Source organism: Polyodon spathula, chromosome 43 (assembly GCF_017654505.1).
Source record: "Polyodon spathula isolate WHYD16114869_AA chromosome 43, ASM1765450v1, whole genome shotgun sequence".
Taxonomy (NCBI): Eukaryota; Metazoa; Chordata; class Actinopteri; order Acipenseriformes; family Polyodontidae; genus Polyodon; species Polyodon spathula.
In genome coordinates this window covers 1,692,274-1,757,088 of record NC_054576.1, presented here as the reverse complement: position 1 = coordinate 1,757,088, position 64,815 = coordinate 1,692,274, and the positions used below count along the sequence as shown (strand labels likewise).

Sequence of the window (64,815 nt, the reverse complement as noted above, 5' to 3'; positions counted from 1 at the left end):
TTAATCTTGCGGCATTTCTCAGTCAAATCCACTCATTCTCCGTAAAAGGACATCTCTCGCTCTCAGCCCGGGAGAGGTATTCGCATAACAGCGAGATCTCTCCTAGCAGATAGCCCGAGTTCAGCCCCTCGCTGTTCAGACTACCTCTCCCAGAGAAGGGGGTCTGGCAACAACAAACGAGAGAACTGGTTAGAAACATTGCAACGTTTGTTCCCTCAAATCTCCATTGTAACATAGCAACCTACATTAAAGATTTTAATTTAGCCCTGCAGTTTATGCCAAAAGCTACAGAGCTTGAAAAATTGCGTTTCTTTTGAATCACGAGTGACCCCACACTACGTGCTTGGATTTTTAGACAGAAGCTAGAAATGTGTGATAACTTTACGCAGCTGTGCCAGGCTCAGGTTTGAGTTCTCAGTCGGCTTGGGCAGAGTCGCCGATGAGATGGCTGCACTGCAGCAGACCCAACAAAACGAGAATGAATGTCTGTGACAAAGTGATGGAAGTAAGTGCAGGAGTGAGGCAGTGCGGTAATGAAATAATAATAATATAATAATAATAATAATAATAATAATAATAATAATAATAATAATAATAATAATAATAAACACAAATTCGCCTCACAAATTATACAAAAACAGGGGTAGGGTTAGAAACAGGTGTACCCTCTCTCTGTCTCTCTCTCTCTCCTGCCACAGGCAGATGTGAATCGGGTTACAAACTGAGAAAATGGGGTAGGACGGTGGAACTTGGGACTAGCCTGTCAGCAAAATCTCCCGTGGGGCTTAAAAGTTTCATTTCTGAAGCGTTTTTTTTTTGTTTTTTTGTTTGTTTGTTAGTTACCTCAACATCGAGTTTAACCGATGCCCTGAATCTGGAATTATACTTAATAACCAGTGTGCACGCAGTGTTTGCTAACCCCAGCGTGAAATAAATAAATCGCTGCTCATTTGACAACTAGTTTAATATCCCATGCTATACTGGTAAGGCTGGACTAATATAGTTTGTAGGAATACCACTAATTCAAAGTCCAATATGAAAAAGCATCATGCAAAATGATCCTGAGTAATTGACTTATATTTCAAACGGGATTGAATAGTCAATGAAGCAAATGTGATTAAATACCTAAAAGGAATTTTAAAAAAAAGTAGAAATTAACCAATTAATAATTTTCTAAAAATTGTTGAACGTAATATACTGAAAACAGAAGTGTTTGTGAAGGATGCTATAATGATAAGGAACCTATCATTGTTCAACTGATATTCTTGACAGTTTGGTTATGAGACTGACCTGTGCAAAACCGTGCACTGTAACGTTACGCTATGAATCGATCAATACAATGATTGCTTAATTCTCAGTGGCGATTTAGTTCTCTTGGTGAGCAAGCAATTTGTTCCAGAAAGCATGCAGGCTTTCACTGCCAGAGGCATTATGAGGTGTCACATGGATACTGTCTTAGAGATTGACTTCTCTTAATGAACAACTAAGTTTTTCAGGAAAGTTTGTAAACTTTCTTAGCCTAGTGGTTTATAATGAACCAATATATTGAATTCTAGACATTTTAAGGAGTAAAGTATTTCACTTATTAAAGATGTTACATAACCCTAAAACTCCTGTAGGAACACAGTGATGAGGTATACTGACTAGTGTGCTGACGAGCTGCTGTCATAAGTGTGATATGCAAGGTTACCAAAAGTATTTTGCAATAGTTATTCTGACTAATTATGTGGAACTCTTTTTGTATAGATTGTGTGTAAAGAGCCAACACAACTCTGACCTCCCCACATAACCCTGTATATGATTTAGATATTGTATTTCATAAATCAGTTAAATTAGTGGATATGGTTTTAGATTAGACACATAGTAAATGGGGACATGTAACTGATTAATATCATGTGGGCTTACAAAATATGAACCCCCCAGGAATAGTATTCGCTTGGAACCTTTGTTTTTGCAACCAGAATTAAGAGTGTACAAAAATAAATCACTCACTACATCTATATGTGTGAGGATGATATTGTCTGAGCTGAATCAATTAGTCACATAATTGGTTTGAATTTTTTTTGGAATCAGTAATGTTCAAGGAACTTACATGATACTAATGGCTTTTGGTTATTCCAAATGCTTTTACTAAAATGACATCCCCTTTGAATTAATGTATGGTAGAATAATTGCCTTAGCTATATACTTGGTATATAGCTAGCTAGTATATAGTAGAAGGAAGATTTGACCACAGAGGAGATGTGGGCATCAAAGGAGAGGCTGCTGTCAAGAAGTACACCAAGGCCTCATACTGTGGGGGAAGGCAGCAGGAGACAGTTTCCGAGACTCAGGGCAGCTATATTGAGATTGTTAAGTTGAGTTTTGGATCCTGCTAGGAGGAGTTCAGATTTGCTAGTGTTCAGCTGAAGAAAATTGACAGATCTAGGTGTCGATGTCTTGAATGCAAGCCGAGAGCCGGACCATGGCAGAGGGGCTTCAAGGGTTGAGTTTTAAGTAGAGCTGGGTGTGGTCAGCCTAGCAATGAAACATGAGGCTGTGTTGGTGGATGAGGTAACTCAAGGGAAGCATGTAGCTACTGAAGAGAAGGGGTCCAAGAACAGATCCTTTGGGGACACCGCAAGAGACTGGTTTTGCAACACCACTGCGTCCAACATAGAAGACAGATTGCATGCATCCGGATAAGTAAGAGGACATCCAGGAGAGACAGGTTCCAGAGATCCCAACATTCTTATGAAGAAGGTCAAGAAGAATGCCATGATCTGTGGTGTCAAAAGCACCTGTTAGGTCAAGGAGGACAAGCACAGGGGGAGCAGCAGCATCAGCATTGAGCAGGAGATCATTCACAATCCACGACAGAGCAGTTTCAGTGCTGTGATGCGGCTGGAAGCCAGACTGTAGAGATTCAAGCAGATTGTTGTCCGTGAGATGTTTCATCAGCTGACTGGCTACAGACCTTTCGAGAGTTTTTGAGAGATAAGGGAGATTGGAGATGGGACGGAAATTAGATAACTTGGCCGATGTTTGTGAACTATAAGTTCGTAAGACCATGCCACGAAAATGCATTAGATTTCCCTATTAAGAACACCGCTACAGTAATACTAATGAATGCACTTTCTAATGTAGAACTGGTAACTCTTGGTAAAACTAACCTTAATACTGTTACTAATTCTTTATTAAATGTCAAGCTTTTTACTCGCTTTTACAAGAAATACTTGAAAATGTGTAATGCTTTACATGGTGAGATTAGAGATATAGCACTGATTGAGAAAAAGTACTTTGATTGTAGGGTTTTTAGAAGGGTACCATTTAAATTATTTTTTTTTAAATCCTTGTTTGTGAAGAATAAACACAGACATGTTTTTTTTTAATTTGATAACGATCAAGAATATAACCAATATGCGTTGCTTGTGTCTGGTAAAACCCCTCATTAAAATGTATTGTAATTGTTGTTGCCCGTGGGTCAGCAAAGGTTGGGGACCACTGCATTGAGATATGTATTTGTGTTGGAACGACCCATTCTCTTAATGATTCAGTGAAGATACAGGCAGAGAGACTTTGCTCCCAGTTTAATATTTAGCAAAACACTGAAGAAGACAGAAACGCATTAGTTATGCAATTAAATATTGTGCTTTATATGTGCTTGATTTATGCCACGCTTCAATTTTTCGATATATCTGGAGAACCAGATTGTGAGACAAAGCATGCACACAAACAAAAAATGACTTTGGAGGTCAGTGAATAAATCTTGTTTTAAGTTTATAAAGGCACAGTAATTATATTACCCACCTCACTTTTGTGTTTTCTGTTATTGAACATGGTTATACTTGGCTGTTTGTTTCACATGTAGTAAAACTGCAATTCCCAAACACAGTATTTGAGTCTTTACATTCTGAATATACAGTTTTTCCTGTTTGATTCCCCAGACCCCCTGACCTCCTTTGCCCTCTGAATTATAACAGACCCACATAGCTTCGGAGAGCTTATTAGGTAATCTAATCACAGCAGTACTAACAGCCTGAGTGATTCCATTCCAAAATTCCATTCTCTATGTAGGCCAGTGCAGTTTTGAAAGATTCTTACATCAGATAGTGTTGCACTTCATTTCAGTATTCTTTCAATGCCTTCTTTCCTGTCCTTAATCTACTTGCTGCTTCCACTGTTGACTAGAACCCAGGAAGTGCAGACTTCCTGAGAACAAGGCATCAAAACTGAGAACTTTCTTTAACCTAGTTTAGTACCAGGTGTTTTAAAGTGAATAGTTTGCAATACGTCGGATCCCAGTACCACAGTACCAGTGCAGAGCAAATTTTTACTTTTCCCTCAAGCTTTTCACATGGTTATGCTAGTCTTCTTCCATAGTTTAACATGGTTTGCTTTTTTACTATGCTTTCACATACCTCTCCGTGCTTTACAATGCTTCCCTATGCTTTACTATACCTCTCTATGCTTTACAATGCTTCCCTATGCTTTACCAGACCTCTCTGTGCTTTACAATGCTTCCCTACGCTTTACCAGACCTCTCTGTGCTTTACAATGCTTCCCTACGCTTTACCAGACCTCTCTGTGCTTTACAATGCTTCCCTATGCTTTACCAGACCTCTCTGTGCTTTACAATGCTTCCCTATGCTTTACCAGACCTCTCTGTGCTTTACAATGCTTCCCTGTGCTTTACCAGACCTCTCTGTGCTTTACAATGCTTCCCTATGCTTTACCAGACCTCTCTGTGCTTTACAATGCTTCCCTATGCTTTACCAGACCTCTCTGTGCTTTACAATGCTTCCATATGCTTTACCAGACCTCTCTGTGCTTTACAATGCTTCCATATGCTTTACCAGACCTCTCTGTGCTTTACAATGCTTCCCTATGCTTTACCAGACCTCTCTGTGCTTTACAGTGCTTCCATATGCTTTACCAGACCTCTCTCTGCTTTACCATGCTTTCACTGTTTTATTACACGTTGCTGTGCTTTTACTGCAGGGAGTTTTTATAATCTGTACTTTATAGGGCACACCTTTATCTAACAGACGCGTGTGAATGCGCAGCGACTGGAGTGGAGTTTATACTCTCAAAGTTAAGCAGCTTATCTATGAAGTTAGAGCAGGACAAAAGATGAGCCGTGCTGTGCTTTTCATAAAGCTCTACTTCAGTTTATTTCACATCATGTTGTACACAGAGCGGCTCCACTTTATTAGGACCTCTGCAATGAATATTAATGACTAAATGAAGCCCAGGAGACACCTTCCAGCACCTTGTGGAGTCAAGACCATGTCAAATCTTTGTCTCAAATGTGCATTTTTGAAAGAAACACATGTTGAGCATGTTATGGTGCTACACTTGGTTGAAGAAATCTCTGTTTGCAGCCATGCTTTCAGTGTGGTTACAGCCAGCTGCTTCCCCTATTGGCTGATATGACCCAGAAGACACTGCTGAGCCAGGAAGCGCAAGAGTACCAGATTTCCTGGGAGTAAGGCATGGGAACTTTCTTTTACCTAAAATAGTACCAGATGTTTTGCAATGTTAGCTATAACGTGTGTTTCTGTCAAAACTGCACATTGGAGACCGGTGTAGCCAACAGAAGTGCAGGAAAGAAAAGATTTATTAAATTTTCACTTCAAAAGATTGTGAATCTGTTTTATTCATTTGGTTCTCTTTCTTTCTCTTGACGTATAGCTGTATAGTCCATTAGTTAGTTAATCTGTCTCTTTTCTGCTGAATGAGATGTTTTGTTACCAGATCAGAAACAAGACTAGGAAGAACCCCACCCCCCTCAGAAAAAAAAAAGCATTTTGACAGAGAGACAGAGATTGTACATGGAGCAGATCACACACTTTTTTCTTTTTGTTCTTCCTTCCTTCCTTCCTTCCTTCCTTCCTTCCTTCCTTCCTTCCTTCCTTCCTTCCTTCCTTCCTTCCTTCCTTCCTTCCTTCCTTCCTTCCTTCCTTCCTATCCCCTCACAGGAATAGTGATCTATCACAGTGATGGACCCTGATGGCTGGGGGTTTGTTAAGGTTTCTGTGCCTCTCCTGTTAGAGAGGCTGGTGCAGGTCCTCTGAGGAGCCCTGCAGTGCACTCTGGAAATGTCACAGAGCCTGCAGACTGTGGATTAATGAGACAGGAGCTGACAAGAGGCAGAGAGAGGGAGAGGAGAGATGGTGAGGGTGAGGGTGAGGGAGAGGAGAGACAGTGAAGGTGAGGGAGAGGGTCAGGGAGAGGAGAGACGGAGAGGGTGAGGGTGAGGGAGAGGAGAGACAGGGAGGGCGAGGGTGAGAGTGAGGGAGAGGATACATTAAGTGGATAGATTTAGGACAAAGGGTGGTGAGCATGTGCAGAACAGCACAGAACAAGACCCAGCAATTAAATGTTTATCACAATTTAATAAGCTCCATGCAAAACTGTCTGTGACAGACAGACATCCACCTACTGTATCTCCCTTAAATCCGATATGCTCAGTACTTCTGTTTAATAATATGGGTACCAAGTTTCATGCCAGCTGGATAAGTGGTTCTGCAGCCATATGGAACAATGTGACTTGCGACATGTGTACCTACGACCGGCTCCACTAGACCCATCTTGCTTGGAGTTTTCTTATTCCTAGGGAGATAATGTGTCTCTTTTGTCACTATGTGTGTGTCTTTGTGTGTGAGTGTGTCTGAGTGTGTGTGCGTGTGTGTGAGCGCGTCTCTGTGTATGTGTGTGTGTGAGATTGCGTCTCTGTGTATGCGTGTGTGTGTGTGATTGTGCTGATTCAGACCAATAGATGAAACTTGACTCTATTATTCATGTCCTGCAGTAACTGATTACGAATCATAATAAATTAATTATCTGCTCTCAGAATAAAGAAGTTGAGAGATGAGAAAGAACAGCCAGTACTGAATCAGTCTCTCAGGGGCCTGTGAAACAGTGTAACAAGGGCTTTAAAATACCTTCTGTTCCCTTTCACTCTCCCTGACAGGGGTGCATGAACCTGGGAATAGAGTGTCCTTGTGTCTCTATGACACAGAGTTTGCATGCAACTTGCTTATGACCTCAGTTATTGAGAGAATCTGAATCTGGGTGTGTGTGGAGGCTGTCTGTCTGTCTGTTATTTTAGTTTTGCATGTAAGCACTTATGCAATTATGATGAAACTTGCTAACCATCATCTTTATGTCAAAACTGTTCTCACTTTAGTAACCAAGACTTTTCCTTCCTCTTCTTAATACTAACCACTGGTCCTTTTTTCATTCCTCCATCTCCCTTCTCTACTTCATCCTCCCCTCCCCTGTCACCCTCCCTCTCTCTCTCCATCCTTCTTTCCCTAATAGCTCAGTTCTCTGAGAGTATTGTGTGTGTTTTCATTACCAGTCCCAAATGATTTTTGATCTGCGAACATAAGCTCATTAGCACAATCACAAAGCGAGAGGAAATTAAGATTGTTGTAATTTACTCTCCTCAATACATTCTGAACATTAAGAAAAGCTCTATTTAAAGAAATAAATCCTTCAAAAGGTTCTAACCAAGGCTTCCCAGTCCATTCTTTGTTAATTAGCTTTAACAGTATCACTGACCCTCCTTTAAAGGAGAGTGCTGGCCATCTTCCATCAGGCAGTGTGGTCCTGTGGTTAAAGTCCAGAGCTTGTAACCAGAAGGTCCCGGGTTCAAATCTCATCTCAAATGCCACTAACTGACTTGCTGTGTGTGACCCTGAGCAAGTCACTTCACCTCCTTGTGCTCCATCCTGTGGACGAGATGTTAAATCAGTGTCTTATTGTAAGTGACTAGGCATATAATGTGCAGTTCACAGCCTGCCTCTGTAAAGCACTTTGTGAACCCAGGCCACTAGAGGAAGGTGAGAGGCCGGTGAATCTGACAGCATTCACAATAACATGCTTGTTTTTGGACTCTAGTTAAACAGCCAGGATTTCTAGCCAGCTGGGTTGGTCTACCTTGTAAATACCCGACACGGATATGATACTCTGAATCACTGGCTCTTTTTTTTTTCCTCTGTGTTTCGTTGCGAGTGGCTTTTTGAAAGATGTTTGGTATTTTTCAAGATCCTGATCTTTTTGTTGCCTAAGAGCCAGTGGCACTGGAACAATTTTTGAAGTGGGTTGCCGAAAGCTATTGAACAAAACTGTAACCCCTGTATAGAAGTCAAGGGGGTGCAATCGCACCCCCAGCACTGCTAGTTCCAGCACCCCTGCTAAGACCAGATCACATTCACCTCTTGGATTATTTTCATATTTCATTAGAGCCTGTAGCATAACTTCAACATTTACAGAGAGATCATAACCCAGGCTTATTAAAATTAGCAGCATTATGACGGCCCGCTCTCAAAACCATATATTTCTTCTTACTAGCACAAAGCAACATTATCACAGCTCCCCACTTAAACGAGCCCAAGCCATCTATTAAAAACATTCTCTTACCTATTATCTGCACTAGCAATATTGTCACTGGTCTCCCTTAAAGCACCACTAACCAATACTCTTTTGCATGTCAGGATTTCAAAGCCTCTGATAGCTCTGTTTTATAGATCGTGCTCCAACACTAGCTCTATCTGCTTCACGTCTGGCCTAGATTCGCTGCAGGTGTAGCAGTTTGGCATATCAATGGAAAAACAGAATTACTGCATGCGAATTCTTCTGACAAGGCACTCGGCTTTGTCTTAAAAGAAGACAGCTATTTATAATCACAATGACCTAAATATTTCTGGGAAGAGTAAAAAAAAACAGTGAGGCTATGTGGCACAAATGATCTGAATCACTGTTGGTGTCAATGCTATATAATATATAAAACTATGGCTATTGAAACTCAGGGGGGCTGTCTGAATCGTGTTTGGCGTCGCTGTATAACATATAAAACTATGGCTATTGAAACTCAGGGGGGCTGTCTGAATCATGTTTGGTGTTGCTGTATAATATATTAAACTATGCAGATTGAAGCTCAGGGGTGCTGTCTGAATCATGTCTGGTGTTGCTGCTATATAATATATAAAATTATGAAGATTAAAGGACTGTCTGAAACATTATTGATGCTGCTGCTGTATAGTATGTAACACTATGAAGACTGAAACTTAGAGGGACTGTCTGAATCATTGCTGCTGACACAGTATAGAAAAGCACTGTCTGAAAAGCTGTAAGGATTACTTCACCAGTTGTTCTATATTAATTACAATTCATAAATACCTCATTCATTATTCAGAAGTGCAATGATAAAAAAAAAAAACCTGCCACTTAATTCATCAAGATGACTAAAAAAAAACATTGTTTTTTACCTAGATATCTGCTTGAACTCGGACAGTAGCTTCTTTCTGCCTTCTGTTTTCCACTGGAGGTCTGGGTTCCAATCTGGTGGGCTCAGTGGCGCAGACAGACAGACAGACTGCTACTTCACTATCCTCTCATGCCGGCCTTTCCTCTTGCTCTGTTCACCTGGGTTCAGTTTCATGTCACCAGTGAAACGCATTTCTCCTCGCTCTTAGTGGTTTCTTACCCTTACAACACCACCTAGTGGAGGGAAAGAGGCTGAAGAAAACACAGCAGCAGAACACAGTAAGCTCGCTACAAACTTTTTGAAGTGTAAAATTTACACTCAAGCCCTCTTAATATCACCTCTGTTAACGCAATCCTCTCCCAGTTTACCATCACCATATTGGAATGTCCTGGATGGAATATAATGGGAGTTAATGGAGACTGTAAAGACTTTAAAGTTTTGAAATCCACAAAATATATATTTAAAAAAGAAAACACAGGCTAGAGACATGTGTTTTGGATGAGGTCGGTCAGGATCCAGGACAGTGGATAGGTGTGCCAGCGCCGCTTTCAGCACTTTGTACACGTAGATCGCGTAGCTCTCCTTCCTGCTCTTTCTGCGCTTCTTTCCTCCCTTAGGCTGGCTCTTGGCAACAGCCTTCTTGGAGCCTTTCTTCGGCGCGGGTGCAGCTTTCGGTTCGGGCATTTTCTTCCTCTGATGCAGCTCAAAGATGGATGAGCAACCAGCCCCCCAGCGCCAGTATTTATAGAAGGCATAGAGCGTATATGCAAATAGTTGCCGTACAAACCACTAGACTCAGAATGTGCAAATTTGAACCAATCAACATTGCACAGTGGGAATAGCTTTGTGTGATTTATTGGGTGGGCACGTTAGAGGTTGTTAATGGTTCAGAGGGCGATGGGTTTGCTCAAGACGGACTGATTTATTTTTCGGGGTTTGAATTTGGCGCCTTTTTTTCACCGGTCACTTCTTGTCTTGTATTTAATCAACGATGAACAACCTTTTTGTACAAAATAATATTACAAAAATATTAAGCAATACCGATTGCAGCGCACGTTTAGAAACGTGTTTATATAATAATGCACATACACACACACACACACACACTCATCATGCCCCACAGCTATCCTCTAGTATATGAGTTTAGGGGGTAGGGATGGATGAATTGTCTGCTGAGTGCCAAATCCTGATAGGAGCAGGGGGTGTTATGTGGAAACTATATAACCCATGTATGTGCTTTACCCCGGTAGAATACACTAGTTACTGATGAAGTGACTGTTATTCTCCGGAGCGCTCTGTATTTTGATGACCACTGCAATAAACCTTTGATGCAACGATAGGTGTGATCCATTGTCTCTGATCATGTTGTGGAAGCTGACACCCTGGGATCCTTCAAGAAGCTGCTTGATGAGATTTTGGGATCAATAAGCTACTGACAACCAAACGAGCAAGATGGGCTGAATGGCCTCCTCTCGTTTGTAAACTTTCTTGTGTTCTTATCATTTCTGCACTTCATTTTGCGACCCTATATTACTGTAACCCTTTGTTGTACAAGCCTATCACTTTACAGCTTATTATAATATATATTCAGGGTTTTGTGAACTGCATTGGCTTTGTTTAGGTCTGTATATAATAATGTGGAACACAGTCGAGGTTTAGTTTATATTAAAGTAATGGAGAATGCACTTGGCTTTTACATTAGAAATACTGATTTTTAAAAAAGCCGCGATCGTAGCTTTGGCAAAAACACGTCATCAGCGACACGCATTAAAAAAAAAAAAAAGTTGTAGACCAATCGTGATCCTGATGTGTTGTGATAGGCTACCCAGCTACAGCACGTTTTAACCAATCAGAGCGATTTTCAGTCTATAAAAGACGACCCGTCGTCTTGGCTGATTTATTAATAAAGTGGTATCAGCAAGAATACAGCGCAATGTCTGGAAGAGGGAAGACCGGCGGAAAGGCGAGAGCCAAGGCTAAGACTCGCTCCTCCAGGGCAGGACTGCAGTTCCCAGTCGGCCGTGTCCACAGGCTGCTGCGGAAGGGAAACTACGCCCAGCGTGTCGGCGCTGGAGCCCCGGTCTATCTGGCCGCTGTGCTCGAGTACCTGACTGCTGAAATCCTGGAGCTGGCCGGGAACGCCGCCCGGGACAACAAGAAAACCCGCATCATCCCGCGTCACCTGCAGCTCGCTGTGCGCAACGACGAGGAGCTCAACAAGCTGATGGGAGGCGTGACCATCGCTCAGGGCGGCGTGCTGCCCAACATCCAGGCCGTGCTGCTGCCCAAGAAAACCGAGAAGCCCGCCAAGAGCAAGTAAACCAGCCTGACTGACCCGCGTTTAGACTTCACAGACCCAAAGGCTCTTTTCAGAGCCGCCCACCGCTTCACTAGAGAGCTATATTCATTGACGCTGCTGAAGATGGGTCCCTATAATGCATTAGGTACACGAACAGCGTGTTCACTGCAATACGAACCATGAAAAATGGTCAGAACGATTTACACGTCTTCAGATTAGCGCTTGTGTTGTATTTAATAGTGATTAATCACTCACAAGGAGTTGGCTGCCCAGTTATTTACGATAACGCGCAATTTTCGCTCCTCGGCGTCTCAGTCGATCCACAGTTAAAGCTAATCTGAGCTTCAACTGTTTAAAACTGACCGCGTTTCTAACCCGTTACGGCGATATGGTGTGTCGTGAGTTTGTCTTAAATGATTTGTAGAACCGTCACTTTAATTAAATTATACCCCAAACAATATAACATGGATGTGTTTAGGATAATTCTTACATCAATGTTTAAAAAAAAATAAAAATAAAAATCTCTTTCAACGAGCAAAAAGGACAGAAAAATTTGAATATTCATGGCTGCTGAACAGCAGAGAAAGAGGCGCCAACTTCAAATGATCCAATCACGATTGAGTATTTACAATCTGGCCAATGAGAAACGGACTTTTGTCTCGCGAGTTTTATCCAATCAGGGCAACCCGGCTGTCGCTATAAAGTCTGATGCACCGTCTTTCCGTCATTCAAACAGGAGTTTACTCGCATAGTGACTGACTGAAAGCAGGGAAAGATGGCAAGAACCAAGCAAACCGCTCGTAAATCTACCGGAGGAAAGGCGCCGAGGAAGCAACTCGCTACCAAGGCTGCCCGAAAGAGCGCCCCTGCTACCGGCGGCGTGAAGAAGCCTCACCGTTACAGACCCGGGACTGTGGCTTTGAGAGAGATCCGCCGCTATCAGAAATCCACCGAGCTGCTGATCCGCAAGCTGCCCTTCCAGCGGCTGGTCAGAGAAATCGCTCAGGATTTCAAGACCGACCTGCGCTTCCAGAGCTCCGCTGTGATGGCGCTGCAGGAGGCTAGCGAGGCTTACCTGGTCGGGCTCTTTGAGGACACCAACCTGTGTGCCATTCACGCCAAGAGAGTCACCATCATGCCCAAAGACATCCAGCTGGCTCGCCGCATCCGAGGCGAACGCGCTTAAACCGCAACCCGGTTAAAAAACTACATTGAACAACAAAGGCTCTTTTAAGAGCCACAACTTTACTTCAAAGATCTGATTCCATTATCAAAACTAGTATTTCGTTAAGTCCAGACTGATACATTATGTTAATAAAGCAAGCGTGTGTGTATAGATGTAATAATTTAGCTAAACGAAAATATTATGCTTTTTTTATTTGACCTATTTTAGTAATGCAAGTGCACATGTCAGTAGCTGATCTAATACATATGTATATAAGGTTATATCGGGACATTTCGGATGAAGAGCTTCAGCTGAATGGAAAACAATGTTTTTGCTAAAGCAATTCAAATTGTGCTGGTTCAGTAAATGCTGCTCACAAGAAATACAATAAAAATGGGCCATATTCGTACCCTGTGATTCGTACAATGCCCCAAAAATAAATTTTTTTGCCCCGGTAAAGTGACGTCGCCGCCTCTAAAACACAACCCCATCTTATCGCCCCGCCTTAAACCGTGTTGATTGGTTCATATTATACATTTTCCTGCTCTAAATGGTTAATCGGTATCAATTTGCATATGCGCTCTATAAATACCGGCGCTGTGGGGCTGGCTACTCATTCATCTTTGAGCTGCATCAGAGGAAGAAAATGCCCGAACCGAAAGCTGCACCCGCGCCGAAGAAAGGCTCCAAGAAGGCTGTTGCCAAGAGCCAGCCTAAGGGAGGAAAGAAGCGCAGAAAGAGCAGGAAGGAGAGCTACGCGATCTACGTGTACAAAGTGCTGAAGCAGGTCCACCCCGACACCGGCATCTCCTCCAAAGCGATGGGCATCATGAACTCGTTCGTCAACGACATTTTCGAGCGCATCGCCGGCGAGTCGTCCCGCCTGGCTCACTACAACAAGCGCTCCACCATCACTTCCCGGGAGATCCAGACAGCCGTGCGCCTCCTGCTGCCCGGAGAGCTGGCCAAGCACGCCGTGTCTGAGGGCACCAAGGCCGTCACCAAGTACACCAGCTCCAAGTAAACCGAGCCCGTCCCTGCCCCGTCCTTCCAGCAACACAAAGGCTCTTCTAAGAGCCACCCAAAACACCACAGAGAGAGATGAATTCCTGTTTCATTTGCGCTTTTGTTTTCTTAAAATGAGAATCGTATTTTTTTTTTTTTTCCTTGTTTCTTTAATTTGAAAGAACATGGATTTGGAGAAAGGAGATTTTAAATATCAACGCTTATGTTTGCAGGCATTTATTTATATTTCATGCAGATAGTATCTAGTCAGTTATGTAAATACTTTTTATAAATTGTAAAGGTTGTTTAGATTGTGTACTTTAAAAAGGGTCCCATGTCCGCCCAGATAAAAGCTCTTATCTGGAACAGCTTCCTCTCCCGCAGGGAGAACTTTCAAATGCAGGAGTTACCTCAGCTGCCAAGAACAAATACAATTGCAATTCAAATCCCCAAACAGAATAGCTCTAATTTGCATTAATACCAACAGGTGGAACTCTTGTGATCTTCCACTCCAGAACCCAAAGTCGACTTGCAGTGCAAATACTGAACTGTGCCATATACACTGTCAGTGCAAGTAGTCCGTGATTTGCTCAATACCTATGTGTGGTTTTATAATGCCTATAATCAGAATGTGTCTATCTGGGACCACTTTTCATTATAATTGATATTTGACTTGTCAGTAAAACCTGACCAAATGCATGTGGCTAGACACCTGATAATAAGAATTACTGATAAATTACTTGCAATGCGTATTATTGAGAGTTGACTGTATATATAATTATATATAAAAAAGTAACTTACAAATATATTGGAACTGCGTGTATGAAAGAAATTTACAATGAAGACTATATAAAATGCTTAAATGCATTGTGTAAATATTTGACAGTTAAAATTCTATTTTATTACAAACTTATTACCAAGAGAAGGAGAAGTGATACCTTTTATTGGACTAACTAAATCATAATTAGCCAGAAGCTTTCAGGACCTCAAGGTCTCTTCTTCAGGTGAAAGTAGGAAAGAGATGTAAACATCAACCTCTCTCTCCTAGTAAGGTATTGCTATTGTTTTTAAATGTTTCTATTTCACATAATGAATGTCAGCCTTGCTTGCCGTGTTGATCTAGGCTTGCACATACTCTCCATTTAAGAAGCAATATCAGTATTTAATACTCTGGAAATATGGGACCTTAGTCGGTCAGTATTTCCCTGGGAATACCTACAAGAAAAAAACTTCCACAAGCTTGTTGGTAACAGACTTGGTAGATTCAGAGTCTACAGGACCCATTAGCCACTGCCCAACAGCCAGCCTTAGCGGCATCATTTGTAATACCACAAGACGTGACATTTTTGTCAGTTTGTTAAATAGCGTCCAGTCCCACTAATATGGATCTGTTTTTGCACTGTAATCTCCACTTCATACCCAAAGTCATCTAAGACTAAAAGTATTGCCTGTGGTTCACTTTGTCAAGATTTTTATACTTCTCCACAAATCTTTCTTTGTGTAGGCTAGACAAATTAAGTTCCTTCAACCTGTCGTCATAGTCTCGTTCTTTTAATCCCTGTAATTCATCTAGATTAGTCATTAAGAATAGGAAATACTTCTGCTATCGCTCTGCCTGTTTCAAGAAGGGGACATTTCACGTGTCTGTTATCTTTACATTGATTTTGTTTGATAATTCACTGATGGTGAAAATAGCATGTTTTTAAAGGGTGAACATGAAAAAATAACTAAATTTGGCATTTGCTTTTTTTTTCAGGTAAGCATTTAAATATTTAGCATCATTTGTTGTACAATACTTTTCTAGAGAAAATGATCCAAGTTGAATGTGAGAACTGACTTCAAATATTATGTTTCATTGTGAAATATCTTGAAACACCTATTTTTAGACAGTGAAACGGCACCATTTTGTTTTTGACTGCCCAACAGAGCCGGCGTCTTTAACAAACTTGTTTTCTAAACTGAGAAAACATGTCTAAAAATGAGAGCATCAAGAGCAAAACAAAAACTGTGGGAACTAAAAAAAAACTAGAATTATCATAATCAGTCAGGTGGTGGAGAGGGGAGGGTGAGTGTATAGAGGGGAGGATGTGTGTGGAGAGGAGAGGGTGTTTGAGGAGAGGGGAAGGTGTGCGTGGAGAGGGGAGGATGTGTGTGGAGAGGGCAGGGAGGGTGTGGAGAGGGGAGGGTGTTTGTGGAGAGGTGATGGTGTAGAGAGGGGAGTGTGTGTATGGAGTGGGGAGGGTGTGTATGGAGAGGGGAAGGTGTTTGTTGAGAGGCGAGGGTGTCTGTGGAGAGGGGAAGTTGTGTGTGGAGAGGGAACGGTGTGTGGAGAGGGGAGGGTGTGTGTGGAGAGGGGAGGGTGTGTGTGCAGAGGGGAAGGTGTTTGTTGAGAGGCGAGGGTGTCTGTGGAGAGGGGAGGGTGTGTCTGGAGAGCGGACGATGTGTTTGGCGAGGGGAGGGTGGGTGTGGAGAGGGGAGGGTGTGTGTGGAGAGCGGGCGTTGTGTGTGGCAAGGGGAGGGTGGGTGTGGAGAGCGGACGGTGTGTGTGGAGAGGGGAAGGTGTTTGTTGAGAGGCGAGGGTGTCTGTGGAGAGGAGAAGTTGTGTGTGGAGAGGGGAGGGTGTGTGTGGAGAGCAGACAGTGTGTGTAGCAAGGGGAGGGTGTTTGTGGAGAGCAGACAGTGTGTGTAGCGAGGGGAGCGTGTGTGTGGAGAGGGGAGGGTATCTGTGCAGCCCTGCCCTGTCCTTGTTCCGTGTCTGCAGTGCAGCTGGATTGAGACCCTTCAGTCCTTCCATTCTTCTTCCAGTGTGGTCGAGAGAGCAACTCAACCTGGAAAAGACGATGCTGCGGATCCTGCTTCACATCTGCTTCTGTGAGTCTTCACTGATTTCATGTAAAGGGCTGGAGAAGGGGTCCAGTGCATAGTTATGGACGGGGTGGGAACACGTTCTGCGTTTCTGCAATTTTTGTCATTCATAACCGTTAAATACTTAGCAGTGGTCCATGTAGAAATATTAAAAGCAACTTAATAAATTCAATGTCTTTCGAAAGGCAATTGACACAATGCTTGGTTAATTTGAATTTTGTTGTTGTTTATTCAAAAAGTTTTTCTTGTGTTTTAAAAGGTCGTTGTCATACCGGAGGTAAAGCCGTTAGTAAGGGCTCCTGCTTAAAGGCTTACCACAGTAGATGTGCACAGTAATCTTGCAGTTTTCCCGTGGTTTTACTATGCATTTACCATAGTTTACCAGAGTTTGCAGTGTTTTGAATATACTTTACTGTAGTGCTCTGAGCTTTACAATGCTTCCCTGTGCTTTACCACACCTCTCTGTGCTTTATAATGCTTCACTCTGCTTTACCAGACCTCTCTATGCTTTACAATGCTTCCCTTTGCCTTACCATGCTTTCACTGTGCTGTATTAATGTCTTTTATAAGAACTGTGTCAAAGTATTTGGATTAAAAAAAGCCATACCGACGACCAGCGTGTTCTTTAAGAGACACGTGTATCACAAATAGAAAAAATAAAGACTAAGTTTGGCTTACTAAAACATAATAGCTGACTGAATTGTAGCATAGTAATAAATAAATAAATACAAATAAAAAAGACACTGATTCAATATGTGTCGTGTTTAAACACAACATCAATTTATTTGCATTTTGACTGCTTGCTTCTCTTAGTCTTTCCATTAAAATCCTTGAACGGGAGACTTTGAGAGCTGGATTGTGGAGCCCCACAGATGTACAGGACTCAAGAGCCATTCATTTAGACAGCCCTGGTTCAGAGTAAATAAGGAACTTTATTTAAAGTTTAAGGGAAAATATTTATAATGCATTATTGCTCCTTATGTGAAATCATACGTGTTTATGTGATTTTAAAGAAACTTCAATTTGCATTGTGAGGTCATTGTGGAGTCCTGCGCCTTTGTACAGCATTGGCTGTATTGAGACGACATTGTTTTAGAAAAAAAAAAGAAAGAAAAAAATACCTGTTAGGACCCTGTTCAGTTCCAGGACCCAAATACAATAAAAGGAGAAGCATGTTTCTCATATTTCTCATTTTGAAAATGTTCAGTCATCCTTTGTCCAAGCCCCTCGGGTTTTCTGGTTCAAGACAACGTGAAAAAAGAGAAACTATACAAGATGCACAGATTGTTCAGAAGATAGAGTACTCTGCTTTTAAAAAGCAACAATGCTATTGCTAATTCAGTTTATCTCTGGAGGCCTGGGTTCCAATCTGGGGGGGCAGGTGGCACAGACAGGCACAGAATTCACTAGCCTCCTGTCTTTCCCCTCCACCTGGAGGTCTTTGATGCATTCTCTATACATTAATAAGAGTTAAACTCATTTGCATTATATCACAGGCACAGTTCTCTGTAGATCCCTGATTTCATGATTCAAATTTCCCAGCTGTAATGGGTTTGATTGTTTTCGATCTGCACTGAGGTCGTATCTCTTTTTATTCTTCCAGGTCATCTTTTTGGGAAACAGAACATAGTTCCTGTAGCAGGTAGGTGAATTTCACAGTTTGCAGGCAATGCTATGTTATTGGAAGCTGTAAAGCTGCCTCCTTGTGTAGTTCTGTACCAGGAGCTGGCTCTTTAAAGAATCCTTCCACAGTGTGGCTTTCCATGCACTCTGCTTCATCGTCCATATAAAAACCTGATCGGTTTCTATAATATACTGCGAGACATGCCGTAGCTTATTATGAGGTATACTGTGTTGCTTTAAGGTGATGTATTCATATTTTTATATAGAGAGAAAAAATTCAGTCACTGATTGTGTACATTCCCAATTGGCATTAATTCATCTGGACACTGGTTCAGTTATCTGAACAGTTTCTTCAAGTCGTGGGCAAATTGCATTTAAATACTTATCTTATTTATCATGTGCTTTGTTTTGTTGTCGTTTTTGGAAAGTTATAACTGGCTTGAGGTATTGAAGAGTCACAAAGTATATCCAGAGAGTTTGTCCATATTTAGAATATGTAGGGGTCTGATCAGATTTACAGATATGTTGCTCTTGGGCTCTCCAGGACATATCTGCATATCCACATATCTCCATATATGCATATCCACAGATCTCCATATCTGCATATCCACATATCTCCATATCTGCATATCCACAGATCTCCATATCTGCATATCTTTCTATCTAATGTGCATAACCAATTAGGGATCTCCTTTTAATTTTGCAACCCTCTGGAAATCCCATCTCTCAGCTGTGAAATGTACCTGGTGCCTAATAATAATAATAATAATAATAATAATATTTTTTTATATATATAGCACCTTTATAGTGGACCACCATCACAAAGCTCTTTACAAGATACAAGACTGGGGTGTGTGAGCTATGCATCAGCTGCAGAGTCGCTTACAACAAAGTCTCACTCAAAAGACGCAGCACAAGGAGGTTCAATGACTTGCTCAGGGTCACACACAGTGAGTCAATGGCTGAGCTGGGATTTGAACTGGGGACCTTCTGGTTAGAAGCCTGTCTTTTGGGTGAGACATTGTTGTAAGTGACTTACAAAACTTTTCTCAAAACTTCCCAAAACTTTAACTGCAATTGGAGCTGTGATGCATTTTTCGATAAAACTTTTCGAAATCTTCTTCTTGGGAACCAGTGAAGTGATTGATCTGAAACTCGTCATATATCATCAGCATCCAAACCTGCATCAAGTTTGCAAAGCAGAAGTTGCTGTGATAAATTTTAATGTCAAAACGGCTGCCATAAATCTTATCGAAACGCACCCCTAACAACAAACTGCTGCTGTTTGAAAAGCGTTTGTCCAACAAACTCCAAACTTGGTAGTTATCGTCCCAATAACAATGGGATACAAATATGTGAAAATGTTGATGTTTTATAAAACAAGATGGCTGCCACTTATACGTTTACATTTGAACTTTAAACCTGTGTTTAAGTTGACAAACGATTTACTTGACTAACTCCTAACCCCACAAGCATCTTCCCTGATACTGTATCAGTACAACTGACTTTTAAAAAATTGTGTTGACCGGAAACAGAAATGGCCGTTTGACACATTTTTTTTTAGAAAACTTTCGAAATCTTCTTTGGCACCATTCAAGTGATTGATCTGACACTTGGCAGATATTATCAGCATCCAAACCTGCTTGCAAAGCAGAAGCTGTTGTGATACAATTCAATTACTGTTATTCTTACACTATACTACATAATAAGACAGTGTCTGGTTAACACTGTAGACGTGTACACAATAAATAAACAGATTTGTGTTTTCAGTGTATTTATGTAAGAATAAAAGCAAACTATTTGTGAGCAGCTGGTGCCAGCTGATCTTGTGCAATCTTCTGGGTAGCTGGGTGTGCAATAACACCAGAAGGCATTGGTTCTGTTTCAGGCTCCTCTTGCTCTGTCTCTGGCTGCTCAACACAAGGCAGCTGCCCAGGAGAGCTAAAAAACAAGAACCGGGTCATCATCCATCACACCATGCAAAACAAAACCAATGTCATTTATACAATGCTTGTGGAAGAACTCACACAACAAACAAAAAAGAAGAAACAATGAGCCAACAGATTTTGGTACGGAAATGTTCAGCTGCACTTTAAAACCATTAGCTACTGCAATGACTGCGGTTCCTCTGTAGTCGTTTCTTTCAGAATTGCTACATTTCCAGGTAGCAAGAGCTGAGATGATTTATGCAACACTACGCCCTTCTGTTTTCGATGATTCTATTATTAAACAGGCAGTGGGGGTATTTTTGGTTGACTGCAGTGTGCTTCTGTCAGTGAGCACAGCTCGGTGCTACTGAATCGGCCGAGCTGTGAGTAGAAGCAGGAAACCACAAGGCAGTCGCTTTATAAGTGAACTCCGCTTACTGATAAATTTCAAGAAACTCAGAATTAGACATGAAAAAAATGTGCATTGCACAACTAGCTACCATTTCAGTTATCAATCAGAAGGTGTTTACAGGATACATGGCAAGCCATAAAAAATTATGGTAAATGCATAGCGTGACCGACTTTTGTAAGTGGTCTCACATGTGCAGTTTTGAAAGAAGTGCATGTTACAGCAATGTGTCTTGACAGTCAAATCATCTGCCTGGCTGCAATGGTTAATTGTATAAATGAGAATAATTAAATATTAACTGTATTTAAAATGGAATATATAACAGTTTCATAGAAAGTGGTCCTAAACCATGTGGATTGTTAATTGGTTAATAACAGGATGGATGGTAAAGGGTTGGGGGCATTCTCACTGTCCAGGGGCCACAGGAAGAGCAAGACAAAATCATCAACCAAGCATCCTCGGACTAACTTCTGCAGCCAGAATGATTCAAAGCACACAAGCACACCACATGCTATCACTTCCTTTTTCATTATGAAGCATTGCATAGATCAGTGACCTGAGCTAGGACACATTTAGAAAAGTGTTTTATGCATATCATTATTTTGTAGCTATCTAATTGAGTGTTCAAATACAGTAATCCGTCGCATATCAGGGCAGATATGTAAAAAGCCAGATGTTTTAAAAACCATTGTACACAGCTGTAACAATTACTACATTCACACAATTATTGTTTTGAGATTTTGTTAGGGAGCTCCTTTAAATCCCTTGTTTAGAAAGATGCAGGTTATTAATGCTTGTGACAGGGTAGCTGTCTGCCGTGTGGGTGCGGGCATTCGCTGCTGAGTGACAGGCAGGAGAGCGAGACGCGGGTTGAAGCTGATACGCCCCCTGCAGGCGAACAGGATTTCTTTACTTATGAAGTCACCGAACAGCTCATGTGATACTACCAGCAATGGCAGCGCACGGAGCACACCCAACACAATATACTTTGGTAGACTCTATAATATCTGAAATAATTTTCTCTGTTCAGTAAAAAACGTTGCTGAAGAGGTTGATCGTGGCAGATATGCGACGGATTACTGCAATTAAAATAGGTCTTTTCAATTAATTTTGTGTTCCAGGCCATAGCTGTTAACAGCTCAGATCAGTGTTAGAGGAATTCAGTGCGACGGTTCGAAAAGTCAGACCGGAGACTGCAGAGTGGCAGAATTTCAGCAGCTGTAGACATGATATTTCATGTGTGAAGGCTGCATTCCAGCAGTGTGTGATGCACAGCTTAGTTTGAGCTGGACATCATTCTGCTGGGCATTTGGACAGATGAATGAAGAGACAATTAGTTGGTGTTGTGAAGCTTTCTCCTTTTGGGGAGGGAGAGCTGATCGGTTACTGGAAGGGAGCCTGATATGTCTTACTGGTGTTTTAAAAGGAGAGATGGAAACTATATGTGAACAAACTGGACAGTAAGGTCAGCCTTGCTTCCAAGGAAGCGGATTCACACAGAAAAGATTTAGTGTCAGTAAGCAGGCACTCAGAACCAGAATCATACTAAGGGCTTCTGGTTTTCAGGTTTTATCTTTGATCATGTGCTGTCCCTTTAAACATATTTTGAGCCGATTCGCTTTCTTAATCAAACACTAACTACCAAAGGAAGTTGTTTTTTTTTACCCTCATATCTTGATCGCTTTAACAAAGGACATGCACTGATCGCTCCTGATTCTATTTGAACCTGCATTTCCTTTCGGCTCTAATCATTCAGCTTATTAATTTCCACTGCTTTAGTTTATAGTAGTGCATCGCTTACCGAAACAATGTGGTATTCAGTTAAGGCTTGGCAGCTATAAAGGTTTAAAGGGGAGGCGAGAGATGGAAAATAAAAACCGAAAACTGGAAGCCCTAATCATACTGTACAATGAAATTCAAATTCAATGAGGGACACTTTCTGCAGATTTAAATATCATCTACAGCAGAGGTGTCCAATCCCGGTCCTGGAGGGTCATTCCACACCAGATTTAACAGATAAACTGATATAATGAACTACTTATCTGGATGGAGGTTTAATTGGTTCAATTAAACTATTTAGAACAGGGTTGGACCAGGAGTGGATGAGCCAACTTTGGCCACCTCTGGTCTACAACATAAGATCTGAGACTCAGCACATCTATCAAAGTCTTTTCTTTTAGAGAGTGCTTATGTGCGGCTGGTGGATGGCACTAGTTGCTGCTCTGGGAGAGTGGAGGTTTATCACGATGGCCAGTGGGGGACAGTGTGTGACAATTACTGGGACATGACAGACGCCCAGGTTGTGTGCAGGGAGCTGGGCTGTGGCTCCGCTGTGTCTGCTCCTGGCAACGCCCACTTCGGACAGGGGAGTGGAAAAATCTGGCTGGATGATGTAGCGTGCAGTGGATCAGAGAGCACACTGCACAGCTGTAGATCACGAGGATGGGGGAAACACAACTGCGGTCGTGGGAAAGATGCTGGAGTGGTTTGCACAGGTAGGAAGGCTTTATTTTTGCCTACTAAAAAACTTACATTATCGACTATTCCTTGACTTTAAGGAGTGTTTTTTTTTTTCTTTGAGAGTTCACAAACATTCTCATAGGTTAAATACAGAAATGTAATTAGACAGCCTGACACAAGGTGTTTCAACATTGCACACTTGATTTAATTCATGAAGAAGGACTTAAACAGTCATTAATAACACCTTCCTTAAAACCGTGCATGAGAAGGGCCAATCATTTTATACACAATGAACTTCTACTCCCACAGATATGGTGATCAGATTTCTAGAATGAAAAACATGTTGTCCAAGGTTTTATCAAGGTTCCTAAATAATCTGTTGAATTATTTGTTGCATTTATAGGCCTTTTAATGGGTGTTGGGTTTTGTTAATTCAACAATCTCAATTTTTAATTCCAGGAAAAAAAAAAAAAAAGTATTTAATCCCAACAGAGTGAGTTACAGAACTCCTGTATACAGAAATAAATCACAAGCACGTTATTTTATGCAGTTACACAGAGACTGCACAGAGGAAGATAGTGATCAATGAGCTTTTGCTCTGGGAGAGCGGAGGCACGAGAGGACACTGGAAGAGATGGATTGTCTGTCGCTGCTCACGAACCTATTCCTCGCTCACTTCTTATATACCTCTCTAACTGCATGATCTCATAAGCTTAACTTTTTCAGCTCAGTTAAAGCTCACTTATACTGTCTATTTTACAGTCCGTCACTTTGCATTCCTTTTCAAGGAGTTATTAGGCACGGCTTTCTCAAGATTGATTTATTTGACAGCCAAACTGAGAACAGAGCACATATGTGTAAAAATATTAACCCGTAACTTTTAACCTCTGAAAGTCACTTTTCTATGTTGGCAAAGGGGAAATGTTTAAATAGCCCTTGGGTTTGATGCATTTGTAATTGCTGTCAAGGTCAGAGCTAGGGATTCTGTGCATTTCTTTGTAAGGTTACTATTAACCACAGATAACAAAATGTAACTTAAAGGCTAAGCAGAGGGGTTCCGAAAAATATAACGTTATACATCCCTGCGTGTTGCTAGATCTGGTTAAATAACGTACCTGCAAATTGTCTTTTCATGGTTAACATCCTGCCAACTTTTTGCACTTATAATTTCAGAGTTTGAAAGCTTTTTTCAAAATGACCGCTGTAGTGCGCTGGGGTTTGAGATCTGTCCTCTAAATCACTGGTGAGCAAACTCTACAGTTATCAGAGTAAAAAGTTGTCAGGATGTTAAGAGTAAAAGGAAAAATGACAGATCTGTTATACAGTTGTAGCAGTACGTGGGCACAGGGGTGCTGGGGGTGTGGCAGCACCCCCTTTGGCTTTGCATGGCTTCCATCATATGCAGGGGTTACAGTCTTGTTCAATGGCTTTCAGCACCCCCACTATAAAAATGGTCCCAGTGCCACTGCGTGGGCGTGTGTAATGATGTATTGCTTAGAACCCTGCTACTTACTCCATAATAATGACTAAGTATTGGTTTAAAACATGCAACACAACAGATCCCCCTGTGATAAAGTATTGACCTCTGTCCTCAGCATCGCCCAGTGCTAATGTGAGGCTGATGAACGGGAATAGTTGCTGCTCTGGGAGAGTGGAGGTTTATCGCAGTGGCCAGTGGGGCACTGTGTGTGACGATTACTGGGACACGACAGACGCCCAGGTTGTGTGCAGGGAGCTGGGCTGTGGCTACGCTGTGTCTGCTCCTGGCAACGCCCACTTCGGACAGGGGAGTGGAACAATCTGGATGGACAGTGTAGCGTGCCACGGATCAGAGACCACACTGCTCAGCTGTGGATCACGAGGATGGGGAACACAAGGCTGTGCTCACAGTGAGGATGCTGGAGTGGTTTGTTCTGGTAAGATTTATATTTTACAAATAATGCACATCCACCTCAGTCACGATTTTTTAACTTAATTTAAAAAAAAAAAAACATTTTTGTGAACTCTAAGGGGTTCGAGAAACTAGCATCTATGCATAAAAAATAGCATCTATGCATTACGCAATAGATACATGGATATGAATCTTAACATATAGAGCACTTAATTTTTAAATAATTAATTTATTTTTGATCTTGTGATGTCCCTTTTAAAGATATTTTGAGCCGGCTCTATATCTTAATCAAACAAGATCACTTTTGTTTTGTTTTTCTCCGTGACACAAAAAAGTTAATTTGAATTAATTTAATTGTAATTAAGACAAAACTATTATTTGCAAAATGGGTTATAACATTTTGGCAACGAGTTATTAAGGTTTTAAATCAGGAAAAATCCATTCAACTTAATTCACTTTTAACGTGATCAAAAGCTAAAACAAAGACCCTTACATATAGTTAACTTCAGATTCTGACAAATAAAAGTTTGCAGCATCTTAATCCACACCTGTTCAGGTACATTTCAAATCCACTAACACAGTTTTTACACCTGCCAGCATTAAAGATTATATAGTGGGGTTTGCTACAACTGTAGGAGTAACCCTACCTGTAATTTGTATTTTCATTATTGACATCCTGACACATATGATTTTAAAGTCTGTTTAAAAGCTCTTTTCATTATGTCAGCTCTAGAGCACTGGGGGTTGAGATCAGGGGCATGTCTTCCGAATCATTATAGGAAGAGCGAGTAGAAAAAAACTATGGCTTTTGTGTTCTTTTGGGTCATTATTAGTTCTGGAACTAATGCTGTCAAGAAACTAAAAGAATGTGAACTTATTTTCAAACTGGGCACTTTGGAGCCATTTGGATTGAACCTTGTATTCTGAGATCATCAGCATCATCAGCGTTCTGGAATTTTGTTTAAGAGACCACTTGTTTGATTTTTTTTTATCAACTTTTATCAACAAGTGTTTTATCGACAACTTTTCTCAAACCATATATATAAACATGTTGTTATTTTGTACGAGTCGAGTAGTGACAGGGGGAGCTTGGTTAAACGAACGCTTCGTCTTGTATGTTTATTAATAACCAGTTCACAAAAACACCCTCTAATCTGCAAATGTCTGCAAACTGAAAAAAACACACGTTATTTCAGTAGCTACCCAAACACGTCAAATGAAATCAACAGAAATGATGACTAATAGTCCAGGTACACTATTTTTTTCCCACCATTATTTATTACATTTATATGCTTTATTATTATTATTATTATTATTATTATTATTATTATTATTATTATTATTATTATTAGTCCTATTTAATAGGCTGATTGGGCTCAATTGAGCATCTTCAACAAGAGGATGCTAACAAGATCAGCCAATTAACTAATTTTACCTAAAAACCAGTAAAAGGGCTTTAAATTAAATATTTAAATTTAAAAAAGAACAAAAAATAACCATGCAGAGCCCACTGGTCGACAAAACCTGTCCTGTCTCCAGCGGACTCCGCGGTACGGTGCGCTAAAGAAACCTTGGGACAGAACCAGGGCCGTGCAGTCAAAGAAACCCTCCTCGGTGATCATGCCCTTCCTGGTCTTGTAGCTTGCCCGTTTAGCAAGAGCCAGGAGCAGATTCACCAGGTCTCTCGTCTTGGTGGAGCCAAGAACAGGGTGCCTGAAAATCAACAGGCTGAGTGAAAAATGCCGGATAGAACACCAAAAGTAAAGCGTTAGCTCAGAAAAGTGCGACCTCTCTGTAGTAGTACTGTAGTAGTACAGTAATAGTACAGCTGTAGTAGTAGATCTGATAATGTATGGATTATTGCCAACATTGTCAAACAGGTAACACAGCAATAACTATCCATGATGTGGTAAGGAACAAAAAAAGCCTGAGGAGATTGCAGCTCCCTGCAGTGATCAAACCCCCAGTGCTCTAGAGCCGGCATTTTGAAAAGAGCTTTGAAACAGACTTTAAAGTTCTAAGTGTAAAAAGTCAACAGGATGTTAACAATGAAAAGAAAAATGACAGGTATGTTATTTAAACAGCTGCAGCAAGACATTGGGGTGTATAACGCTATATATTTTTTTAAAACTCTGCTACTTACTATATGAAAGAATCTTTGCTAACGGCTGCCCTATACGGAAGTTCAATGCAGATGCCAGTTTCTTGTCAGCAGCACCTCTAGTTTAACTTGAAGGTAAACTTGTAGAGTATCAATATGTATTGAGTTTCGAAAGCAGCAGGCATTTGTTACTGGACTTGTTATTTCAAATGAGTTTCAACATCATCCGAGTCAGTGGATTGCCTTAAAATATGCACTGGTTTGACAGAATAACCAGGAGACTGTTCTGCAACAGTGCTTGTCGGTAACTCTTGCGTACCTTTAGGGAGATCGAGGCTAGCCGATGGAGGCGGTCGCTGTGCTGGAAGAGTGGAGATTCAGTACAGGGGAGCGTGGGGCTCTGTCTGTAGTGATTCCTGGGGATTGGAGGATGGGGATGTGGTGTGCAGAGAGCTGGGGTGTGGGGATGCAGTGTCAGCCCCTCGTGGAGCTGTGTATGGGGTGGGGAGCGGAGCGATCTTCCTGGATAACGTGGACTGCACTGGGAATGAAACAATGCTCCATTACTGTGGATCCAGAGAGTTGAAGATACACAACTGTGCTGATAACCAGGATGCTTCAGTTATCTGCTTCGATGCAGGTGGGTGCTGTTTATCTCTGTCTTTTTTGAATCTCTTATCTCACAGCTAAATGCAATTTTGTATTTGTTTATGCATATAAGAAATACCCCAAACTAGGACCTATCACAGGGCCAATTCAAGAGAGGGATGTTGAACTATCGGAACGAGTCGGATTGTCCAGTTTCAGAGCCCCTGTAGTTATGAGATGTTAAAAAAAGACATCTCAGCACATAGGGTACGACAGTCCATTGGACAGCATTGGATCTCTACATAGTCACAGTGAAAACATCTTATATTGGGGGCTTGAATATTTAATGCTTAAAAATTAAAGCATGTATTTTATGCATAGAATGTAACGCAAGCTGATATCCACCTCACAAAATATATTATATTACTATATTTTGTGCACTGTGTAGATAAATAACAAGTGAACGGTATATCTAGGATGTGGATTAACCAAAGTGTTGTGTTTCATGCAGGTGTGATGACAAAGCCATCAGTCTTCTTGCAGTCCAGTTACGCTTCATTTCAACCTGGTGAAAATGTCAGTCTAGTATGCACTGCTCCCTCCAGACTCTACACAAGCATGGATTTCTATTTGTACAAAAGGGGCTCTGGAAACTACAGCTGCAAAGAGAGTGCTGCGTCTCCACAGAGCAGCGTCACTTTCACTGTGCCCGTCATCTCTGAGGCACAGCAGGGGAGCTACAGCTGTGTGTATAAAGTGCAGGGGAGAACAAAGAGCTTCAGCTCCCCTCATAGTGACCCTGTATACATCATAGTGGGTGAGTGTCTCCTATCCGCTTCCCCGCTGAAACCCCTTCTCGTGAATCTCTAATAACATTGACCTGATATAACTGTGTGTCAGGGCTCACGCCCTGCACTTAAGAACATAAGAAAGGTTACAAACGAGAGGAGGCCATTTGGCCCATCTTGCTCATTTGGTTGTTAGTAGCTTATTGATCCCAGAATCTCATCAAGTAGCTTCTTTAAGGATCCCAGGGTGTCGGCTTCAACAACATTACTGGGGAGTTGGTTCCAGACTCCCACGATTCTCTGTAAAAAAAAGTGTCTCCTATTTTCTGTTCTGAATGCCCCTTTATCTAATCTCCATTTGTGACCCCTGGTCCTTGTTTCTTTTTTCAGGTCGAAAAAGTCCCTTGGGTCGACACTGTCAATACCTTTTAGAATTTTGAATGCCTGAATCTTTGTTCTTTGTTCAAGACTGACTAGATTAAATTCTTTGAGCCTGTCTGCATATGACATGCCTTTTAAACCCAGAATAATTCTGATTGCTCTTCCTTTTTGTAGTGAGGTGACTAGAACTGAACACAGTATTCTAGATGAGGTCTTACTAATGCATTGTAAAGTTTTAACATTACCTCCCTTGATTTAAATTCAACACTTTTCACTATATATCCGAGCATCTTGTTGGCCTTTTTTATAGCTTCCCCACAATGTCTAGATGAAGACATTTCTGAGTCAACATAAACTTCTAGGTCTTTTTCATAGATTCCTTCTTCAATTTCAGTATCTCCCATGTGGTATTTATAATGCACATTTTTATTGCCTGCATGCAGTACCTTACACTTTTCTCTATTAAATGTCCTTTGCCATGTGGCTGCCCAGTCTGAATGCTGTCTAGATCCTTTTGAATGATCTTTGCTGCTGCAACAGTGTTTGCCACTCCTCCTATTTTTGTGTCATCTCCAAATTTAACAAGTGTGCTTACTATACCAAGAATCTAAGTCATTAGTGTAGATTAGGAATAGCAGAGGACCTAATACTGATCCCTGTGGTACTCCATTGGTTACCACACTCCATTCTGAGGTTTCTCCTCTAATCGGTACTTTCTGTTTTCTACATGTTAACCACTCCCTAATCCATGTGCATGTGTTTCCTTGAATCCCAACTGCGTTCAGTTTGAGAATTAATCTTTTGTGCGGGACTTTGTCAAAAGCTTTCTGGAAATCTAAATAAACCAATTCATATGCTTTGCAATTATCCATTGTCGATGTTGCGTCCTCAAAAAAAAATCAAGCAGCTTAGTTAGACACGATCTCCCTTTGCTAAAACCATGCTGACTGTCTCCCAGGATACTGTTACCATATAAGTAATTTTCCACTTTGGATCTTATTATAGTTTCCATAAGTTTGCATAAGTTTGCATATAATAGAAGTCAGGCTTATTGGTCTGTAATTATGTGGTTTGGTTTTGTTTCTCTTTTTGTGGATCGGTATTACGTTTGCAATTCTCCAGTCTGTCGGTACAACCCAGTTGTTTGTGACCAATGCAGCTATAATATCTGCCTAAAATAAAATGTAAATTCTTTCCCTAAAAATTTAGAGAAGCTGTGTCCTCCCTCTTTAAAAAAAAAAACTTACCGGCAGCCAAATTATTATTTTTCGTTTATGCATAAGCAAATGAAAATGTGTAAAAACTTTTTTTGGCAAAAATAACGCACTTATAAATAGCACAACGTATTATTCAGATTAGATCAATAACAGGAGTTGTTTGTGACAGAAACAGAGCATTATCAAAGGGCGCTGTCCTATCAGATTGAATTATTTGTGAACAGGACATAAAATGGAAATCACTGGTGAAATTATTTGAAATTATTGGAACTTCAGTAAGAAAATCAAAGAACACAGGTGTGTTCCAGACAATGACTGGAAACGTTTACAACAGGACCACAGCAGCCATGGCAGAGGTCAACGTCACAAGCACACCAGGCATGCAGGGTTTATGTAATCCACACCCACGATCAAACTTGAATGAGAGAACCACAGAATACAGCTGTGCGCTGCGTATGAAGCCAATATCTCTCAGTATTCTGGAAGATGCCTCAATTCTGGTGAATAGGTACATTATCATTTTGAAAGTAGCCGTGAGGGTTCAGCATTGTAGGGGTGGCTTGATCTACAAGGATGCTTGAGTGAACTTAAGGCAGTGTCTTACCCAGCTGTAATGACTCTAGTTTAGGCATTCCTGAGAATTGAGCACTCTTTTTTTCTTTTTCCAGTGGATCTGAAGCCGCCAGATATCTCTCTCAACCAGGCTGCTGGTGCTGTTACAAGAGGAGCCAGTTTTGATATCACCTGCAGCTCTGCACAGCAGCACACAGAGGGAATCTTCCACCTCTTCAGACTCCCTGCAGGGTTCAATGAGAGCTGGAGTCTGTCTGCACCAGCCAGCAAGCAGACTGCCCTGTTCAGCTTCCATGCTGCAGACTCCGCACACGAGGGCAATTACTCCTGCCAGTATCAGAGCCGGGTATCAGGGAGAGAGTTTGAATCCCCAATGAGCGAACCACTTTGCATCACACTCAGAGGTAAGCAGCAAACAAATCTGGGCTGGAGTTGAACCTTCTAGTGGAAATTATTACCCTGAGGGTTGCAAAAGTGCCAAACAGTGAGGAGCAGAGGTTCTTTGCCCACTGGAGGGGTATCTGCAACCCAATCTGATTTGGTGAACCATTCAATGCAGGAGTTTATTTCTATTCTTTGGTACTTAAGTGAATAGATGAGAGCAGATGAAACAAAGGTTTGTTGCACCCCTGCCAATAACACTGCAGCCTCTAAAGTATTACTTTTTCATTTCCTAGATTTTGAGCATCCTCTACTTGGGTTCAGTGGCTCAACATGCAAGCGAAACATATCAAAACATATCCTAAAAAATATTTGAAATATATTTGGAAATATATTTGGAAACATATATTGCAACATTCAAAAATGGCTGCTAAAAAGTCTGAAATATATATTTAAATACAATATATATATATATATATATATATATATATATATATATATATATATTATATATATATATATATATATATATATATTATATACATATGATGCAATGCAGGTGCATATTTTAGATACATTTGGTAATAAGTTGCAAAACATTTTCTAAATAGAAATAATTTTTCAATATATTTTGATGAAATTCTTGACTTTACTATTACTGAAATATGTGAAACATTGAATATTGTTAAATACTGTTGTTAAATATATGGGGAATATGCATTGCACTGTAAGACATATATTTAAAAAAATGAAAACAACACACTGTAACATATTCATAGTAGAGAAATCTGTTGTTTTCAGTCAGAAGGGTTTATATTTTTTACTTTCTAATCAGACTGATTTGGTTATACGATAGTGTATATTTAATTGCTGTAAATTTGTAAAATGCTAGGTTTTAATATGATTGCTGGATGTAATTGTGAACTATAACATTTTCTATGATTGTTGAACGTAATTGAATGATAAAGGATGTTTAAAACAATGTTTCAGAGTCGGTCCTGGTTCCAGTGGTAGCTGCTGTCAGTGTGACTACACTGCTGCTGCTGGTTCTTATCCTCATGCTCCTGAGATGTAAAAAGAAAAGGACAGAGCACAGCAAGAAGGAAGTGAGCTTTGCAGGTGAGCAGCAGCACTGATATGAGAGGGCGGCAGCTCTGTCAATCACACTGGCTTCAGTCTCATCAGCTCTGTCAATCACACTGGCTTCAGTCTCATCAGCTCTGTCAATCATACTAGCTTCAGTCTCATCAGCTCTGTCAATCACACTGGTTTCAGTCTAATCAGCTCTATCAATCACACTGGTTTCAGTCTCATCAGCTCTGTCAATCACACGGGCTTCAGTCTCATCAGCTCTGTCAATCACACTGGTTTCAGCCTCATCAGCTCTGTCAATCACACGGGCTTCAGTCTCATCAGCTCTGTCAATCACACGGGCTTCAGTCTCATCAGCTCTGTCAATCACACTGGTTTCAGTCTCATCAGCTCTGTAACTCATTTTGAGATTTCTGGATCACTGAGCTGAGGGCTTCCCTCCGCACCCGCTTCAATTCTTTAACCTCTAGCCGTGTGCTCTTCCTCACACAGATATGCGGAATACATACGCCTCACAACGAACTGGTGCTCTTGCATCAGAAGAGGAGAGTGACTTGGTCTACGAGAATACCGACTTCAGTGAGCCTGACTATGGGATCCCAAAGGGCTCTGCAGAAGGAGATGAAGATTGCATTTATGAAAATTTTGGCTGAACGAGAGGGGTGTGTTTCAGACTCCCCCTAGGAGTCTCACTAAGCTGTGCTTCCCCTTCTTATAAACAGTATAAATGAATCAGACACCACTGACATCCTTAACAATATCCAGTGAGGTACTCCTACCGTGGGCATTTTCATATCTGACCCCTCTACTAACTGATGGACCGCTGGTCCAAAACAGTAAATTCAGCTCTTAGCAGTACAGAATGGGTTCAGGTGTCGATAAAAACGAAAGCATGTTTGGGAATTCAGTTTCCCTTTTTCCACGCTTTCACTGCATATAAAACAAACTGCCCAGTTCAACCACGTTCAGTAAAATAAAACAAGGGATTGTGTCATCACTGTACCACGACAAAAGCTGAAACAAGATGTGTTTGCCAATCTCCAAAGCCAGATTATGTTTTTGCGTGTGTGTGTGTGTGTGTGTGTGTGTGTTTTCTAAATTCATTTCTATCTTCGATTAGAAGGAAATTTTTTGATGGTGGCGTAGAAATTTTTTTTTTTTTTGGGGGGGGTGGGGGGGGGGGGGGGGGTCAGGTGAATCGCCTTAGTTTTCTTACATACACATTCTACTGTAGTGGAAAGCCTTTTGAGAGATATCCGCTAGACTTGAGCAACGTGCCCTGACAAGGGGTCTAAGAATAACTCATAAATGAATTCAAAGCAGGTTGGACCTCCTTTCAATTATTGTTTGCTTTAATGCTGGACTAATAGAGGATGAAAAACAAACTGTAGTCATTGTAAATGGCAGGCTGTGAGCGTAAACTCTTATAATGTGTGTACAGGAAAGCTTTTCAGATATGCTGTGTACCTTTGCAAATAAATGCCTTGGAAGTTGAGTCTGTTGACGTGTTTATTACAACAAAAAAATGCAAAGGGGAATACTACTGTATTATAAACCAGTGCTAATCAAGACTTTAAAAACAAAACATGTTCTTAACATTTTTTTAACTTTATTAACATCATCACTGGTCAACCTTAAAAGCAGTGGCTGAAAGCTTCTGCGCTTTCAGAAAGGAACGCTCCTGCACGGTACAGTTCATTCAAAGCAATTCACACAGTGCAGTGAACATAGACAGCGGCAATAAACCCCAATTCACACAGTGCAACGATGCAGCTCCTTTAAAACTCTGCCCCCTGTCGCCTGGTCTTGACCTCTGTGAAGATGATGGCTGAGATCATTCCAATCAGACCACAGATTATGACGGCAGCGTGGACCCTGGAGACAAGAACACTGGAGGAGGCAGGGCACGGAAAACCTGTACACAGAAATAGGAGGGAGGGTGAGAAGGGGCAGAGGGGATAGATAGGGGAAGAGGAGCGAGAGAGGGATAGAGTCAGAAAGAGATGTAGGAGGAGAGAAGGGAGGAGAATTTCATTACTGTTAAGAAAGGAAAATCTAAAAAAAAACACATCTACATACCAATGCAAAGGAACTTCAACTTTCACTTCAAGGCAGATGTGAAACTCGATTTGATAAATCCAGTTTCCCATTTCCCTCGGTCCACTCCTAACTGAAACTAAACATTATGAGGTTTTAAAATAATACTGTAAGCGTGAGTACCATGCTTCCCACAGCAAACCAAGACTGTTGATTTCAGTAGAATAGCTTGATGTTTATTATACAGAGCTGGTGGTGTGGACGTACATTTCTGTTATTGGTTTTTTCAGATATGGAATCTGATATTTTGATGCTGAGTAGATGCTTAATTGAATGCAATGTGTTCAGTGAGACATGCATGCTTACGTCTTTGTTAATATAATAAGGAGAAAGATTGAAGATGAGTTGCCCTGTTTAGCCAAGCACATCGTCAACAGAGCCTACAGTAGAATACTAACCATAGAAAAATAATAAAGCAAATACTGTGCAAATCTCAAGTGTCTGTGTGTGTGCGCGTGTGTGTGTGTGTGCGTCTGTGTGTGTCTCAGTGTCAGTGTGTGTATGTGTGTGTGTGTGTATATAGATTATTGAGTTGTATACTTGCAGATCTAGCATGTATTGATATTTGATTTCTGTATATTCTTTTCTGCTCAAATTATAATAGAAGTTTATACTCTATCTATACATACCCACTGGCGAGTGGCACTTTAGAAATTACAAAAAATAAATAATTAATATGCATGTGATGGCTAATATATTATAATGTGATGACATGCTGGTAGAATTATTTCCCTTCAGTCTGGTCAGTCAGCTGGTCAGCGTAATTTTCCTCTTCAAGCCCGATGTCCGCACCACGCCGGCACTCGACCTGCTTGAGATCAGTCGATTGAATGGGACGCTATCAAGTAAAAACCATCCCACAGCAACGGGTCGATAGGTAGCTTCTAGCCTCCCAACAGGGAGAATCGGCCCGGATCAAGAGCTGTAATGGATGAGGTGGCCGCTAGAGGGCGCTAAAAAGCAGTGTTGAAATAATACTAAAAATTACTTTAATAGCAACACAGTTAGAACATAAGAACATAAGAAAGTTTACAAACGAGAGGAGGCCATTCGGCCCATCTTGCTCGTTTGGTTGTTAGTAGCTTATTGATCCCAAAATCTCATCAAGCAGCTTCTTGAAGGATCCCAGGGTGTCAGCTTCAACAACATTACTGGGGAGTTGATTCCAGACCCTCACAATTCTCTGTGTAAAAAAGTGTCTCCTATTTTCTGTTCTGAATGCCCCTTTTTCTAAACTCCATTTGTGACCCCTGGTCCTTGTTTCTTTTTTCAGGCTGAAAAAGTCCCACAGTTGGGTTTAGCGGTTAAGATTAGTTTAGTTGTAGGTTTAGGGGTAGGGAGTAGATTTGGGGGTTAGTAGGGACCTACTGGCCAATTCCTATAGGCTGATTTTCAACCCCACTCCTTACATAATAAATATATGTTATTATTATATTATATATTATATTATTATATTATAATTAAATAAGAAATTTCCATTGGGGTGTAGGACTACAAAGGTATATTCGGATTATTCACAGTGGAGTTTTGCTGCTCACGTAAACGCACAAGTGTACACACCGTCCTGAAAGAAACTCTCAAGACCTCTCTGTTAAACGAGTGGGAATAACAGAAGTGCATCGATAAACAACAAGAATGAAATGCAATTAAGATCAGCGATGAGTCGCTCAGAATAAATTTAAAAGTACATCATGTGATCAAAAATAAAAAAAAAAAAACCAAAACTCCAAGCCATAAACACAACTGATGTTTCTCATTGCACCTTCAAATTTATTGCAGTAGGCCTATTTCTAAAGCGTGTCAGCTTTTCTTTAGATAATTAACTTTTGGTTTCCTGTTTGCTGCTTTTTTTTTTTTTTTGAAGATGTGAAAGATGCCACTTCTGTGTTTTACCCATTGCTCAGTATCGAGGTCAGCTAACAATAGCATTGAAAATGTTTAGAACGGAATTGAGAAGTGCATCAGAGTTTCTTTTTTTTTTAAATGCTTGCTGCACATTTGTAGGTCGCTAGCGGGTAATTGGGTAAGATGATGGTTTCACCTATAAGCAATTGCATTGCTCTACCTGCACAGACGACTCCTGCATCCTCTCCGTGGTTGCAGTTGCTTGTCCCGACTCCCGGGTTTACACACTGGGTGAGGGAGGATTCGGAACCAGTGCAGGTTGCGTTGTACACCCACACCGGACCGACCCCTCTGCCGAAGTGTGCGCCCCCTGGTGCTGAAACCACGTCACCGCAGCCCAGCTCTCTGCACACAACCCGAGCGTCCAGAGAGTCCCAGCCATCGTCGCACACTGACCCCCAGTGGCCGTCATGATGAACTTCAACTCTCCCAGAGCAGCTGCTACCATTCGCCAGCCGGACACCGGCGCCGTCTGCAATGAAAGGGGTGAGCCGCCTCATTTTTTAATTACCGCAAATAAGTGCCTGGCCTCCCACTAGGGTATTTTGAGTACCAGCAGTTAATAATTTCATTTCATATATAAGCCCATTTGCCCGAGCACACGCGTCCCCCTGCAGCTGATAAAAATTCACAGACAACACACGGGAGTAAACGAATTAAAAAAAAATAATGATATAGTTTTTTTTCCCTTACATTCTTTGACAAGTCTTTCTCGATGTCTTCGATAGAAACGTTTACAGAAACGTAATGAATTCAATGGCAAATGTATAAAGCTTTTTTTTTTGTATACAAGAGCAGTTAGATTTTTGTTCCTATTGAAATCTCATTTTGAGAGATACCTACCAACCAGTGGCAGGAAAGCAATAATCTTCAGGAGTGCAAATGGTGCCATGTCCTTGAAATTACAGCAGAGCAAAAATATCTTATTCAGTTCAACTTTAAATCTTGGCTCAGTCAGGTAAAACACACATCACCTGCAGGAATGCAGAGCCCTGCTTTGAAATGGGTGGACATGTATCGGTACATAGATCCACTTATTATTTTGGAAGTAATGCATGTCATTAAAACCATAATGGAGAAGCGAAAATGAAGACAAAATCTTGTGAGTTTCAAGCCCCCCTCAGGACAGCGCGAAACAAACCGGCCACATGAAGCTCTAATAAATCACTCACTTTCAGACTGATTGATTTATTTATATTTATATGGCGCTTTTTATCATGAGGACCTCAAGGCGCTTTACAGCAGTTTCCAATATAATTCAACATTTAAACTGCAAAAATATTTCCTTTAAAACAGTCTAAAATGATGGTAAATGAAGCCATTTTATAAAAATGGGTCTTCAGTGCTGTTTTAACAGTAGAAAGATTCCCTGCTTTTTTTGACTGAAGATGGTAGAGTATTCCACAACATTGGAGCTTTACAAGAGAAGACTCTCCCTCCCTCAACATCTTCATTCACTGTTGGAGTAACCAACAGTCATGTGAGCTTTGAGCATGACATGGATTGTAAGGGGGTCAGCAACTCCTGGAAATAACTCACTAGGAATCCATTTAGGGCTTTATAAGTTAAAAGCTAAATCTTATAATCAATTCTAAAATGCACAGGGAGCCAGTGCAAAGAAGCTAAGACAGGGGTAATAGGTTATATTTGTTTGGTTTTAGTTATAATTCTGGCGGCAGTGTTCTGAACTAGCCGCAAACGAGAGACGTTCAGGAATACCAGTAAACACAGCATTACAATAATCTATTCTAGATTAAAACAAAGGCATGCATTGGCTTTTCAGAGTCAGGTATCGAGAGAATGGGTCTAAGTTTGACTATATTCCTCAGATGAGAAAAAATATATATTTTTTTTAATATGAGACTCGAATGATAAATTTGGATCGAAATTGCCAAATCCCTCATTTTCAGTTTTAGTTTTGATGGAAAACTGTGGAACCCTAACTCGTGTAAGTAAATTTGGTTCGCATTGCCCAAAAACATATCCTTGGAGACATCCAACGCTTTATATTAGCAAGGCATGCAACTAATAGCGCCCACGTAGGGAGGCTGCCTGGATTTACAGACAAGTACAGTTGTGTGTCATTTTCACAACAGTGGAAGCTAACTGTGTGTCTGAGAATAATTTCACCTGATGGCAGCATATATAAAGTAAACAGATAACACAGATAACTTCAGATAAAGTCAACTCATTCCCAAAGGAGACATCCTGGAATCTGTTGGAAAGATGTGACCTAAACCATGATAGGACACCACCTGAGAGACCCACCAAGCTTCCAAGATCATTTACGCCCTTGGTAGCTGTGGCAAAGTGGTTAACAGGTGTGCAGGTGCAGGAATGCTGTGGTGATCGATAAACAGATAGATAATCCAGCGCAATGTTTTATTTGTACAATCCGAAGTCTGATGACACACGGCAGTAAATAATAGCAATGAGAACAGGCTATTATGGGTGGTGGTGAGTAAGGGGGTGATCGAGGCGCGGTGAGGGGGCGAGGGGTATCAGAGCTTTGCATCGCCGCTTAATGCAAAACTGAGATTTGCATCGCAAATGAAAATAAGTAAGCCACAGGCGCTTAACGGCAGTGGAAAAATGCATCAGGTCTCCTTGGTTGACGCAGGAGCGCAGATTTATTTTGCATTTGAACTGTAATCTACCTGCCAAGTTTCATGGCGATTGATTGCACGGTGTGCCAACAGGACCAGTTTAAAGTTTTGGGAGGAAAGACGACAATCAATCAATCAATCAATACGTATTTGCAATAGCAATAGGGTTACCAAGACAGTTTGGAAGCCTAATAATAGTTTGAAAGAAAGTATCAACTAACAGATAGCAATAAAGGATTGTAATCCGAGGCTGTAGGTTTGTGGAGCTCCATTAAACAGCGCGACCATTCGTAAACAGACTGTCGTGCCATTGGCACGCGTGGAGGTCTGTGACAGAGGGTGCTAGCGAGCTAAAATAAAGCTTAAATGCGGTTCCTTCTTGGTAGAAACGAATCGATAATAACACGACGAGCAGAGATTGCTTGCTTGTGTGTGTGTGTGGAAAGAAGATCGGGTACAGTGCCACGCTTTTGCATGCTAGCGCAGGAATTAAACTGCTAACCAACTCGGCAGTCGTGCTAATGAAAAAGCGTGTTCCAAATGCGCACTGCTAATCTCGGTGGGATAGCTGCAATGCCTTTAGTGCAGATAACACAGCTGCAGTTTTAAAACGCAGCTCGCTTTCACCGGCCTTTTAGGGGATGGGAATGAAGGCATGTGTTATCAAGAAATGATTTTGCTCATTGAGTGCTTTGAAAAAACGCATGTGTGTGTTTCTCTGCCGGTTTAAGAAGAAATCGGACCGACTTTTCTGATTTGAACTGACAAACATGAGTTCAAAGAGGGCCTGGAGTGCTCTGTCCAGCGGCTGTGCTGCTATGCCCGGCGAGAGCAGGTTTAAAGTGAGGCGAAGCAGCGGTTCGGACGCTGAGGAGGGAGGCGGTGCGCCGGGTCTTGCGTTTTTACAAACCCGTGCAGACAAAAAAGACTTGGGACCAGAACGTGCGGACTTGAAACTTTTCAAAGAAAAGTTTGACAGCAGTGCCGGGGCCAGCGGCGCTTCCCCTGGCGGTAGTACCACTCCTTCCAGCCTGGCCTCCGCTATCGACCAAGCCGTGGAGACAGCCGTGCAGATCGCCTTCTCCAAAATGACCGCGTTTGTCGAGAGAAAATGCAAATGCGCCCTTTTGCAAAGCCGAATGGACGACCGGGAGCGAGAACTGGAGAGCGTTCGGTTGAGGCTGGAAGTGGCGGAGAGCGAGTTGAAAACCATACGGGGATATCTCAGCGATGTGATCGCTGATAATATTAAGAACAGCGCTACTAATAGCAGCCCTGGTGGCACGTACAGAAAACAAGCGACCACCACAGACGACCGCGCAAGAAAATGCAATGTGCGAAACTACCAAGGAAGGAGAGAGAAAGAAAGCGAGGACAATCTGAAATATTTTGCAAGTGAGTCGGGTGTTGCTCAGTGTGTGCCAACAAAGAAAAAAGCGCACTGTGCAATTAGTAACGCACCTGCCCCGTCCATGCGAGCTGCTGTTGCTCCAGCCACAGGCCTGCAGGGTGTAACAACTCAACCTTCAGAACCGCAAACGAACCACGAAGTGTTCAGCACCGACCCAACTCCGCACTGGGACCAGCGCGCTGAGACGGGACAAGGTCAGATACCGTCTAACAATTGCATTTAAAAAAAAAAAGAAAGAAATCGAGCCAGGAAATGTCTACGATTTCGTTATTAATTATTAATCCACATATTATTTCTAAACTAAAGTTTGTGTGTCCCCCCCCCCCCCCATTAAAATACCAACATGCATTCACATTATTGTCACAAAAACCCGTTTCTGTGACAATTCTGTTCATTTTTAGAATACGTGTTTGATAGATTCGAGTAGCAAAGTGCTACCTTCGCTGTAAATGCACGGTTTATGTTCGTATTATGATGTGTGTGTGTGATTCTGAATACGTATTTGAGGAGTCCTGCATTCCAAAAGCATCCATTTTACATTTTCAGCAGACTCCTCTGGCGTGCATTTTGAATGCCGAAAGAATTGGTTTGCATCCATTTTGAATGCAAAAGCTATTCATCCACCATTAATAATGTTTATTTTTATCAGAATATTTAGCAGTTTTTTAATAGTGTTGTTATTAGTACCCGTGTATTACTTATTCTATTCCATTAAAAAGTCAAGAGGTTAATTGACCTAAACAAACTGGCATGTCAATAATGATTTTTTTCAACATTCAAATGCCATTTTAAATGTTTTCTTTTTCTTACTCGGTACAATATTGACTTCTCAAAACCATTATCAAAACACAGTAGAGCTATGAATAAAACAATCAGCTTGAATTACTGTAGCTTTTATTAGGCAGCATTTTAATTAAATTACAATGAAGTTGTGTGGCAATCCCTTAACTGCCAGTGAAGTGTGTTTGGGATGTGTGCTCTATTTTTCTCCCCAATTCACACCTGGCACTATGTTCCCTGCACACAGAGGGCTCGACTGGTACACAGCGTACAGACTTGGCGTCTCTGCACATCATTGAAGTCTCGGGGCTGGACGCTGTGCACATCAAGGAAGAGGAGGAGGGGCTAGGGGGATACCCAGAGTGTGAGGCTGTGTGCCTGGGGCAGGAGAGCAGCAGAGAGAGGGAGAGCACGCGGTCCACTCCTGCAGGTATAACAGGTGAGTATTGCAGAGCACTGAGGGCGTGGGGCGATGCTCCACGTTTCTGTCAGCCTGCTCTCCAAAGAGTGGTGAGGGGATGGAATGGTTTACCTAGTCATGTTGTTGAAGGAGACTCTTCTTCACACAGAGAGTGGTGAGGGGATGGAATGGGTTACCTAGTCATGTTGTTGAAGGAGACTCTTCTTCACACAGAGAGTGGTGAGGGGATGGAATGGGTTACCTAGTCATGTTGCTGAAGGAGACTCTTCACACAGAGAGTGGTGAGGGGATGGAATGGGTTACCTAGTCATGTTGTTGAAGGAGACTCTTCTTCACACAGAGAGTGGTGAGGGGATGGAATGGGTTACCTAGTCATGTTAACTGGTAACTTGCTTCTCTGTCTGTCTCCGATGGCAGTGTTTCTAGACTGTGGTAATGTGTTTCTTAGACAATGGTAATGTGTGTCTCTGTCTCTGATCAGTGTTTCTGGACTCCCTCTGTGGCTTGGAGCTCGATGCAGTGGAAGGCTTCCTCAAGCAGTCCCTGCAGTATGTCACCCAGAGACAGACCCCCATTCGGCCCGCCCAGTCCTGCCAGAGCTCCTGGACCAGCCGGCAGCAGCACCCGGGGTTCATCGAGGTGAGGGAGCGGCCAGGTCACTTTGTGCTGAGGCTGTAAATCGGTATTCCTGTAAGGCAAACTCAATGTCAAATGTGTAGAGCACAAATCAAAGGAGGTTGGGTTGTATAATACACTGGTGAGGCCTCACTTAAGAGTACTGTGTCCTGTTTTGGTCACTACATTTCCAAAAGCACAGTGTGGCCCTAGAGAGTCCAGTGAGCAACCAGACTAAAAAGATGACCTACGAAGATTGAAGATCCTCTCTTGCTCCTCTTTCCCTTCTCCCTCCTCTCTCATCTCTTCTTCTCTCTCACCTCCTCTTGCTCCTCTCTCTCCCCTCTCTCTTCCCTTCTCCCACTCCTCATACCTCCTCCCCTCTCCCCCCTGTCTCCTCTCCACAGATGAAGGCCCCCCTGATGGCCGGCCGCTCAGATCTCCTGGGAAGTGTGCTGGTGAACCCAGGCCAGCTGCGGGAGGCTGTGAAGAAGGCAGTTCAGTTCCACTCCAAGGAGGGGCAGCGCTACTTGCTCAACAAGCTGCTAGGGATGGTCTTCAGCAAGGAGGAGCTGGCGCAGGCTGAGGGGGTCAAAGACTTCAGCAAGGCGCTGGACCCGCGCAAGCAGGAGGCCATCAAAGGTAGCGGGACGAGGGGGGAGGATCGGAACACGTGTTTCTCACAAAACTGCATGTGTGGAATGGATGCAGCTCATGGAAGTGCAAGACACATTCATGGGATTGTTTTGTTCGTTACAGCCACTTTCAAATCTTGTTGAGGGGGTTGTCAGGTTCATTCTAAATGCTTCAATGCCTTATTCTGAGAATCTGTTACACTTGCCTTCCTAGGTTGTTTCTGTGGGCCAAACCAGTTGTTATAAAAATCAAAAAAAGGTAGTGTAATGAAATACGACTCATTTTCTTTTTTTTGAAGACTAACACTTTGTCTAGATGTCTTCAATGTATGTTTAATGACAACAGTAATTGAGTTTCCACTAGCAGTTTTCCTCGGTGTCTTCAATGCTACCTGCAGTCCTTGAGACCCCTGTGTTTCCCTGCAGAGTTCCTTCACGCCACGGCAGTGCAGTACGGCATGGAGGAGCTGCTGCAGGGGGAGTACCGCAAGGTGGTTCAGAACAAGATGGGCAACAGCCGCAGAGACCTGAAGAAACCCTACCTGAGCACAGCGGAGCGGAGCTGCACGAGAGACAGCGTCCCGGGAGATTCTGCCTGAGATCAGCGCTGCAGAGCAGCACCAGAGAGACTGCCTGAGATCAACGCTGCAGAGCAGCACCAGAGAGACTGCCTGAACTCAACGCTGCAGAGCAGCACCAGAGAGACTGCCTGAGATCAACGCTGCAGAGCAGCACCAGAGAGACTGCCTGAGATCAGCGCTGCAGAGCAACACCAGAGAGACTGCCTGAGATCAACGCTGCAGAGCAGCACCAGAGAGACTGCCTGAGATCAACGCTGCAGATCAACACCAGAGAGACTGCCTGAGATCAACGCTGCAGAGCAGCACCAGAGAGACTGCCTGAGATCAACGCTGCAGAGCAGCACCAGAGAGACTGCCTGAGCTCAACGCTGCAGAGCAGCACCAGAGAGACTGCCTGAGATCAGCGCTGCAGAGCAACACCAGAGAGACTGCCTGAGATCAACGCTGCAGATCAAAACCAGAGAGACTGCCTGAGATCAACGCTGCAGAGCAACACCAGAGAGACTGCCTGAGCTCAACGCTGCAGCCCTTGCAGAAGCACATCAAACAGGGGTTTCCAAACTAGCAAGAACTGCCCAGTGAAACTGCTCAGTTTCCCTTACATGAAAGGGATCATCGCTAACAGAGCGAATCCATTCCACGCCACGCACGTCCATTCGCTACACACGTCTCAAATGTATTTTGAAAGAAATCCTATGTTTTTGCAAACCTGTATTTACATTTTATAACAAACTTGGTTTTTCTCAGTTTGCTTCCTTTGCCTGCCAGGAAATCTGTTACTGTTTTACTTCCTGGGTCATTTCACCACCACAGCAGTGTCTTCTCGGTCATGTTACTGGCTGAAAGCATGTCAGTCAACAGGGGAAGCAGCTGATTGGTTTATTGATGGGAAAGACGCCATTGAAGGGGCGGGGATAATTTCACCCTCCAGATGACCCAGCAAGTGCAGGACTATAGTATGGCTTGAGAACAGATTTCCTGGAAGGCTAGGCAAGAAAACGGAGAACTATCTGTTCCTGCTGTAGTAGCAGGTGTTTCAAAGAGAAAATACATGTGTGCTAAAACTTTCAAATCTACGCATTAGAGACCTATATAGGGAATAGGATTGAGATTTTGTTGAAATGGTTGTATTTACCCATAACTATGCTATATAAAAAAACCTCACTTGAATAATATGTAGAAATGCTACAGTTCTTAAATTGTATTGACAGCTGTTTCAACCATAAGTTTTTTTCTAAAAATCCTCAATAGTCAAAACATTTGATTTTGTAAGCTTTAGTATTGTGATTATCTACCGGTGTTTTGTATTTGTTTATAAATGCAAGATGAAAACGAAATTCAGCGTCTCTTTTCGTGTCTCTTAATTGTAGTTGAATTTAACTTTATTTGGGATTTTTCTGAATACAGCACTGTTTATAATATTAGTAACCAACACTCGATCGTGCTGAATATAGAAATACTAAAAGAAACTTTAAGTAATGACAAACCTTTCATCTAGAAGTCTTTCCAGTGTCTTTGATTCTAGTCAAAACGTACCACTGTTACAAATTAAGTATTTCTAAATTGATTTTTTATTAATTTATTCTTGACAGATGGTTTGACAAGTCCTTTACTTTGTTATCTCTTCCTGTCCTGCTTTAAATCCATAATTGATCGTTTTAACGTTAAGGTTTTTTTTAAAAATTGTGTGTTACATCTTATTACCACCAGTAGCGCAGACAGGCCCCCTTTACCAGTTCCATTCAGATCTGATATTTAATTGTTTAAAAGCAAAGGGATCACAAGTTTGGTTGCTCAGCAGAATCACTGGTCAAATTAACCAGTTTCAGTGGACTGCAAAGACATAAATATCTGCAAGCCTTTTATTATGCGTTTTTCGCATATCAAAAAATACTGCAAACATTTTTAGCACGAATATCTAATTCCACTAACAGTACATAATTGCAACAGCTCATTTCTGGAGTATTTGGTTTTGATGAAAGGTTTTGCTTTCTGTTCATGAAAACTGTAAGCGTTTGTCTGAGTGCATTCATATTTCAGATCTGTCCATAACATAACACAGTAGCTATGGGCTCCAGTTTTCAGTACTTCAGACTTTCTTACTCTGTACACGTACAGCTGGCACGAAGTCTCTTGGGTTACATCAGTCCAACGCATTACTGTAATCTGATTACATTTCTAACTAATAGTTCCTTTTTCAGACAGGTAACAAAATGTGGGAACGGGTTACATTTTATATGAAAAGAACGCTGTAGTTTAATGCATGACGTGGAAATCAGAAAGCTCTTCAACAGTGCAAGTCAAACCTTTTCATATCATCCCGTGTCAGAGGAGAGACGGAGTGATTTCGACCTGCAGCCTGACCAAACCGAGAAAAAAGCTATATCTCTGTGCAATGCAAACTGTGCCTGAAAAATAACTTTGTAACTATATAGATTTTTTTTTTCCAGTGTAATAAGTTAGTTACATTTGTGTTCCTGTAACTAACAGATTACTTTTTCAAGGTGTCTTCACCAATACTGATATCTGCACATTCTGTGGCTTGTCTGGCTGGAGTTCTGCGTTTTTGGTACTGGTACAGAACGGTGCGATGAAACAGATTGCCACTGGGGGGTGCTGTGATCACGTGGCTAATTAGCTATGCGGCTATAATAAGGCCCTGTCCACACCATGCCTTTAAACTGTATTAGTTGCCTTTAAACCAGCTTAAAAGGTATTAAATACGGTTTAAGACCGAACTTGAGATCCGGACTCAGGACCACTTCGGGGGGCATTCTCGTTCCGTTCTGATAGGATCGCATCAGGTGGTGCGGTTTGTCAGAAATGCAGATACTGTAATACCAAACTAGATTTTTGTGTGTATCCTCAAATATCCCAAAATGTTTTGTGATATGTTTGGCTAAATAGTCAGAACAGAGCCTGAAGGATTTATTATCAGTGTACACTCCTCGCTAGGTAGTTATTTTTATGCTTTAAAAAAAAAAAAAAAAAAAACGTCAGGACATCTCTATTAAACTAGTGGGGAAAATAACAACAGAAGCACAACGTTAAACTAGGCGCCTGCAAAAATGAAATGCGAGTTAAAAGTGGGACCGGGGATGAACAGTTCACGTCACTTGTCAGCTCTGTTTGAAATAAAATTAAGGAGACCAGAATTTGAGCTGGATTAATTTGAGCGGGTTTGAGTACGGTTCTCGAGATCGGCTATGAAGCGTGGACAGGGTCTTTCGTCTAGCAATGTATGACTTTGACATTTCATTTTGAAAATTTTAAGTTTTTTAGTTTTCTTTACAGCCCCCATACCTTTTTTTTTTTGTTTGTTTTTAGGAGTTTTTAAATTAATTTGCTTTGACTGCTCAATCAGCCAGTGTCTTTTTAGAAGAGCCAGCGCCATCTAGTGAGATTACACTTGTTCAAGTTTCCTATATCTTTACTGGCAGTGCACTAGGTGTGCACTAGATGGTGCTGTTGTTTACTATTACAAATACACTTTTGTAGCCTGCATTACAAACGTCTGTCAATAAACTAGAATTGTGCAGCTCCTGACTTCAGGTGAAAGCTCCTTAACAGAGACTTTGAATAATGGCAAACTAAATCACTTGGAATGATTGCAAAAAGGTGATTTTTTTTAGCAGTGTGTTTGAGGTCCCGTTCATTCCGCGTTCAGTTAGTCATGTCGTATCAACAGCACCCCCCTGTGGGGGGCATATGTGTACTACATGCGAACTCAACCCAGCTCTGTGTTTCTGACACCCCTGCCTGCGTGGGATCAGAAAATCATGACACGTTACCGAAATTAAATAATAAACAACGAGCTCCCAATTTTGATGTGCAAAATTGCTTGTTGTTTCATTAACAATAATAAATGGTCAAATGCATTATTGAACATGGAGTCTGTTAATCGTATAAATATAGCGTGCAATAATGTAGTTCTGGAGGAATGTAGTAAACTAACACAGACACCAAGAAGACGTGACAGCCCCTTCAGTCACTGTGTGTGTTATTGTCCGTGCATCTAGTTTATCATGCATGCATGCATATGCACATATATATGCACACATACATGCATGCTTGCTAAACTAGATGTAAGCCTGTCTTTCTGCACACTAAGGAGGGTGTCGCTAGGCTGCGCTAATGCGCTTACAGGTAGCTCGAGCGGGGGAAGGAAGGAAATGTTTCTGAGCAAAAAGAAAAAAAAAAAAAAAACTTCCGGAGATGGCAATTCACTTTGGCGATTGCTGGCAGATAACATTTCTACATTTTCTGATCCTTTAGCGCTCCTCAGATTCTGCAGCGGTGGTGCTGTCCTGCGCGCACTCCAGAGTCTGCCTTCATATTTAAAGCGATGAGAGTTTAATCCAAAACTTGGTTCCGCTTTTTGAGAACCTCTTTTGATCTTTATTTTCTGGTTAATAACACGCGGTACGACTAGAGCTACGCTATAAGGAAACTTATGAGCTGTTTATAAATGCTAAGTTTGCAAATATGAGCGGTGCCTGCCACAAGCGAGAGTCGCGCTCGGGAAGCGGTACCCCCTTTCCAAAAACACGAAAACAGCTGCACAAAACAAGCGACTCGGACAGCAAATCCGAGGCTGAACTGGCGATCGGAGACGAGTTATCACCGTCAGTGAAACCACTTTCCGAAACTAGTGCTAGAGAGAAAGTCTCGGCTCCCTCCCTCGTCGGCTCGCCCGACGCCGGCGTTGTTAATGATGCTACCGACCGGGTAGCGATCCTCAAAACCGCCGCCGTGGGCATTGAACCCGTCGTGGTAGCAGCATTGACGGCGCTGATTGAGCGCAGGTGTGCCGGTTTCCAGGTGAAAATAGACGAGGACGAGAAGGAAATCAAAAGGCTGCACCGGAGACTGGAGAGAGCGGAGAGGGAGCTGGAGCGCATACGCGGGCACCTCGCAGCAAGCGGTGCCAGGGCACAGACTTTGCCATCAGAAACCTCCCCGACTCGGGTAGATAACGCAAGTGCTCGCTTCCCTAACCTGTTGAACGATCACCAGTACACGCGTGGTGGTGGTATTGATGATAACGCTGCACCGGCCCGGATCACAGACGAGGATATTGCGGTAGAAACTGCAAACCAGGGACCTCTGTTTGGCGACTGGGAACAAATCGAAGCAGATGGAACTACGACCAAGCGACGCGCAGTACAGGGTAACCCAGCCTGCAAAAGTAATCCAGTCAAACCCTGTTAATATCACACGTCTTAATGTCACAGTAAGCGTTTTAGCACCACATTCTGGACAAAAAAAAAAAAAAAAGGTAACAGCTCTTGATGATATCACCCCGGTTACTGTCACTCGCACTTGCGCTTGATTTCCACCCCACTGTAAAAGGATAGTAAGCTGATGTGCAGCATTGAGCTGTTCTGACAGATAAGATCTGCAGTGTGTGTGGAATTATTCCACTTTTCCACATGCTGTGCCGGTGCAAACCGGTTCCTTTGCGGTTTCAGCACTGTGTTTGCAGTGCTGGTTTTGAGTTGGTTGGTTTGAAGTGATATGTAAGGGTTTGACTGGAGTTTATAACGATGTATTTGCGATTTTATTTTCGTGGCAGCAGTCGGTTCCAGACTAAACTCTTTTGGCATAGCAGTTTCACCCGTGCCACGGCATGTGTACATAGACAACGAGCTCAGGTGTGTCTTATTCAGCTCATTGTGGAAACCAGGAATGGATCGCACCGCTATGCACTGGGAGTCTTATTGGCTTCCCTGTCGTTCCAATAGGGGGCGCTGCTGAAGCTCATATGCCATGTTGGCATTGGTTCATAGAACAGAATTTACAAATTTTCACGTGCTAAATGTTGAAAACAGATTAGAAATATATTTTTGATTGAAAACGTTTTTTTTTTTTTTTTCCGTTGCTTTATATGGAGAGGGGGACATCCTTGTACGAGGCTGTCCTGCATTTGCGTCTTCCGTATATATCCTTATGAAGAATAGGAACGTATGAAGGGGTGTGTAACTCCAGTATCTCATTGTGTCCAGTCCAGGGTAGTGAGACGCAGGCAGAGGACCGGGAATCAGAGTCTCAGGACTGGGAGCAGATTGAAGAGGATGGCGTCACCACAAAGGGACGCGCAGGTAACCCAGAGAGAGTTTCATTTGCACCTGCAGCCACCTGGCCCCTTGATTAGGCGGGCGTTTGCCCTGCTCACAGCCGTTCTACTGAAGGGACAAAGCAGTGAGCTACACCCCAGTCTGGTTAGCAGTGCACAGTATGTTAGTCTTATTAGAAACAACATTCAATATGACTTTATGTTACTTCTAATGGGAGGAAATCAGGACTGTAAAAATAAAAAAGTGGACTTAATTTCATGGTCACCTTTATACGGAAGTCTATTGCATTAAAGCTTATACGGGCTGATTCATAATTCACTCAACATTGTTGACACTGTGATGCACCATTTGACCAACAGAGGGCTGTTGAACAAACATAAAATAAAATAATATATTGTTATCGCACAGTTATATGACTCTAATTTGGTGTTCGAAAGTAATTTCTGTTAAAAATAAATATATTGTGATGACAATATTTTAGACACACACAAATACTGACGTATAAGACAACAGCGTTTCGGCTTCGGCCTGCTTCTGCCGGTGAGGGTCTCATCTGAAACGAAAACACGTTGGAAATGTGAAAAATGACGGCAAGTTATCACAAGTTTGAAGAAAACATTTGGGCGACCTTGCCCAGCGCCAAGCAAACAGGCACGACTGTCAAAACGATGAGGGGCCAAGGTTGCCTCAATTGTTTCTACTAACTTGGCTTGTGTTTTTGATTCAGGTGCGGCCCACTTTTATTGTGCCTGAAAAACCAAGCCAAGTAAAGTTAACAAGCGACGAGACGAACAAGATTTTGTAAATAACGATTCTGTATTATCCTGATTGCACTGAAAGCTTTCATCTGATTTTGCAACGTATCGCAATAAGCTTGAATCCGGTCCTTTAGTATATTGTAAAATTTTAGGAAGCCGTTCTCGGGGAGGCAGTGTTGAATTCTCAAATTGTTTTATTTGAAGGTACAAAAACATTAACCCATGTTTCAAGTTCAGCACTGGACTGTCTCCAGTTAATGTTCTGCAACTCCCCAAAACAGCAACACACACTCTCCCCGCTCATACACTCCCCTTACAATATGTAACACAAGACAGATGAGACAAACTGAACAGACAACAAGTCCTGCAGCAAAGCAGTTGTCTGGGCTGTTACAATGTGTTTTTTTTAATTTGAAAGTAAAAATATATGAAAGCATGATGAGTTATATACAAAAATCATCACTAATATGCACTTGAACAAGAACTGTAGAGTAATATAGTTTCATACAGTATTAAATGGCAGTGCTTATAGCTGATAATGAAAAAGATCACGTAAAGAAAGAAACGTCTATGTATTTATGTATTTCAATATTTATTGATGTATTTGTGTTTTACGTTTACTAAATATATCGGCTGTCCTTCAGCATAGCTGATTCTCAGAAATTAATGTTCCTTTTTGTCCAGTGGGAGTGGGAGTGGGGACCACAAATAGCGTTGCTCTCATCAACCAGAATCGAGAGGAACCGTCCTTCCTTGCGCCAGTAGGGACCACAGTGAGCGTTACACTGACAGGAAGCCAACACTTTTCAGAGCTCAAGACCAGAATCTCAGAATGATGAGATGACTTGGAAAAAACAGCTCCAAAATGTAAAAAAAATTCCTGAGAATTCTCAGCTAGCTGACTTCATCTTTCAAAATACAGTATTCTTGCAAACTGTTATAGCTTCATTTCAAATCCCATGCATGCAATTTTGTTTTGTATTTATAGTCTACAAAAAGATATTTTTTGCAGGCAAATTTTAAAACAGAAATAAGTAATTTAATATAAATGACATAGACGTCGCAATAAATGCGTTCCCCAGTATGTTTCCATGTTGACAAAACACGTTAATTGTCATTAAACTCGGCTGTCCTGTAATGTACATATCCATGCCTGGGGTCTTTAGTGTCGGGAACTACAAATTAAAAGTTGAATGGTGCTTTTGGCTGATTTTACTTTTCCTGCGCCAATACCCTGAAAAGTATGCAAACTATCCTTGCTGTATAGAGTCTGGCAGGTCTCTCTGGTGACCGTTCCTCTCAATCTATACACACCCCTGGGATATTGAAGTTCCACTATGTAATCCATGCCCATATTGATGGTGATATACAGCGAGCCACAGGGATGGGCATTGTGTAGCAATTTGATCCATTCCTGGTTTTACTATGTTTAATAAGACTCCTCTGAGCTTGTTAGCTATACACTGCCTGATCGAACTCATAATAAAACCTGGAATGGGTTGAAACTGCTATGCAATAGGAGTCTTGTTTCCACCCCAGGGGCAAGCTTTGTAGTTTCCAGCTCCCTGACAGAGAAGCCCTCTCTCCCTCCCCAGGGTGTGCAGAGCAGGGAGCCGGGTCGTGTGTAAGGAGGGAGAGCCCTGAGCTGGGAGCTGAACCCTTTCAAACAGGGACTCTGAACGCCGTCGCGGTACCGGAACTGGGCCCACTGCGGATCAAGGAGGAGGTTCTGGACCCGGAGCTGGACTCGTTCCACATTGTACAGGTCCCAGAAGCAGCAGCAGCCGTCCTGGTGAAGGAGGAGGAGACAGGAGGGAGCAGCTCTGAAGGGGGTTATGGCGGGTCGGTGCAGGAGAGCCTGCTGCCCACCGGGGGCACTGTCACACGTAAGCAAGCCTTGCTGCTCTTCTGTAAGGCAGAGTTTCCCAATTCTCGTCCTGGGGGACCGCTGTGTCTGCTGGTTTTCACTCCAACTGAGTTCTCAATTAATAACCCTTAACTTTTCTTTATGGAATAAGGGCAGTGCTTTGGCATGTTAAGAGTAATGGGACTCCTAAGGCAATAACTGTTTGAACAAGGGAGTTCCATTATTATAGAGAGTGCCATTATCACTGCTATTTAGAAGTTATTGATTTATATACCTGTGTTTGAGAGCAGGACCTGAGGGTGAGTAAAGCAGGGTTTTCGAACAGGTGTCATTATGGTGCCCTGTCAGATTCTCTATTAAAGAAAGGACAGTTACTGTTCTGTACAGTAGAATGGGTGCCATTGATTTCAGACCTCATTGGTTTCCTTTATAAAAATTATTTTTATATGAATAAATAGAAACTAGCAAATCGATTTCAAGCTGTTTGAATATTCAGCGCTAATATACCTCCTTTTCAGCTCCTTTGAAATTCGTCAAAAACATACACGATCCTAACCCGGGTTCTTCGCAAGTGAAAGTCCCTATCGCTTTCCCCCTAGGTGTGGTACAAGGCCGCTGCCGAGACGAAAGGGTAAAAAAACTCAAAACCTGGGCCGTGACGATCCGAAACAACCCCCCGACCCGGCCCCCCTCCTCGGCTTCCCAGGGCCCCGGAGAGAAGCTGCCGTTCCGTTGCATCGAGTGTGGACGCAGCTTTGGGCTCCTGCAGGACCTGGTGTCCCACCTGCAGCACCACGCGGGGGGCAGCGCGTTCCCCTGCCCCGACTGCGGAGAGTCCTTCGGGGAGCAGCAGGCCCTGCACACCCATCGGCGCAGCCACAGCGCCGAAGCGCCCTTCCCTTGCTCCACCTGCGGCCGGCGCTTCTGGCACGCCCAGAGCCTGCAGGCTCACAGCCGGGGCCACGGAGCTGCCGGGCCCTTCCTCTGCAACGACTGTGGCCGTCGCTTCGGGCAGCTGCACGGCCTGCAGGCGCACCGGCGCAGCCACACCGGCAAGAAGCCCTTCGTGTGTGGGGCCTGCGGGAAGGGGTTCGTGCAGCGGCAGAACCTGGAGGCGCACAGCAGGATGCACACCGGAGACACGCCTCACGAGTGCCCGGACTGCGGGAAGCGCTTCGGCTGGGCCGAGAGCCTCCGGAAGCACCGGCTGGTGCACACGGCCGAGAAACGCTTCCACTGCGGAGACTGTGGCAAGAGCTTCCGGCAGCTCAGCAACCTGCAGACGCACAAGCGGACGCACACGGGCGAGCGGCCCTACCTCTGCACCGCCTGCGGCAAGAGATTCTCCGTCCTCCAGAACCTGCAGACACATCGGCGCCTGCACACAGGTACAGCCTACCCCTGACCCTGCCCCTGACTCACCCTGCCCCTGACACACCCTATCCCTACCCCTGACACACCCTGCCCCTGACACAGACTGACCCTGTCCCTACCCCTGACACACCCTGCCCCTGACACAGACTGACCCTGACCCTACCCCTGACACACCCTGACCCTACCCCTGACACACCCTGACCCTACCCGACACACCCTGCCCCTGACACACCCTGTCCCTACCCCTGACACACCCTGCCCCTGACACAGACTGACCCTGTCCCTACCCCTGACACACCCTGACCCTACCCGACACACCCTGCCCCGGACACACCCTGTCCCTACCCCTGACACACCCTGACCCTGCCCCTGACACACCCTGCCCCTGACACACCCTGTCCCTACCCCTGACACACCCTGACCCTACCCCTGACACACCCTGCCCCTGACACAGACTGACCCTGACCCTACCCCTGACACACCCTGACCCTACCCCTGACACACCCTGACCCTACCCGACACACCCTGACCTTAACATGCTGTACATATTAAGTCATTAGCGCCGCTATCCGTGTCTTCAGAATTGTTGTCAGTTGGTCCACCGCTCTAGACGACACGGTGAGATGTGCCGGAGTGTTTGTGTGAGAGTGGCTTCAGTCCTACCAGGACGCCTGAATTAAAATGAAAATGAAAATACGCGTTTGCTTCTGCTGTAACTGTTGAGACAGGTGTAGAGAGTGGACGTACAAAGCAGGGAAGATTGATCTCATTCATTTCAGCTGCTTCTCTGTGATCAGGAGTGGGCACGATGTGAAGTATTTAGTCGTGTTTAGCACGAAGAAACAGCTGCTTGGGTTTGTGATGACTGCTGCTCTTCTTAGACTGCGTGGAGAGCAGCCATCCACACAAACTCAAATGTGGAGAACAGCGATCCACACAGACCCAAGCAGCTGTTTCTTTATTCGTTTCGCTCTGACCGGTGAATCAGCCCGATCGACACCGGCGCCCCCCCGTCTGTGCGGAGCTTGATCCCTGTAATCCAATAATGGGTTTGTGCAGCTCTAGTTTCTGGGAAAGGTAGGACAGGTATAGTTTGGTTGAGCCATTGAAAACGTTTGCCACTGAATTGGACTTGTCCCTGTCTGTGTTTCCTCCCTGCGCAGGCGAGCGGCCCTACCTGTGCTCGGAGTGTGGCAGGAGCTTTGTGCTGCCGGGGAATCTGAAGCAACACCAGCGCATACACAGCGGGGAGAAGCCGTTCCCTTGCCAGGTCTGCGGCAAACACTTCCGCCAGCTGCAGAGCCTCAAGATCCACGGCCGGGTCCACACCGGAGAGAAGCCCTACCACTGCAAAGTGTGCGGGAGAGACTTCAACCAGTCTCAGAGCCTGAAACAGCATCTGAGACTGCACTCGCAGAGAGGAGAGAGCACAGAGCAGCACTGACACACAATACACACTCAGAGAGGAGAGCACAGAGACAGCGAATATAGTCTATCCTGATATTGATGTGATGCAGCCTTCTGAAATGTCTTTATAATATACAGCACTAGACCCTGATATTGATGAGACCCAGCCCTCTGAAATGTCTTTATAATATACAGCACTAGACCCTGATATTGATGAGATCCAGCCCTCTGAAATGTCTTTATAATATACAGCACTAGACCCTGATATTGATGAGATCCAGCCCTCTGAAATGTCTTTATAATATACAGCACTAGACCCTGATATTGATGAGATCCAGCCCTCTGAAATGTCTTTATAATATACAGCACTAGACCCTGATATTGATGAGATCCAGCCCTCTGAAATGTCTTTATAATATACAGCACTAGACCCTGATATTGATGAGATCCAGCCCTCTGAAATGTCTTTATAATATACAGCACTAGACCCTGATATTGATGAGATCCAGCCCTCTGAAATGTCTTTATAATATACAGCACTAGACCCTGATATTGATGAGATCCAGCCCTCTGAAATGTCTTTATAATATACAGCACTAGACCCTGATATTGATGAGATCCAGCCCTCTGAAATGTCTTTATAATATACAGCACTAGACCCTGATATTGATGAGACACAGCCCTCTGAAATGTCTTTATAATATACAGCACTAGACCCTGATATTGATGAGATCCAGCCCTCTGAAATGTCTTTATAATATACAGCACTAGACCCTGATATTGATGAGACACAGCCCTCTGAAATGTCTTTATAATATACAGCACTAGACCCTGATATTGATGAGACACAGCCCTCTGAAATGTCTTTATAATATACAGCACTAGACCCTGATATTGATGAGATCCAGCCCTCTGAAATGTCTTTATAATATACAGCACTAGACCCTGATATTGATGAGACACAGCCCTCTGAAATGTCTTTATAATATACAGCGCTAGACCCTGATATTGATGAGATCCAGCCCTCTGAAATGTCTTTATAATATACAGCACTAGACCCTGATATTGATGAGATCCAGCCCTCTGAAATGTCTTTATAATATACAGCACTAGACCCTGATATTGATGAGATCCAGCCCTCTGAAATGTCTTTATAATATACAGCACTAGACCCTGATATTGATGAGACACAGCCCTCTGAAATGTCTTTATAATATACAGCACTAGACCCTGATATTGATGAGATCCAGCCCTCTGAAATGTCTTTATAATATACAGCACTAGACCCTGATATTGATGAGATCCAGCCCTCTGAAATGTCTTTATAATATACAGCACTAGACCCTGATATTGATGAGATCCAGCCCTCTGAAATGTCTTTGTATCAGATAGCTGGTATCAAATGGAAATTAAAATTAGTTGTACTGTTTAAATAATAATAATAATAATAATAATAATAATAATAATAATAATAATAATAATAATAATAACTCAATAGTCCAGGGTTCTGTGTGAGATACAAGCTGGTTTTCATCGACTCAGGTTCGGCCAGTAAGCTCACTTGTGACAGAGCCACTGTCATCTTGCACTCTGATCTCTCGGGTGTGGAGTGGCTATCTGCTTGTGCTGTTGATGTTCCACCCAGTCATTCAGCATTGGCAAGAAATAGGTACTGATTGGGGCACCACTGCACTTATGTGCGGGCAACGCAATCCCCACCCCACCCCACTCTGCAGATCACGTGTTGCTTACAAACTTTCAACCTGTAGTGTGTCTCTCTCTCTCGAAATTATATATACACACACACACACTGTAGATAACAATGTATACTTTCAGCCACTGGACAGCCCAGTTTTAAACACGTCATTCATCGGGTACTAATAAATACCTTACAGGAGGCACACCTGCTAATCCAAACACACGCAGAAGCTCTGCTTTGGTGATCAAACGCTTCCCATGTAATAATACAGAATTATTATAAAGTGGGTTAATGATTCAAAACAGTAACCTTGTGCATTCCTCCTGTACTTCCTAAACTAATGTTTGAAATGAATCATTAAAACATTACCAGCGCAGAAGAGCTGCTTGTAGCCTTTGTTTGGTAAAAACATCAAAACCACATGATTGTAATACTGTGAACAGGAGATCGTCACATGACTTTATAATACAGTGCACGACAGAAAGAGGACGTTACTCTGTCCAAAACGACCAGTTTGTTCACTTCTGTGTTTTTTTAATTAAATATATTATATGGATATATAATAATTATATAATAGACGAGATATCTAATTATAAATATATATATAATATATCTATCTATAATCTCTATATTAGATATATATCTTTCTTATAGATAGAAAGATATAAGCACGACTGCGATATATATTCAGCAGTACTGGTTCTACTGGCGACTCAGCATGTCTCCCAGTCCAATGCACAATCTGAATTGTCCTCTGACTGCACATTCTTTTCAATAGACGTGAAGCCGACGCAACCCTCCTGCCCTCACCCCGTGCCCCTTCTCCATTGTGTTCTCACCCATGTGCTTCCGTCACCCCTCGCCCTTACACAACATGTCTGCACACCGCGGCGTTTTTAATCCGAGTGAAGCCGAGAAGCTGCCCTTACTCTGGAGACGTCCCGGATGTTCATTCATTTTAGTGGTGGGGCCAAGATGGTGTCCCTTTTGCAGTCATTAGTTCTCTTAGTTTAAGTGGAGCGACACGAAACGACGAGGAGAAAGCGAGCATGGGGGAGCAAGGCTGAAGAAAAGGGGGCATGTGAAACGCTTTATTACAGATTAAACACGACGAGTCTGAAAGGAAAAATAAAAACACACAAACAAAGACACACATTTTTAACAGCTGGAGTCATTTAAAACAAGTACAGGAACACGCTTTGGGGAGCAGTTATTGTATTTTAACTTTTTTTGTATTTGTGGCAATTTTGTTACACTGTTTATTTGTTTTGTTTGTTTGTTTTTTTAAGAAGAACGAAGATTATTGTCTTTTTCGTTGTTGTTTTGGTGGTGGGGGGGGGTGGGCCACAACCTTCTTGAACTTCTTGAAGCAGGAGAAATGAATTAATTAAAGGTATGTAAATGAAGTCAGATGGTTAACCAAATAGCCACACGTTAATTGCTTATTATTATTATTATTATTATTATTATTATTATTATTATTATTATTAACAAAACTGTTTAGTGCTTGGTCAGTGTCGTGAGCTTTTTAATCTGCGATATTTTACAGTTAATGTAGAAATACGCAGTTGACAGTTTGATAATATTTACTAAGCCCTTGTCGTGTGTCTGTATACCATGCCTTTCAGTGGTCTGCATGGCAGAGCTGTAGATGCATGAGAAAGACAGCCGGTATGAAGTACCGCTTGAGTGGTAATGGCATGTAGCTACTCCAGCATTACTCGCACACTGACTCTGCTGCTAGTCGGCGTGGTAATTTAAGGGCATGACCCCCCTCTAGATCCGGGGGCAGGGAATCGCCCACTCGAGTTCAACAACCCTGGCAGTAACAGCCGTGGCAGTGGGGCATGCCTCCGAGCTCTCAGAATGACAAAACTGCTGATGACCCCATGGTAACAGCATAGTGCAATAAGGAATTCACGTAAACAGTTTTAATAGAAGTCTGATAAGAGGTATATTTCAGACTTGGATGTCATTAGGCAAGTAAATGAGTTGTTGGTGGCATACTAAAGCATAGTCAGTTGAGTGCATGTCATAACTTCTCAAGGTAGCAGGCAAGTGTGACGTGAAATTCTGTTTATTTATATAGAGCCTTTCATGCCAGAGTATCTGAAAGCGCTTTACATGTCAGTTAAAACGGAAAGAGATCTACAATATCAAGAAATAATGCAAATTAAAAACAATACATAGTGTTATTAAATAATAATAAAGACTTAAGAAAAAAAAAAACTGGTGAAAGTAATCAGTAAATGAATAAGAATGACTGTCCTTGTGTGGTAAAGGTGTCTAGCTGCAGTAAAACTAAACTTTGCTCTTCATGCATTTTCCTATATGAAGCTCTGTGTGTATCAATAAGAATTTTAGTGCATTAATTCATCCTTCTCATAGCTGCAGGAACAGCTCCTAAGAGTATCCCTCTAGACTAGCGCTTCCCAACCTTTTTCACTGTAGGAACCGCCTTGGTGTTTGGATTTTTGGACCACTTGCCATGCGTTTATTCACGTCTGCATTTTGTTCCAACAGAGTTAGGAATATTCAAAGCAGTGCGCTACATTTTATGCAGCGTGAAAAGGCTGAGGCAGCCAGATCACTTTTGTTTTCCCCCTCCTGAACCTAGGAAAGATGTGCGTTTATGTGAATGCTAGATGGAGTTTTTTTTTTTTTTTAAATAGTGCTGTCTAAAAAAAGACAAATGTGGCTTCGTAATGTGCAAGTTATTTAGTTAATATTTGTTTCAAATTTAGAACGTTGTTTCGGTTGGAATCAAGGTCCCTAAAAATAGGCTTAGATTTCAGATAAACACTTAAAAATGTAGATTTTTTTTTTTTTTTTTTTTATTCTTTTAAACAAAGCACCTTCGTAAACGCTGTACAGATTGATCACTCACCTGTTTGCACCTTGTCACTGCTGCTGTACTGTGTGCTGAGAAACTGTCAGCACTAGAGGGGTGACAGTAGGCGACAAATTCTCTCAGCTCTGCCGCCTTGCCGACCACGAAGCCCTGCCTGAAATTGACACCAACGACACCAAAAAAAAAGCCTTTTTATTGTACATTACATGTGTTGCTATTTACAGAAATAGCTGGCTGGCTATGAATTACTATCTACAAGAATTAATGTGCGCACGTACACATGTGGCCTTCACTAAAGTTCCAGTTTAAAGACTCTATCCTCGGGGTGAATTTGTTAGCTACGTGGCTATTTTTGTTTTGTTTTTAAATTAGCAGTGGGAGAAAACCCCTTCAACAAGTACAGTAGAATCTGCAAGAACTGAGGGATGCTGAATCTACTATAGATACTAATGAGAGCAAACCAAATATGAAAGAAAAACAAGGGAACAGTAAACCTTTTCAAGAAAGCTGTGAGGCTTTGTATGAATGCATTGTATATGTTTAAACGCTGCAATAGCAGTTCTCCCTGTGAAGCATCCACACTATAATTTGACAGAACAGGTCGATTTATTTGCACTGTGCGGGACCTTACTTCCCCTCACTGGTGCTTGAGCCCCGGAGCGCTCACAGAATCACTGCCTGTGTATTATCAGCGATTAAAGCCTGGTTTTCAAACGAACTGATTACTGCTGAGCAGTACTGTAGTGGTATAAGAAAAGTTTTTAAAAAGTTATTTCAGCTTCCAATCAATTTAAAATATGCTGACGATAATGTAAACAACACCAAGCTACAGACAGCGAGTTCAAAGCTTTTAACGTTTTACTGTTCATAGATAAGAACTCAACTTTATTATAAATATATTGTATTGTTATGTTTTATGCAACATACTACAACTAGAGTTGCCGGCAACTTTATTGCTTCCAGGACCAGTGGCAGTACCAGTAACAAACACTTTAGCAAATAGTGCAGAATGCCATTTTTACATAGAAACCATGTCCCTGTGTGCACTGTACGAGTTATTAGGCAGTTTTCCATTTGACCTTTAGGCGAGATCAAAGGTCACTGGCAATGACATTTTTTGATAGAGCATGCATGAGTTCCAATATGTGCCTAATAGTAACCATGGCCCTAGCTGCACTCTATAAGGTGTTGTTAGCCAGTTTCGTATCTTGATGATGTCATCCAACATGGCCACCATGTATTTTATTGTAGCAACTTCCCATTAAAGACAACCACATTAGGATCATATGTGCCACTGGGTTTGGTAATTGTTTGTTTATTAGTTTTAAAATGGGTTTAGTAAAACATGGCCTGTTTGACCTCGTTAGTACAACCGGCCCCCTTTGCTAATAACATCTTCAGTCAGGGCCTAACCCAGTATAAATCTCTAAATTAAACTTGCTTCAAAAGATGCAACTTGTTTCCGTAAATTCAAACGATGAACTTCACCTCCCTTCGCAGAGGGAGAACACGAGCGGAAAACGTCAGTAAGTGGGGTTTGGCATTGCAGGGGAGATGAAGGCAGGTTTCAGTTCCGAGTGACCGTTTTCCAAGCATTATTTGTGAATGCTTATTCATTTTTTTAATGCAAGACTTAACGTTCTTGCAAAGCATTGAGCCACGTTCTTGCAAAGCATTGAGCCACTGTGCCTGCAAAGCATTGAGCCACTATGCCAAGCCCCAGACCCAGAGGATGCTTTGTTTTTGTTCTAATCCTCTTTTTTTTTTCCCATCCACAGAGAATCGGCAGCTAGAGAATTAAGAAGGGATTTATTTATTTATTTATTTATTTAAATCAAAACAGGGGGAAAACCCCCCCTGAAAATTCACTTTGCTTGAAGAAGTAAAAGAACTGACTATGTCCTAGAAGGACAAAAAATATACCTCCTTTTTTTACAACCAATCAAACAATCCAGTAATCTGGCCTCACGCAAAGTGATGACATCACAGAACCACCACAGCATCAACAACAACAACAACAACAACCCCCCCACACACAATAACACCCACAACAACAACTCTGCCACGCACAGCTCGGCTTGGCTGATCCCCAGGTCCTCTGGCAGCCCCGCCCCTCTCTCTGCTGTCCCTGCCCCCTCCATGGGCCCCTCCCCCTCCATGGGCGGGTTGGCGTGTGGGCGTGGACTGTGTGCTTGGCCGGACGAGGCGGTGGACGGCTCCTATGGACTGAACTCGCTGCACCGTATGTTTGAGATCGTGGGCGCCCAGCTGACTCACCGGGACGTGCGCGTGCTCTCCTTCCTATTCGTGGACGTGATTGACGAGTACGAGCGCGGCGGGATCCGCGATGGGAGGGACTTCCTGCTGGCATTGGAGCGGCAGGGCCGCTGCGACGAGACCAACTTCAGACACGTGCTGCAGCTGCTGAGGATCATCACCAGACACGACCTGCTACCCTACGTGACGCTGCGCAGGAGACAGGCTGGCAAGTCTCTCTGTGTATCTACCTGTATATCAATCTGTCTGTCTGTGTCTATTGTGTGTGCTTGTGTCTGTACTGTTTGTGTGTCCTGCTGCCCTGTGTGATGTTGCAGTGAAGGCAAGCTGACACATTCTCTCTGCCTATCTAGAGACCTCAGTGCGCTACATTTCTCTCATCTCTCTCTCCTCCCCTTCTCTCTCTGTTTTTCAGTGTGTCCGGACCCTGTTGATAAGTACCTGGAGGACACCTCAGTGCGTTATGTCTCTCCCAGAGGTGTAGCTGAAAGCAGAGTGGTCTCGCAGCACAGACGCACAGGTAAACAGCACAGCACAGCACCCAGGAAGCTGCAGTGCTGTACAGATGTCTACAGTGGAGTGCAGTGACACCAGGACAGGCCTGCACTATGCCAGCATGCACAAAGATGTGATCTGTTTGTAGTTGATGTGTAGAGCAGGGTTGGGGTTGTCAATTCAATTGTCAGTTCCTTTTTTAAATCAATCCCAAGCCATTTAGAGGAATTGGAATTTGTATGTTAGAGACATTAATAATAATTGTTGTGATTGGCTTTGAATGAAAGCAGTTGAACATTAAATTTAATTGACTAACAGGGACTTCAACTGAAGTAATTTGTTGCCACTGAGAAGCTAATTTTAACAGAATGCTGCCAATTGCAATTTTGGAAATGGAATTGAGAGTTGGGGGAGGGGGGCTGACCCCAACCCCAACCCCAACCCTGGTGCAGAGTTCACAAGCCCAACTCTGTGTGGTTTGGAGGGGTTGGTGCTTCAGAACCGGAGTGCATGTGAATCCCATTGAAACCACAACCCGATTCCAGCTCCAAACGGGTTGACATGCAGATTCGAGAGAGGATTTGGGATTCGATTCCTCAGACAGGGAGCTTGCATCCAATTGGAGTATAGATTGGTGTTCAGGTTTCAACGCTCAAAGCTGATGTTAACTGTCTAACCCTGTATTACAAACAGAACTGTAGTGAGGAGAGAGAGGTTGTGTGACATTCTTTTTTTTCTCCACTAGATGTCAGTGTTGCCTCACTTCTCCAGTCTTTGTTCTTGGCACGCAGAGCCTCTGTCAGCCTGCTAGTTTGTGTAAACGTCTGTTCTGAAGAAATGAAGGGGAAAGCTTCAAAATAGACAAAGGTTTCAGACAGTGCCTTCATCAGTGTTGTTACTGAGCTGAATCTAGATGAAACGGAGACCAGCATTTTGGCTAGTGCCTTATCAGTTGCTTTTTGTCTTGGAATTGTGATTGAGTGTTTTTGAAGCTGTAGATGATAGGAATCGTGGTTCTTTGTAGATTTTAAACTCTCTTCCTCCACTCTCTCTCTCAGGCCCCCCTCCCCTGCTGTGCTGCCCCCCTGGCAGACCCGCGGTGTGTTCGGGGCGAGGCAAGCCCACCCCTAGCACCCCCAACAGGAAGAGGAAGAGAGTGCACAGCACAGCCGAGTGCAGAGAGAAGCAGACCTGCGGTGAGCACAGAGACAATGAGATTTACATGCACACTCACACTCACCCCCTCTCCATTACATTGAATGGTTAAAAAAATAAAAAATACTTACCCCCCCCCCCCCCACACCCCCCGGGGGGGCCGTGTCCACTCATAAGGGGGGTGAGGGGGGAAAGACTATTGCCAGTGCTCACGCACCACTCATACTCAAGTAGGATCCCTCTCTCTGTCCTCTCTCTCTCTCTGTCTCTGCTAACCCCGTCTCTCACTCTCTGCTAATCCTGTCTCTGCTAACCCCATCTCTCTCTCTCTGCTAACCCTCTCTCTGCTAACCCCGTGTCTCTTTCTCTGCTAACCCCATCTCTCTGCTAACCCTCTTTCTGCTAACCCTGTCTTTTTTTTCTCTGCTAACCCTCTCTCTGCTAGCCCCGTGTCTCTGTCTCTGCTAACCCTGTCTCTCTCTCTGTCTGCTAACCCCCATCTCTCTCTCTCTCCCCCTCTGTCTCTCTTAACCCCCCTCTCTCCCTCTCTCTCTCTTAACCCCCTGTCTCTCTCTCCTCTCTCAGATATCCGGCTGCGGGTGCGTGCTGAGTATTGCCAGCACGAGTCTGCTCTAACTGGGAACGTCTTCTCCAACAAGCCGGAGGCTCTGGAGCGGCAGTTCGAGTGCTTCAACCAGGCCAACACCATCCTGAAGTCGCGGGACCTCGGCTCCATCATCTGCGACATCAAGTTCTCGGAGCTCACCTACCTGGACGCTTTCTGGAGGGACTACATCAACGGCTCGCTGCTGGAGGCGCTCAAGGGCGTTTTCATCACAGACTCCCTGAAGCAGGCCGTTGGACACGAGGCCATCAAGCTGCTTGTCAACGTGGACGAGGAGGACTACCAGGCAGGCAGGAGGAGGCTGCTGAGGAACCTGCTCATAGGGAGGGAAGCCTTGTAACGAGAGAGAGAGAGAGAGAGAGAGAGAGAGAGAGGGGGGGGGGGGCGGTGTGTGTGTGTGTAGAGAAAGAGGACGAGGAGGGTGTGAGTGAGTGATACAGTGCTCTGTTCCCATTCTACACAAACAATCAAGAACAAATAATGAAGCCACTTGAGGACAGAACCGCAGTGCTCTCTCCCAGCCTGCCTCTCTGTCTGTCTGGGAAGAAGAGAAACTGCTCCACAGCAGCAACTGGATTGCTATGATAGCCTCCTCGTGTGTGAGTGAGTGTCTGTGAGTGAGAGACCCGTGTCATTAGCGTGCCTCGGAATACTGTGAGCACAAGCTACCTGTCTGAGACAGAGGGACTCTGAGATAGAGAGAGTTGGAGATAGAGAGAGGCTGCCAGGCTGTCGGGTTCTTATCTCTCCAGGTATACTTCTGTCTCATCAATGTACTGTATATACTTTTCTTTAAATAAAATATGCAACATATATATATATACTACACAGGACTGGTTTTATTAAACAGCTCTAACCCTGGTCTCTGTGTGTGTGTGTCACATGTTTTTTTTATGTTTCTAAGAACCACTTGTCAATTCATATGAAACTTTTTGCCAGCCTTTAGCACATGTTATTGAAAGTATTATCGTGATATATGTAGGTTTGTAACATGTATCTAGAGAAATACTTGTCCTGTTGTGTTGAGACTGGCTAAGAAATAAATAAATCGAGTAACCCTGAGGAGTCTGCCTGTCTGGCTGACGGGACTGTCTGTATGTCGCATGTTGCAGTATATCTACAGAACAACTGATCCAGTAGTGATGAAACTGTAAAAA

The 64,815-nt window shown here is 42.8% G+C and overlaps 8 protein-coding genes across 8 annotated transcripts; 7 read left to right on the top strand and 1 right to left on the bottom strand.

Moving 5' to 3' along the window:
• The first annotated feature begins 11,189 nt into the window (after positions 1-11,189).
• On the top strand, positions 11,190-11,646 carry LOC121305428 (histone H2A). Its single transcript, XM_041237082.1, has one exon. The coding sequence runs from the start codon at positions 11,190-11,192 to the stop codon at positions 11,574-11,576; it is 387 nt and encodes a 128-aa protein (XP_041093016.1). The 3' UTR covers positions 11,577-11,646.
• An 86-nt stretch (positions 11,647-11,732) lies between these two features.
• Positions 11,733-13,250, top strand: LOC121305424 (histone H3). Its single transcript, XM_041237078.1, has one exon. The coding sequence runs from the start codon at positions 12,331-12,333 to the stop codon at positions 12,739-12,741; it is 411 nt and encodes a 136-aa protein (XP_041093012.1). The 5' UTR covers positions 11,733-12,330; the 3' UTR covers positions 12,742-13,250.
• A 62-nt stretch (positions 13,251-13,312) lies between these two features.
• LOC121305421 (histone H2B 5-like) lies at positions 13,313-13,832 on the top strand. The gene has a single exon (XM_041237075.1). The coding sequence runs from the start codon at positions 13,367-13,369 to the stop codon at positions 13,742-13,744; it is 378 nt and encodes a 125-aa protein (XP_041093009.1). The 5' UTR covers positions 13,313-13,366; the 3' UTR covers positions 13,745-13,832.
• A 2,588-nt stretch (positions 13,833-16,420) lies between these two features.
• Positions 16,421-33,116, top strand: LOC121305377 (deleted in malignant brain tumors 1 protein-like). Its single transcript, XM_041236985.1, has 9 exons — positions 16,421-16,596; positions 18,194-18,232; positions 22,731-23,045; positions 24,606-24,926; positions 27,328-27,642; positions 28,102-28,407; positions 30,645-30,953; positions 31,921-32,049; positions 32,515-33,116. Exons 1-9 carry the CDS (start codon positions 16,566-16,568, stop codon positions 32,673-32,675), a joined length of 1,926 nt encoding a protein of 641 aa, XP_041092919.1. The 5' UTR covers positions 16,421-16,565; the 3' UTR covers positions 32,676-33,116.
• Positions 33,117-33,224: 108 nt separating this feature from the next.
• LOC121305417 (galectin-3-binding protein A-like) lies at positions 33,225-37,027 on the bottom strand. Its single transcript, XM_041237073.1, has 3 exons — positions 36,868-37,027; positions 36,185-36,496; positions 33,225-33,937 (listed from the first exon to the last, which is right to left on the bottom strand). The coding sequence occupies exons 1-3, from the start codon at positions 36,914-36,916 to the stop codon at positions 33,801-33,803; spliced, it is 498 nt and encodes a 165-aa protein (XP_041093007.1). The 5' UTR covers positions 36,917-37,027; the 3' UTR covers positions 33,225-33,800.
• A 2,015-nt stretch (positions 37,028-39,042) lies between these two features.
• On the top strand, positions 39,043-44,393 carry LOC121305378. The gene is made up of 5 exons (XM_041236986.1): positions 39,043-40,235; positions 41,069-41,260; positions 41,724-41,881; positions 42,265-42,499; positions 42,919-44,393. Exons 1-5 carry the CDS (start codon positions 39,401-39,403, stop codon positions 43,089-43,091), a joined length of 1,593 nt encoding a protein of 530 aa, XP_041092920.1. The 5' UTR covers positions 39,043-39,400; the 3' UTR covers positions 43,092-44,393.
• A 2,895-nt stretch (positions 44,394-47,288) lies between these two features.
• LOC121305376 (zinc finger protein 3-like) lies at positions 47,289-54,720 on the top strand. Its single transcript, XM_041236984.1, has 5 exons — positions 47,289-48,243; positions 49,079-49,174; positions 51,504-51,794; positions 52,375-53,163; positions 54,313-54,720. Exons 1-5 carry the CDS (start codon positions 47,559-47,561, stop codon positions 54,591-54,593), a joined length of 2,142 nt encoding a protein of 713 aa, XP_041092918.1. The 5' UTR covers positions 47,289-47,558; the 3' UTR covers positions 54,594-54,720.
• Positions 54,721-57,203: 2,483 nt separating this feature from the next.
• Positions 57,204-64,519, top strand: LOC121305392 (death effector domain-containing protein-like). Its single transcript, XM_041237004.1, has 5 exons — positions 57,204-57,648; positions 60,885-61,591; positions 61,799-61,903; positions 62,937-63,074; positions 63,619-64,519. The coding sequence occupies exons 2-5, from the start codon at positions 61,084-61,086 to the stop codon at positions 63,996-63,998; spliced, it is 1,131 nt and encodes a 376-aa protein (XP_041092938.1). The 5' UTR covers positions 57,204-57,648; positions 60,885-61,083; the 3' UTR covers positions 63,999-64,519.
• Positions 64,520-64,815: the final 296 nt, after the last annotated feature.

Bases quoted from the DNA above. Each gene is read 5' to 3' on its own strand.
- LOC121305392 (XM_041237004.1), top strand. From the start codon at position 61,084: ATGACATCACAGAACCACCACAGCATCAACAACAACAACAACAACAAC. The intron at 61,592-61,798 runs GCAAGTCTCTCT...TCTGTTTTTCAG, and splicing joins GCTGCGCAGGAGACAGGCTG to TGTGTCCGGACCCTGTTGAT. The intron at 63,075-63,618 runs GTGAGCACAGAG...CTCCTCTCTCAG, and splicing joins CAGAGAGAAGCAGACCTGCG to ATATCCGGCTGCGGGTGCGT.
- LOC121305424 (XM_041237078.1), top strand. From the start codon at position 12,331: ATGGCAAGAACCAAGCAAACCGCTCGTAAATCTACCGGAGGAAAGGCG.
- LOC121305421 (XM_041237075.1), top strand. From the start codon at position 13,367: ATGCCCGAACCGAAAGCTGCACCCGCGCCGAAGAAAGGCTCCAAGAAG.
- LOC121305417 (XM_041237073.1), bottom strand. From the start codon at position 36,916: ATGGCACCATTTGCACTCCTGAAGATTATTGCTTTCCTGCCACTGGTT. The intron at 36,497-36,867 runs GTAGGTATCTCT...CTTTCATTGCAG, and splicing joins TGCTTTCCTGCCACTGGTTG to ACGGCGCCGGTGTCCGGCTG. The intron at 33,938-36,184 runs GTAGAGCAATGC...TTCTGTGTACAG, and splicing joins TGCAGGAGTCGTCTGTGCAG to GTTTTCCGTGCCCTGCCTCC.
- LOC121305428 (XM_041237082.1), top strand. From the start codon at position 11,190: ATGTCTGGAAGAGGGAAGACCGGCGGAAAGGCGAGAGCCAAGGCTAAG.
- LOC121305376 (XM_041236984.1), top strand. From the start codon at position 47,559: ATGAGCGGTGCCTGCCACAAGCGAGAGTCGCGCTCGGGAAGCGGTACC. The intron at 51,795-52,374 runs GTAAGCAAGCCT...CTTTCCCCCTAG, and splicing joins CACCGGGGGCACTGTCACAC to GTGTGGTACAAGGCCGCTGC. The intron at 53,164-54,312 runs GTACAGCCTACC...CTCCCTGCGCAG, and splicing joins ACATCGGCGCCTGCACACAG to GCGAGCGGCCCTACCTGTGC.
- LOC121305377 (XM_041236985.1), top strand. From the start codon at position 16,566: ATGCTGCGGATCCTGCTTCACATCTGCTTCT. The intron at 24,927-27,327 runs GTAAGATTTATA...GCGTACCTTTAG, and splicing joins TGCTGGAGTGGTTTGTTCTG to GGAGATCGAGGCTAGCCGAT. The intron at 32,050-32,514 runs GTGAGCAGCAGC...TTCCTCACACAG, and splicing joins GAAGGAAGTGAGCTTTGCAG to ATATGCGGAATACATACGCC.
- LOC121305378 (XM_041236986.1), top strand. From the start codon at position 39,401: ATGAGTTCAAAGAGGGCCTGGAGTGCTCTGTCCAGCGGCTGTGCTGCT. The intron at 40,236-41,068 runs GTCAGATACCGT...CCCTGCACACAG, and splicing joins GCGCGCTGAGACGGGACAAG to AGGGCTCGACTGGTACACAG. The intron at 41,882-42,264 runs GTGAGGGAGCGG...TCCTCTCCACAG, and splicing joins AGCACCCGGGGTTCATCGAG to ATGAAGGCCCCCCTGATGGC.